The sequence below is a fragment of the Amphiprion ocellaris genome, chromosome 6 (assembly GCF_022539595.1).
Source record: "Amphiprion ocellaris isolate individual 3 ecotype Okinawa chromosome 6, ASM2253959v1, whole genome shotgun sequence".
NCBI lineage: Eukaryota > Metazoa > Chordata > Actinopteri > Pomacentridae > Amphiprion > Amphiprion ocellaris.
The window spans coordinates 16,142,507-16,201,666 of record NC_072771.1 but is presented as its reverse complement, the minus strand read 5'-3'; the positions used below and the strand labels follow the sequence as shown (position 1 = coordinate 16,201,666).

The 59,160-nt window shown below is 40.6% G+C and overlaps 4 protein-coding genes across 4 annotated transcripts; 2 read left to right on the top strand and 2 right to left on the bottom strand.

The window, feature by feature from the left end:
* Positions 1 to 3,895: 3,895 nt before the first annotated feature.
* anapc5 (anaphase promoting complex subunit 5) lies at positions 3,896 to 13,934 on the top strand. The gene is made up of 17 exons (XM_023278857.3): positions 3,896 to 4,395; positions 4,485 to 4,564; positions 6,940 to 7,049; positions 7,163 to 7,406; positions 7,627 to 7,693; positions 7,871 to 7,972; positions 8,064 to 8,254; positions 8,357 to 8,438; positions 8,544 to 8,636; positions 9,892 to 10,073; positions 10,332 to 10,467; positions 10,659 to 10,733; positions 12,419 to 12,540; positions 12,616 to 12,723; positions 12,934 to 13,081; positions 13,216 to 13,378; positions 13,484 to 13,934. Exons 1-17 carry the CDS (start codon positions 4,198 to 4,200, stop codon positions 13,702 to 13,704), a joined length of 2,322 nt encoding a protein of 773 aa, XP_023134625.2. The 5' UTR covers positions 3,896 to 4,197; the 3' UTR covers positions 13,705 to 13,934.
* A 2,126-nt stretch (positions 13,935 to 16,060) lies between these two features.
* Positions 16,061 to 44,293, bottom strand: ggt1a (gamma-glutamyltransferase 1a). The gene is made up of 13 exons (XM_055011502.1): positions 43,988 to 44,293; positions 23,536 to 23,712; positions 23,330 to 23,460; positions 23,155 to 23,244; positions 22,586 to 22,778; positions 21,342 to 21,502; positions 20,993 to 21,142; positions 20,445 to 20,581; positions 20,065 to 20,252; positions 19,810 to 19,937; positions 19,307 to 19,419; positions 19,100 to 19,213; positions 16,061 to 17,493 (listed from the first exon to the last, which is right to left on the bottom strand). Exons 2-13 carry the CDS (start codon positions 23,706 to 23,708, stop codon positions 17,347 to 17,349), a joined length of 1,725 nt encoding a protein of 574 aa, XP_054867477.1. The 5' UTR covers positions 23,709 to 23,712; positions 43,988 to 44,293; the 3' UTR covers positions 16,061 to 17,346.
* Positions 31,789 to 45,487, top strand: lrrc75ba (leucine rich repeat containing 75Ba). Its single transcript, XM_023278862.3, has 4 exons — positions 31,789 to 32,463; positions 35,198 to 35,326; positions 36,231 to 36,343; positions 43,151 to 45,487. The coding sequence occupies exons 1-4, from the start codon at positions 32,182 to 32,184 to the stop codon at positions 43,752 to 43,754; spliced, it is 1,128 nt and encodes a 375-aa protein (XP_023134630.1). The 5' UTR covers positions 31,789 to 32,181; the 3' UTR covers positions 43,755 to 45,487.
* Positions 45,488 to 46,748: 1,261 nt separating this feature from the next.
* On the bottom strand, positions 46,749 to 58,145 carry ggt5a (gamma-glutamyltransferase 5a). The gene is made up of 12 exons (XM_023278863.3): positions 57,655 to 58,145; positions 56,992 to 57,119; positions 56,795 to 56,890; positions 54,128 to 54,314; positions 53,881 to 54,041; positions 53,498 to 53,644; positions 53,127 to 53,257; positions 50,879 to 51,060; positions 50,493 to 50,584; positions 48,400 to 48,506; positions 48,108 to 48,218; positions 46,749 to 48,019 (listed from the first exon to the last, which is right to left on the bottom strand). Exons 1-12 carry the CDS (start codon positions 57,819 to 57,821, stop codon positions 47,873 to 47,875), a joined length of 1,656 nt encoding a protein of 551 aa, XP_023134631.2. The 5' UTR covers positions 57,822 to 58,145; the 3' UTR covers positions 46,749 to 47,872.
* Positions 58,146 to 59,160: the final 1,015 nt, after the last annotated feature.

The following is a 59,160-nucleotide window of genomic DNA, read 5'->3' as shown; positions in this document are numbered from 1 at the left end:
TTCTCACACAGGCTGCTCACATTGGCAGCTCGTCCAGTAAAAAACGCTTCCTTTCCCCAAACTTAAGCTAGTAGCAAAAATATCGATCGTATGATAAATTCAACAGCAGGCGAAGGTAGACGTGTTTGTATGCAGCAGGCGTACATTCATACAATTTTTATTCTTGCAGTGCTGCCTGTGATATTGATCTGTTATTAGCCAGGCAATTACAAAGATGATACTTCTACAGCTGCCGAAGAATGTACACAGTAAATAACAGGGGTTTAAATGTTTCAAGGTAAAATATGCATGAAGGTGTGCGAGCAACAACAAATTAGTGTCAGATATGCAGCAGAAAGCATAATAAGTCGAGGTAGAAGGAGCTGTAGTGGTAACAGCATGTGAACTGAGCAAAAAAAAAATCCCTTTTGATGTTTATAGCCTTTGATTTTTATAACTGATACTGTCTAAAATCTCAAACTTTCACAGTGACTTATGGGAACTTCAGGAGCAGAATCATTTTTTTCTGTCCACATATGTACACAAAACACAGACACAGGCATTTATACAAGGACAGCTCGTTAAATAAAGGAAGCTGAGTGTTGAACTACTATGTGCAGCTACAGACATGCTGCTGGAATGAAAATATGAACAAGTATATAATAGACAGTATGTACAGCGGTTCAAGGTTGGGGATTCAGGATTTGGAGATGCAGTGATTGTTCAGTATTAAGTGTTTCTGTCATTATAAACACTTTCAGACTTACATTTGGCACTGCAACAAAATTTAGAAGTGTATTTTCACCCTCACTTACCAGTGTGTTGACTTTGTTAGATGGGGACTGATCTTAGACCAAGTGAGCTTTGTTCCACCACGAGGTGACCGACATATTGCTGGAGGGTGAGTGAGGAAACAGACAGAATCCTCTCCTGCACAGCTCTGGGGCCAAGAGCCTGCCACAGTGTTCCCAGGACCGTCATCGCCATCTGCCAAATGAGACAGCATTGGTTGCTCAGATGCATTTAAAATCTGCCGACATTGGGCTTTCACAAAAAGACACAAGTGTTTTAAATGTACTATACTTTGAAAGTACAATAGACATTGCACTTGACAAAAAAAACTGACATTGCATTGAGCCTTTTTTCATTTAATATGTTTGCATTATGTTGTTTTATTTTAGCAAATGTAGAATGAATATGCTAATTTGGATTTAATTTGCAACATTAAAATGTGTGTTGACAGGAGAGAGCTGACCTGTTCTGCTGCTGTTCTGCAAACCATGACAGGAATGGTATTTATAAAGATTTTCTAAATGAATTATACAGTCATGCTGGTTGTCGTTGAATAAATTGGCTATATTTCATTTATATATTCTATACACACAAAATATTTAAAGGTGCCATATCATGCTCCTTTTCTGCAAATTCATAAAAGTCTCCCATGTCCCCACAATGTGTCTTTTAGCTTTTCTGAAGATGGCGAGTGTCCATGAAAGTTTGTATTTCAACCCTATGATGACGAATGGATTGGTTCACGCCAACGTGTTGGGTATCAAAGACCGTGGTGTTGCTGTATAAGATGACCGTGTCCAAGATCACACTGCCAGAGAGAAGAAGACTCGACAAGCTCGTCCTGTCCCTGCAGCGGGTGCCAATCACAGTTTCAGCTGGGTGACTTTTTTTAAGTTAGGTGATCCATAGCACCTGGGTTGAATTCCTATTGGATTGCAAAGCTTAACTCTTTAAAGGGCACTCACTGAAATACTTTGAAATTGAAAGTGTAGTGGGGCTTTAGGAATGGTAGAAATAAACGTCTTAACTTCAAGCTTATAACAGCCACAAAACACAATAAAAATGGATTATCACTATATGTGACCTTTAAAAATAGCAAATGCTCTCTTATAATGAGAAAAAAATAACACTTAGTATCACTTCAAATCACTGAATAGCTTACTTATTGATTAAAACTTTAGTTTTTCTTAAGCGATCACATCTTGTCTATGTGTACTTAGATAATAATAAGCAGGATTAGCAGAAATGTACTTCAAGCAACCAGCAACTATTAAACCCAAGGACAGACAGTGAGTGGATGCCACTGAGCGCCTGAAAAGAAATTTTGTAATATAGACGCAGAGACTATGATAACTACGGACGGTCGCTAGGTTGCAATAACACGTTAGTACACACATGATGGTCATCAACTCCAGCCCTGCACAGCACTCAGCTGCCTGAACCAAGGCAAACACAACACCATATAATCACTTCTAGTCTGCACTTTAAAATAAAGGTGTTCTCATTGTAACCACGGGAGTAGTGCGCTCAACTCAAACTCCTCTTTTCAGACTGTGTCCCACAATGTTGGTTTTTCAAAGCACAAAATTGTCCCTTTAGAACCCTTACTTTCTATTATTTGTTACCCTTGTCCCAGTCTTGCTTGAAATGTGCAAAAAAAAAAAAACTTGACTGGAAAAAAAAAACATTAACATTATCCCTACAGCAGCATTGCAGGCTGAAATGGGAGAAACTCTGGTGGGATGATGTGGTTACAGATATCAATTAACTACTGGGTTAATTTGCAAGGTCACAGTCAAGATCAATCAGCACAGGGCACTTGAAAACCCTGTTGGGAGGAGAGGAGGGAGAAAAAAAAAGCTCTGGGTGGATGGTGATGCAGACAGTAACAGAACATCAAGTGGATCCATTAGCAGAAGTCCAACAGTGTCATTAGCATGAGTACAAGCATGGATAGTTCCTGACGCCACAGCAGACTTTACATGATTAGAAAAGATAAACAAGAATAAGAAGTTTATTTCTAACTTACATACCACAGTCCAGGTCTACACAGACACATCTAAGTGTTGAGGAGATTAAATAGGTGTAGAATTTATTGCTCCAGAGTTTAATCTTAAAGTAGGAAAACGTATCAGTAAGGAACTATTAGTCTACACAGGAGAGATGCTTGCAATATTGTCAGCACAGCAGTGGACAGAAACACTGAAAACAATCATTTGTTTGGGCTGAAGCTCATCACTGGTCAATTTACGGACAACTTGGTAAAAAAATACAACAAACATTTCACAGAATTTAAATGATGTTAGTCACAATCCCATTTTTCGGGCACTGAAGTGAAAGGCATATAAGACTGTAAAGGAAGCCACAAAAAGCATTCGCATTGATTTGGAAGTTTGCCTCAGCAGGACAGAAACAAAGAGCATCATTAGGCAGAGGCTGGAGAAAAAGTGGCAAAAGCAAAGGACGATGGTTTTACTTAGTTCAAAGGAAAGTGAGAGAAACGAGGTGTGCAAGACAGAGCAGGAGGGAGGAGATAATAATATTAAGACTGAGATTTGGACACACTGGATTAAACAGAACATTATTCAAGGCAGGCAGATATGACTGCTGGAGGGAGGAAGAGAGCAGAGTATGTTATGATACAGAATAGAATAGAATAGAATAGAATAGAATAGAATAGAATAGAATAGAATAGAATAGAATAGAATAGAATAGAATAGAATAGAATAGAATAGAATAGAATAGAATAGAATAGAATAGAATAGAATAGAATAGAATAGAATAGAATAGAATAGAATAGAATAGAATAGAATAGAATAGAATAGAGTTTTATTGCCATTTGTGCAGGTGCATTATGGTATAGGTACACTGAAATTCTTTGTGGGTTTCTTGACACAAGCTGATGCAAAACCTCAGAAAGATGAAAGTAACATTTGACATTATAGACACTGTACCAAACAACTCAATAAATGAGTGCAATCAAATTATATTTCAGTTTCTTGGACTCACTGATGTGTAGATAATGAGTTATTTACCAAACGGTGTAAATACCAGCCAGTGTAATTCACACTCCTACCGCATGGGGGCGGTAATGCAGCCAGTAGATGTTTGACGTACTTTTAATGTGACAGAAGGAGGGCGGTTTGAAAGCAAAGAGGCAGTTTGAGTCAACATGTGTGAAATAAGAAAACAAAATACCTGATAAGACCGAAGTTTCTGCTCGCTGTCAGTAAGATGCCTCAAGTGCAAATTATCTGAAGCTAAATGTAGACGTGTCGTTGCCTCGTTAAAGCGTAGCTAATGCTAGATGAACTTGTTTAGCTCGTTAGCTAGCCGCTGCTGCTGCTACTGTTAGACCATATTCAACTTCAATCTCCGTTAAATGTTGATTCACTGCACCACGACGTCAGGATAAAACCTCCGAAGATGGCGAGTGTCCATGAAAGTTTGTATTTCAACCCTATGATGACGAACGGAGTGGTCCACGCCAACGTGTTCGGTATCAAAGACTGGGTGACTCCGTATAAGATCTCGGTGCTGGCGCTGCTGTATGAGATGACCGCGTCCAAGATCACTCTGCCAGAGAGAAGGAGACTCAACAAGCTCATCCTGCCCCTGCAGCAGGTCGGTGTTGTCAGTGTACTTATTGTGTAGCTACCTTGTGGAAGCAGGTGTTGAAGCCTCGTTCACCCAGTTTCATGGTGCTTCTCCAGGGTCCAGACCTGACTCTCGGCCAGTTCCTCCAGACTGTGGAGGAGTGTTGTTCTCAGACTGCATATGCTGTCAAACTCAGGTATGCCGCTTCTGTTTTTAAAACACTGACTGTGCTTAACTGATCAGTAGCATGCAGTAGTTGTCATCAATATTCTACCAAGCCTATCTACCCGATAAGATAGTAACTTCTTTTAAATCACTTTTATGTGTTACTGCTTTTATGTGAAGTTTAATTAGTTTTGATGTTTTATTCTGTATTGTGTCCCGTTTGTTTTATATATTCAGTCTTGTTTTATTAAAATTTTAGCTGCCCAGTTCTTTGGTGTGATTTTATTTCTCAAATTTTGCTTTTTTTTATTCTCTAATATTTCATTTCTAACTTTAAACCTTCAATCTCTTTTCAAGAGATTGAATCTTCAATCTTTAATTTTTTAACTGCCTTGTTCCTTTGCTTGATATACATCCTAATCTAGCTAATTATTTATTTAACTTATTATCATTTTTACTATTTGTTTTGACTGCTCTGCCTTGTCTCCTTGTGTCTTGCTTGATTGTCTGTGTTTGCATGTTGTGACTATCAAAGCACTTTGTGAACGCTGTTCTTAAGGGTGCTATATAAATAAAGTTATTATTATTATTATTATAAAACTACTGGTGCTTTCAGGGTCTCCATAAGTTCAGGAAATTGTGTTATATGTAGCCTTTGACAATTAAACAATCACATATATATAGACAAGGAATGAACGACATTCAAGAAATAAAATCATATTGTGATTATATTAACAGATCAATGGTGAAATTGGAGTTTCTTGTCCACTAAAATAAATATAAAAATGTCAGGTTTTTGTTGCTCATTCCACGAAACAAACATGTTCCCTTATGTCTGGATAATATGATTTATAAGAATCAGCATCTCTGTAGCACCACATTTGTAGAAGTGAGTTGTGACACATTCCACCTTTATCAGAATAGCTGGTGATATGAATATGGTATTTAGCCATATTACCATTTGGATGAATTGTTCAGTCCTAGTACACACATAATCACGTAGAAGCCAAACAGTATGTAGTAATAATAATAATAATAATAATAATAATAATAATAATAATAACAATAGTCTTTATTTATATAATACTTAAAAGTACCAAGCTAACCAAAGTGCTTGACAAAAAAATGTGGTAGACAAACAATAAATAAACAAATTTAAAGTAGTTGCAAAGGTATACAAAAGAAGCGACATGAGAGGAAGTAAAATAAGCTAAAATAATTAACCTAATCAATATACAGCTACAGCATTTAAGAGAATTACTTTATATCAAATATCTTTGAAATGGCTTAAAAGGCCTTTCAGGTCAATAATTTAACCCCCCAAAACTTGTCATTGTGTATCAAAGTCACATATTTCAAATTTTTTTCCGTGACAATAGTCACATGCCCTAAAATAGTTTAAATGTCACTCTTTTTAACTATTTTAATTAGTTTTGTTAATTGTTTACCAAACAATTATGTTTTGTCGTGTAAAGCATTTTGTAAACTTTCGTGTATATATATATATATATATATATATATATATATATATATATATATATATATATATATATATATATATATATATATATATATATATAAAAGTGAAATTGGTGTTATTATTATTGTCATTATCAGTGATCAGAGAGGGACTTTAACTATTAAAGTTATTCTGAGCCTAGATTGTAGAATGGCCAGCAGAGCCTTCAATAAGGACGGCTGGTCACATATGGTGGATTTAGGTGGATCTGGAGTAGTCCTTAAAAGTCGTCAGTAATATTTTAAAATCAAGTCTGAGATTAGGAGCAGTGTGCTCTCTTTTGCTGTCTTTGGTCGGGACTCTGGCTGCAACAGTGTATGTAGACAATATTATTTATTTTTAAATGTTAGGTAGAACATTATGACCACCTGCCTAATATTGTGTTGGTCTCCTTTATGCTGCTAAAACTCCTCTGACCCAGTGGGACATGAACACAGGACCTCTGGGGATGTTCTGTGGCAGTGAATTCTGTGGGTCCTGTGGGTTGCAGGGTGGGACCTACCTAGATCTGGCTTATCCTGGCACATCCCACAGATGCTCAAGAAGATTTGGATCTGGGGAGTGTGAAACCCAGGTGAACACCTTAGCTGTATTGTGTTCCCCGGGACACACCTGAGCAGTTTTTGCTGTGTGTCAGGGTGCATTGTCCTGCTGAGGGTGGCAACTGGCATCAAGGAGTGCTGTTGCCATGGGGGGTTTCTTGACCTGCAGTGTTTAGATGGGTGGTACATGTCAAACATCCACATGAATGTCGGGACTCAAGGTTTCCCAGCAGAACATTGCATTATAACAAGTTGATTGATGTTATTCACTTCGCCTGTCAGTGGTCATAATGTTGTGGTTGATCGGTGTATGTAGTTGATGAAGCTGTTGTATTTTCTTCAAAGGCTGCATGAAATGGCAGATGGAGAGCTGAAAGACATGGAGTACTTCTTCTCCACTCTTCCCACTCCATTCACTGCTTTTGATTCGGAGGCTTATAAAACCAGTGTTGTGGGTGAGTAGTTCACATCACATGATGCTCCTGAAGTCTGACTGGAAGTCCCTGAAATGTCCGTATTATACTTATTAAGAAGCTTCGCATTGAGCTGTATTTCACGTCCTTTATAGGTCTGTTTATGAGACACATGCTTCTGGCCTACAACAAGCTGTCTTTCAGTCAAGTGTACAAGCTGTACAGGTCCCTGCAGCACTACTATCACAGTCACTACGCCAAGCCCACGGATGGGCAGGTGGGTTTGCCGGCACTGGCTGCAGATGACTCAGACATGGACCTCACCAGCACCGAAGATACTGTAGGGGACAGAGTGGACAAAGAGGAGATGGACACACCACTGCATGAGTCAGAGCTTCGGTTAGTGCTGCTGTTCCTGGATGAAAGTATTAACTAATTTGGTGTAACATTTTGGACTCTCAAGGGACCTATTATTTTGTGTAATGTAGCCACCATGTCTACTGCTAAAGTCTAAGCCATAAATCCCTACATTTTAGTAATCTGGAGGGACTTTTATGCAGGCAGGACAATTGTTAACAGCTTATTCTCATGTGCCTCCTGTATTTCGCTTTTGTTGTAGAAGTGAAAATACTCCAAGCAGAGGTCCCCTGTCACAGAAACAAGCAGAATACTTTCTTGCCCGACAGGTAAGTGTTGATATCGAGGCTGAAATTAACTGAAGTCTTCAGTACAGTTATGTTCAAACCAGCAGATTTCATGCCATTAATAAAAAATTAGCCATCTACTTCCTGTGTGAAACCTAGATATACTGCTGTGCCCCACACCTAAGGGCTCTTACGGTTTTTGAAAACATCCCTCTGCAGGCTTATCTTCTGAAGAACGATGAGAACAAAGCCCTGAAGCCCGCTGCACTGCAGGAAGAGCTCAACAACATGCTGAAGTTTAACCCAGATTTCGCTGAAGCGGTATCCAACTTTCCTAGTGAAATTATTAAGACTACAGTGGGGGTTTCACCTTCATCATGTTAGTGTCTTTTTTTTTAATCTCTCTTCTCAGCATTACCTGAACTACTTGAACAGCATGAGAGTCCAGGACATCTTCCTGTCCGCTCACAGTCTCTTACATTATTTTGACCGTCTCATCCTGTCTGGTAATGAGGGAAAGAGCAACGGGGACGAGGGCTACGGACGAAGTCTCCGTTACGCTGCTCTTAACTTGGCAAGCCTGCACTGTCGCTTCGGCCACTAGTGAGTACAAGAATTGGCCGATTCTGAATAGATGGGGGATGTTCTTCAGAAAAGAATAAATGCATTTCCTAAACAGATGTTCTAACTTGTCCTTCCTTTCAGTCGCCAAGCTGATCTGGCTCTACAGGAGGCTATCCGGATCGCCCAGGAGTCCAATGATCATGTGTGCTTGCAGCACTGCCTGGTAAAACAAAGAATTTCCAGTTCTTATTTTCCACTTTTCATCAGTCCCTCACTGATGCCAAAAATTGTTAAAGATGTCTCATGTAACAAGAGTCTCCTCCATCAGAGTTGGCTTTACACACTGGAACAGATGAAGGGATCTGACAGCACAGTGTTAACTGAGGATTCAGTGAAAATGGCCGCCCATTTCTGCCTGCCAGTAAGTACAACTTGAGGTCTTAAGATATAATAATATATTAAAATAGAATTAGCTGTTCATTACGTGTTTTAATTGCTTTGGCTATGCACAAAATCAAAATACGTGTACCAAATTAAGGAGACGCAAGAGCGGGATAACATTAATGTGATCATCATGGAATTTTAATTAGGGTCCGAGCACCACGAAGTGGTGCGAGGAACCTATTGAAACCCTAGGAATTATTAGATAAACATGTTAGCTGTCAGCAGGAGTGGTAAACAGTGTATCATACAGCTTTAGTTACCTGTAAGATGAAGATTCTACACAATAGAAAACACGCCTTTAAAATACAACACATAGCTACATGTAGTTAAACCAGTGGATTCCAAACTTTATGCCGTCTGACATCTCACAAAAATCTGAATGTAGTCGGATTTACATTTAAGATGTCTGATTTGTTGACAGCTCCACTAAATGATGACTTTCCCCTTAACTTTCTCACATAGTTTAATTTCAATAAACATTCAAATGATTTGAAATCTCAGCAAAAATCTCCCTGAATCTGTATATAAACTAGTTGATGAAACCAGCTCCACCTGCAGCAGCTGCAACAGTAACATGTTGCTGACAGACTGATGCTTTACTAATAATAATCTCACAATGTCATATACAGGGTGTCCCTAAAATGTTCAAGAAATAAAATGAAATTCATCTGCTATCTTTCGATACGTCCATCTTTCACGTCCACTGAGTACCAGTTCAACACTTTCTTCTTTCGGCAAAGCCCTTTTAATCTATGCAGGCAAAAAAAATTATAGTTAATGAGATTTCCTATGTGTCTAGACTTTAGGGACACACTGTATGATAATATTTCAGACAAAAGTTAATTGGAATAATTAATACTCTTACTGCATTTTTCTGCTCCTGCTTGTATACTTGTTACTCATGTTTAATTTTTCATGCAGGATTTTTACTTGTAGAGGAGTATTTTTACTATACTGTATTTAACTTATTTTTTACTTAAGTAAACAATCTAAATACAAAACAAATATCTAATACCTCTTCCACTCTCTTTGTAAATTACTTTTCTTTAAGTCATCATTTCTTCATAAAAGAACACAGAAGAATGCATAGAAAACCACATTGATAGACAACTTGTCACACATTCATGAAAACACAACAGAATATTTCATGTATCAGTCATGTTGCTTCATGTAACCTGGTCTTTGTATATTAATCTGTGATGCGTGTTGTCCACCACACTGTTCTCCTGTAGTACTTGGCATCGCTGGGCATTCAGTCTTTGGTCCAGCAGGGGGCGACACAGGGCAAGACAGCACACAAACTGATGGATGCTCTGAAGGACACCGACATCCTGCACTGGAAGCACAGTCTGTCAGAGCTGATTGAGATCAGCCTGGCTCAGACTACGTCCATATGGAGGATGTACGGGAAGAGGTCAGGCTTTTCACCTTCCCACCCCGGCACACACTTGTCACTCTTGTTCACTGTTGACTGCATACTAGCACACAAGCTTCTCCCTGTTCACATTCAATCAGATCTGTGAAACGTCTCACATGTCTAGTCTTTCCATGCACGGATTCAGTTTTTGGACAGCAGAACATCTTCTGCATGAGTGCAACTCCTCAAGAGCATCACAGAAAACTGCTTGTTTTTTCTGAAAGTCATTAATGTGGCCTCCTGTGTCTTGCGCAGCACCATGGCTCTGCAGCAGGGCCAGCTGCTTCTCAACATAAGCAGTCTGGAGCCAGTCAACTTCGGGGTCCAGCAGAACAACACCGAGGCCTTCGCTGTGGCTCTCTGCCACCTGGCTGAGCTCCATGCTGAGCAGGTAACACATTTGATTTGATCTCGTCTGCCTGTTTTCTGCCCCGCTGTTGCATATCTATTAGCCAGTCACTAGGAGGTTTTATTACCTTCCCAGCATTGCATGAAGGTAATAAACATTGATCAGCTCTGTGTTCCAGCTCCTGGGTGCAAATGTTTGCCTCATTGTCTCATGTACCTTTGCTTTTGTTGCAGGGCCTGTATAGTGCCGTCTCAGAGATTATCCAGCATCTGAAAGAACAGTTTCCTCCTCACACGCAGCATGCCAAGGTACGTTCACTGAACCATAACGTGTTGGTCAGTGCTGCCCTTCTGTACCAAGGCAGAGAGCAGCAAAGGGTGGTGTTAAGGAACGCATGTTTTAGGTTTTCAGGCAGGGAAACTAAGTAGAACTATTTGGAATGCCTTAGTAGAATTTTTAACCCAAATAATGCATAATAAGTAAAATACAAAGATACTGCTTTCTGCTTTTGGTTTCTAAACAGATAAAGGGGAAATATGTCTTCTTTTCTGCTTCCTCATCCAATTAAAGTACTTTGATTTTATTTAATAGTTTATAGGACTTAAATATATTTAGTTTTGCTAAATTATTAAAATTCATATTCAAATTAACAAAATGAATAAATTTATACATTTAGTGCATTTAAATAAAAGATATAAAGGTAGATAAACCACACCAAATCACATGGATTCCACATGAGCACAAAGCTGAGATGACGGCTTGCTGATGCTCAGCTAAGCTAACATAGTTAGCAGAGGTTTAACAGCAGGATTTTTTTTCAATGATAAATGGTTTTATCTAATACCTTGTTTACTTAAGTCAAATAAGAAATTAATATACTAAGAGTGCCACTTTTGTAATAAATATGTTTCTGTTACAAATAATAGCTATAGAAATACACAGGTTTTTAGCTTTAACCAGGTCTAGCTGTGGCTAACACACCAGCTGTCTTTTGCTTGATATATTTATCCTCCTTTAGCAAACAGTTAGCATTCTCTCTGTGACAGAACCTCTAAATTACCACCACAGGGAGCAGTTACTGTAGTTCAATTTGCTTTTTAACTTTGTTTTGCTTTCTTAGTAGCTTTACATGCTGTTTCCACACATTTTTAATTTTATTATTAATTTCAATATGGTCGAACAATCCTCAAAAAGTTACATTCCAGTTTTTATTCTACTTTGAGCAAATATGTTGTCATTTGATTTTGGTTTTGCCGCCCAGAGCAGAACTGCTTTTTCTTGTATAGAGTCTTGTAGTGTCAGTCTGAAAGCGGTTGTCATTTTCATAACTGAAGCAAAAACAAACCTTTTAATAAAACGTCATCAAATGAATGTCATGTAAGTACAAAAGCACAGCATCTAAAACACAACAGAGTGAAAAGTAATGGTACTTAGTTGTTTAAATAGTTTTTATTAAACAGAACCGTAGCGGTGCAGATACCATCTTCTCCCCAATGGAGCTGAAGTCAGCGCCTTCGTCTATCTGCTGTGAGAGTCTCACCTGGTGCTGCTGAAACTTACTACTTGCTTGACATTTTCCCTTTGAAACAAGGAGGAAAAAAATGTTTGCCACAGTCTCTAACACCTGATCTACACAATAAACATCCACTGCAAAAAACGAGGCGCAGCTGTGTTTATATAAAATCCTCTGAATTCACCTATCAACTGGAAAATGTGCAAGAATCCCTTATGCTGTCTTGTGCACGTAGGCTGTGTCTGTGCATGAACATAAATGCCTTCTGTTGTGTGTTGGCTGGAAAGGTGGTGTGTCGATTGATGTGAGCTACTTTGTGTTTAAAGAGCCAGAATTTGACAGAGAATGTATTGGATTTGACTGGCTTACTACCACTTTTAAATGCTTTGTTCTGTAATGTTTAAATCATCCAAGTGTAACAGGAGCAGATGTACATGATGATGTTAATGATCACTGGGTTTTTTGTTTTCTTAAATTCAGCTCTGGATGCTGTGTGATCTAAAAATCCAGTTTGAGAGACATATGAACGAAGGGAAATACCACTTAGCAGAGCCGCTAGTCACAGCTATCTCTGCCTTAAACAAAACAGAGGGTCTTTACAGGTAAGTCTTCCCAACAGCGCCTGCTTTATACATGTGTAATTTGTGCTGCACAAGTGACACTGTGTTTGCTGACAGGAAAGCCCAAGTTCTGAAGGCTCTCAACCGCAGCACTGAGGCATACAGGATCTTACAGCAGCTGCAGGTTCACTGTGAGAAGACTAAATGTACTGAGATGGTGATCAGGTAGTATATCTCTGCTTCTCTATGAATATTTTCAGATACCGTTAAGGTGTTAAGTTCACATTATGCGTCATCCTTGCGAGTCCAAACTGTTGTATAATAAGATCTAGAGACACCAACATGAATATTCTTGGCCTGCGTGCTTTTTCAGGGATCAGACTAAGCTGCGTTTTAACTCTTGTCTACATCGCTGCCCTTTCATGTCTCATACAGAGTGATGCTGTCCACTGCTGAGCTGCACTGGGAGTCGTCTGGCTTCTCCACAGCTCTTCCTCTCCTCCTGCAGGCCTTGGCTCTGGCTAGACAGCACCACCTACAGTCCCTGGCCTCAGAAGCCATCCTTCATTTGGCCTTCACTCAGGTCAGCCAAGACAGGAAAACAGACTTCACTCCAACACTCTTACACTTCCCATCCATGCAAATCACCTCTACTTTTATTTTGCAGTAAAGCTGGTTTCTGTTTCTTGTTGACTTTTATCGCTCCACTTTTTCCAGCTGATGTTGGGAGTTCCTGAGCAGGCTCTGACTGTTCTGCACGAAGCCATCGAGCCTGTCCTGGCTCACGGAGCAGTCATGGACAAAGGCCGCACCATGCTGCTGGCAGCTCGCTGTCAGATGGCAGTGGCTGGGTTCAGGCCAAACAGACAAGGGCAAGCAGGTAACAGCTTCACCTCCGCCCCCGCTCCGAATACAGATTGCTTCTCTTAGTGTCGTGCTTTTATTCGCTTACATTTTCATACTGCTGTTTATTGTGTCCTGGCAGATTTACGGTTGGCAGTTTTGGCCGTTGACACCCTTAATGAGGCCGCAGCCTATTTCTCCAAGCTGAACTGTAAGGAGCGGCTGCGGGACGTCCACTACCTGCAGGCTCAGCTCCACCACGCTTTGGGACAAACCTTGCAGCGCAACAAAAGTGCCATGCTCTTCCGGCTGCTGGACCAGGAGCTGCAGTCACCAGCACCGCCAGTCTCCATGCAACTCTGACTGCTCCCTCTTCTCAAAAGGACACACGTCTTCAAAAAGCTGAGTTAATGCGCTGCCCCCTCACCACTAGATGATGGTCAGACTCTGTCCTGCTTCTCTCAGCACTAAGACATTTCATTTAGAAGCATTTTGAACTAGAGGTAAGTCTTGACCTCTTTGCACACAGCACCAGGATTATAATTAAACAGAACAATGTGCGCAGTCATAAATAAAGATGAGTTTCCAGCAGATCAAGACTGTATCAGTTGTTTGTCAAGTACAGATTGGAATGATGGCCCCAAATATATTTTGTGGTTTAGTAGCCTCAGCCATAACAACAGCCCAGGTGCGTGTAACAGACATGCCAGGCGGCGGTGTGGGTAAAAATGTCAAAAGTTTATCAGGAGCTGTCAAGGCCGCGCCAATTTACCCGCCGCCGTTTGATGAATGAGGGTAATATCACGGTTAGCTACAAGATGAATGTGTTTCAGTGGCTTGGATGATTCATATTTTCCCAAAGAATACTGATGAAGCTGGAATCCAGAGGAAGAAATCGTGATCACATTAGCACCGTGATGACAACACAGATCCTGAATCTGTATTTCACTTACATCTGACACAATTTGTGAGAACTACTTTAGCTGATAACATTACATTTATGCGTTCAGCCTGAACGGTAATCCATTACTTACTGCACTTCTTTCAAGAAGATGAATGGCTTGTTTCATCTTGTTCAGTTTTCAGTTATGCTGACTTAAATAACTCTGATTGGAAATACCTGTAGTGGGAAAATATCTACGTTACAACCCCCTGAAGTCACAGTTATACTTCCAGTTTCTACTTGTCTATTTATCTCAATAGTTTAGTCTGTTATTATTTTGTTTGCCTTTTTGCGCCAGTCAGATTTGGCCTGTTGGAGCCTGTCAACAGGAAATTTCTCCCTCATTACGATCTATCCGGTGAAAGTTAGATTCTTTAGTGGGTAAACAGATAGATTACAGAGATTTCTCGTAAAAGTAGCCTTGTTTTCTCTGTAAACATGGCACAGGGTCATGTGATACACTTTGCTCTCACAAGTGAGGTCTTTACATTTGCTTTTCATGATGTGGTTTCAGGCATGGGGCCATATAATACCTGTATTTATATGTTTAGCTTAGCATGATTACAACTAAGTGTGGAGGATGTGGACTAATTCACAGGAGTAAAAGGAGTGTGTTTGTGTGTGTGATTTCACCATGTGGTGTTTGGTTTGTGCTTTAGCCCGACTCTTACAGCTGCACGTCTGATTTCCTGCAGAGGGACTCAGTTCACTTACTGTTAACCACTATGTTAGCCAGAGCCATTTACATCAGAAAAGCTTTCTCTCTGAATTTGTCACCACCGGTTTCAAAGTGCTTTTAATGCAGGAGAGCAATTTCATCGAGTTAAGTAAATTCTACCATTTATGGGAAATTAAAACTCTTGAATCTCATCAGGTGAGACAAAAACAACTGAAAATATTTTTTGTAACTCAGAAAAGTTAGGTTGAGGTTTTTATCCCAAGGTGATAAAGTATAATCATTGAGCTGGTATTTGGTTTTCCATTTGCTTTAAGAGCACATGAGTGGAAATATTTACCGAACGCTGATTGAAATTCACTCAGCAGTGAAAGGGTCAGACCTTTGAGGGGCCCAAAATCCCTTTCAGGTTTTGTTTTATTGCTACTCTACTGAGTCCTGAAATCATTATTATTAATGGATTAGTTTATCAACAGAATTAATTAGCAACAGATTTGCTAATTTATCAATCGTTTATGGCGTTTATCGAGCAAAAAGTTCCACTGTGTTGGAGTTTTTAGTCTACAGTTTTTAGCCTCAGCGGTGGCAGTGCTGTAGAAATGGTTTGTTTAGTCAGTCCACTATTTTGGTCCAGACTGAAATGTCTTAGCAGCTGCTGGATGGATTAACTTGAAATATTTTTGAAATCATTTATCAGCTTATTGATCTGACTGGTGCTCCGCTGTGTCCCTGGGAGGACATCACTTTTGGTGTGGAGTGAAAAGTCTCATCAACTATTGGGTGGATTATCATAAAATTTGGCACATATTTTTCACTCAGGATGACTTTAATGTCCCCAGAGATTCTCTGACTTTGCTTCTGGCACCTTCATCATTTCAAAGTACTTTTATTTGTAACCAAACAGGAGTTTTTCTCGCTCAGAATGAAGACTTACTGGTCTGGGAATAGTAAAGGGAATGAGTCTGTGTTAGCTTATTTTACTGGAATCTGCGCATTTTCCTGCTATTTCTGATCATTTGATTTGCAAACATGTCTATTATACTTGAGTAAATGAAACCTCATTTACCAAAACAGTTTAAAAATAATATAATTTATTTTATTATTATTATTTTGGTGCTGTTGAGTTTCCTTTGGGCCTAAGTAGCCTTTAGCTCAAAACACCATGTTATAGTACAGTTTCTTCCGTTTTTGGAAAGCAATTTGAACACATCACATTGGGCCTGGAATATTATAATAATATTAGAGTAATTGATTAATCAAAAATGACAAAAACTGTAGATAGTAGCTCTGGTAAATTGTACTAACTGTACTACCACTGAAGCTTTGGGCCGTTCTCATATTTTCTGTGCCCTCAATTAAATGAACTTACCACAATACACGATGTCCACGGAGGAACAAAAATGTGACTAACCACAAATTAAAAGAAAAGAGAAATTTTGTGCCTAATATTCCAGTACAGAAACAGCACAGTTTCTCTGGTTAAATATAACATCTTTGTTCAAAATGTTTAATAACAAGCATGGCAACAAACATGGCATAAGAACAATGCATGTTTAGAAAAATATATCTGCAAATGTATTTTTCAGAATACACTATACATTCACTTAACCTCTACTCGATATTAAACATTTACAGCTCAGAAGCGATAATTTCACTGTAGAGTCACAGAAGAAAACAGCACAGTGAGTTTCCTCTAAATGATGTCCGTCTCAGGATCAAGACATTTTGGTAAAACGGGCAAACAACCTGAGATATCCTTATTTTTAATTGGAATACCAGCTTGTAGGTTGAGTGTTAAAATTGAGGGTTTTTTTTTTTACCAGTTTGACATTAAAAAACAAAGCCTCCTTTTTCAGACAAACTGTCCAATTATTCACAATAGCTTTTCCTTACAAAAGAAAAGAAACACTACATGGACAATCTACCACTCAGATTCTTAGTTAAGGATGAAATCTCAAAAGATTTCTTAATATGGCATTTTCATATGCCTGGTATTTATTTGGTTGTTTTTATTAATATAATGCATGCTGTGTCAGACATGACCTGATTTTAATGAGGAAAGCAGATACATCTTGGGTCTGTCCAGTCCTCAAACATCACCTTCCTGATCAGTAGTGATGATACAAGAGTCAAACTAGATACAACCCCTTCTTTACTTCAAAATGCTAATATAATTCCAAAAAAAGAAGTAATGCTGAATAACTGAGTAAAAGATATATTTAAATGGTCCAGAGAAGGAGCAGTTCCTGTGCTTCCACAGCTGCTCCAGTGTTGCTTGAGTCTTCAGTGTGGACACCTGTTTTTTTTTTTTCATTTGTGGTTCTGTCCGAGTGTCTTTAAGGAGAGCGTCCTCACTGAGGGGAGCAGAGAAGAACCTGAAAGACGTTCAGTATCCCGCTGGATAGCCTCCTTTTCTGGGGTCGGACTCTGCACAGAGACGCTCTCCCTGCCGCACCACGGCCTGGACCACAGAGTCTGGGATGCTCAGCAGCTGTGTTACGTGGTTCTTCTGGGCCAAACCCTCCAGGACACTCTGCCACAGTACCATCACACACACACACACGCAAAAAAATATAGTCTTGTGCAGGATTTTAAACATTGTTGGTCTTTGTTAGAGGATCAGTAATGACAACAGGCTTCTTAAGGGAACACGTTTTCGATTGGTTTCCTTCGTCGATTCATTATACATCATGTGACATTAATGTTTTTGAATATTGGGGCGCCCAAATAGCTCAGCAGGCGACCCATAAACAGGGTCTATAGTCCCTAACATCATGGGTTTGAATCTAGCCCATGGCCATTTACTGCATGTCATTCCCCTCCTCTTCTTCCCCACATTTCCTGCCTCTCTCTCCACTGTCCTATGTATAATAAAGGCAAAAAGGCCACAAAAAAATAATGTTTCTGAATTTTGTTTCCTAATCCTTGCGACAAATTTGGAATTATTTCCTACAAATACTAAAAAACTGATATATTGAGCAAAATATTAAAAGAAGCACTTGCTAGCCTTTTATTTTCTGGTTAAAGTCCACTTTTGTAAAATTTAGTTTACTGAGCAAATAACTGCTAAAGTAGCAACATTCCCATCAGCCCCTGCTGTCCTCTGTGTTTAATGGACATTAGCAGATATGAGCAAGCAAACACTGTAAGCCCAGCAGATAAATAATGCAAACATTACATCAGCTTAGTAAAAGCATGTAAGCACACTGATTGTAGCAATTAGTGCAAACAGCTGTGCTTAAATATCGGCCCATGGAGGTGTTAGTATGGCTGTAAAATCTGAGTCTCGTTTACGTTTCATTCCTAATTCAGGGCAATACTGCGGTCTGTTTTTTAACAGTCTTTGTTGGTGCATCTGGATATTTGATACAATTTTCAAATTTCAAATGGATTTTTATACTGACATAAAATTAAATGATTTATTAAATTAAAATCAAATTAAGTACATTTAGTCAGATTTGAGGTACTTGTACTGCACTTGTTTGCTCCACTACATTTGTGCGACAGTTTTGAGTAATTTCTAAGATTCCATATTTTAATATCTTTTCTGTTCGGTGACAACTTATGTATCTTTAAATTCTGTGATTTTGAATTCGATTTTTTTCTGATACACGGAAAGATTCAGTACTCCTTTATGGGTGACAACGGTTTTCTACTCAGAATATAGGAAATATTTTTGAAATCCCTCTTCTATTAACTGAAAAACATCACAAAGCTGAAAAGGGGAATGATTTTCTGAGCTCATGAATAGGTGGCTTTTTAGAACTATACTATTCCCATAGGACAGAATAAAAAAAAAAAAAACTCATTGTTTTAGCTAAAACTACGCAATAGTATATAAAGTGTCAAAATTAGCTCAGCCTTTAACATCCACAGCACTAAATTGCGGAAGGCACATATAAAATGCATCAACAGCAATACTCCAAAGACATCATATATAATAGTAAAACACTAAGAGGAACCACTTATCTTTGATTCTTGAAGTAATTTTTGCTGATGATGCTTTTAATAAGTAAGGCTTTGAGTGCAGCATAGTGTAGTATTAATACTTTTACTTTCGTATTGAATCTGAATACTTTTCCCACCACCACCATGTTATCCTTTGCAGTTCATATTCAAATGGAACAAGCATGACTCACCCTCTCAAAGCCCTGCTCCACCACCGTCATATTTGGATTAAGCTGATTGTGAACTCGCGGCTCCGTCACAGCCTTCTTTAGGTCGTAGTTGAAGAACAAGGAGTTCAGGATGACCTGTTTTTAGTCACAAAATGTAGCATGACAAGTTTCACATAGATGAGTGTGACTCTAAAGGATAGAGATGCAATGTGAGTGAATCAGACTTACTAAGGCGGTGGCTGTGGTGATTTTTGTACCTCCAGACGCTCCTACAACCATTTTCACTCTGTTTTCTTTGTCAAAGATGATAGTAGGACACATGGAAGACAGGGGTCTCTTGCCTGCAACAGATGAACAGAATGTGGCAACAACTGCTTAACGGACCAATGTTGACTTTCTACCTTGTGGTTTAATGGCACCTTGGTACGTTTTGGTAAACATTCATTTGACAAATGACTGTAAACAAACCAAAGAACAACAGATATGCACGGTGTGAGGCTGGATTTAAGCTTATAAAATTGAGGAGGATGATACTCTGTCTGAGCTACAATTGCAGGAACCAGAGAAAGATTGATAGAAACATGACATCAGAGTCATCCTCACCAGAGGAAGGGTCATCTAACACCCTCTTTGTGGTTAAATTGAGATGCAAAAACACCATTATCTATCCAAGTTATAGCCTAAACAGAGGTTTGGAGTAACTCAAGTGTGATAATTCAGTTTGGCCACACCTGGTTGGATGAAGTTGTTGGGTGATGGAGGGATTCCAAAGCCATTGGTCATGTATGGAGAGCTGAAGTCATCCATCTCATCGTTGAAAATGATTCCAGTCGATCGAGACATCACTTTAGAACCAAAGCTGAGGAAATAAAATTTAAAAAGGGTGCTTTACTCTGCAGGAAATTAATCAAAATACAAATCTGACCTTTACGATGCCTGTTTAACAAACCAAACAGCAGATCTAAATCATGATGCAGGACTCTTACTACAGATTAATGGTGCTGGTGGCTGCCACAGCACTTCCATCCTCCGCTATGACTGACAGGTGAGCCGTCCCGTGGTTGTCCGGGACGAAGTAGTCAGGTTCGTAGTAGCTGTCTGGGTGAGTGGTGTCATCTGTAATTTTACTCCTTATGCCATCAGCAAAGTAGTCTGAGGTCATGTTTTGGATTAGCTGAGGAGAGCAAAACAAGTCAGGTAAAGAGAAGAAAATACAGAAAGGGCTGATGATTACATGCCCTTGGATAAGACATTTCACCCCAAGCTGCCCCTACAGTATCAAGCAGGAGACAGTTGTGGGTATGATGAGTAGAATGATGCTGAAAATGCTCCAGAAACTCTGAAGGATAATAGCACGAGCTCTTACATCAGTAATGTTGAGATAACGTGGGTCTCCCAGTCTGCTTCTCTTGGCATAAGCAAAACGAAAAGCCTCCACAATGCGATGGTATGTTAGAGTCTTTTTCTCTGATGTAGAGACACTTGTGTCGGTGAAGTTGTATCCTGCAAAATATCCACAGGATACACATCTGGAGTGAAGGAGGATTCTCATTTTATCGGTCTAATTGTGTAATGAGGACTCTCAATCATTGTGCTAAAAGTCAAGGTCAGGTCATTAAACTATAAGTCACCATAAAACCTTCCAACGGATATGAATCTGTGGTCACATGTTTCATCAGAGTCCTATACAAACACATGAAATATTATTTGCAATTGAAGATGCCACTTTTTATTTCAAACAAGACTTAAAGATCCTCTGCCTGAACAGATGGAGTGCCTTTGGTAAGATACATTTGGCGAGCAGGCTCTGTTTTCTGCTTCCAAAACAGGCGGAGAAACATTCCAGGGACGACCTGGGAAACCTGACATCCTTTCTTCTGCATGGCTGCACAAGCACTCAGCGAGGCTGCTCACCATCCACTATGTTCAGTATGAGTGCCAGCACAGGGCCACTGGAGGGGGCGTCTGGGACGTGCATGGTGTATTCCCCAACGTTCAGCTTGAGAGGGTTCTCATTCAGCACAGGCTGGTACTCTGACAAATCATCCAGGGTGATAATGCCGCCTGGAATGAGTACAGGAGTGTCGCAGTGAATTTAAAATAAGGAATTATGTTCACAGTACCATTTGTCATTTATTGTGGTATTTCTAGCTCCACGTCTTAACTTGAGTTCTGTAATCTACACCTTAGTTTTAAACATATTCACAAATCATTTATTGTACTATATCTACAGACAACAGTGGATGAGAAAAGAGCACAACACCTGCCGCCTGGATGTCCTCAACAATGCTCTGAGCCATCGTCCCATTATAAAACACATCAGGCCCCTCGTCAGCTATTCTTTGGTACGTGTCGGCCAGCTTTGGAAACCTGACAATATCGTTTTCTTTCAGGATGTTTTTTTGGGAGTCACAAAATACCTCACTGAAAGAAATGAAAAGAAAAAGAACAAAAACGGGAAGTAAAGGTGTTAAAGCATGTCGGAAAATTAAAGAATGCCTGAATATAGTGCACCCTTTAGCTGTGACATCATAGGAGAAACTGTGCTCAATAGGAAAGCACTGTATTATAGGAACAAAGTGGATGTGTAGAAATGAAACCTTTAGATTCCACCAAAAGACGTCTATTTTAACTCATACAAAAATGTATTAAACCAAATTAGTTTTTCACATAGTGAATTGAGCAGTCGACTCTAGCGATAGCAACACAAATGAAAGGACGCCATCTTAATGTCAAATTATCACTTTTGGAATACAACCATGGAAGTTATATTCAGTAGAGGCTTAGCTAAAAGAGGCCATATTGTGTAAAATCTAGTTTTTATGTTTTTTAACACAATTTTGTGTCACCAGTGCATCTAGAGACACGTGGGAATGAGTAAAGACATTTGCCTATTTTGTTCCTTTCTCCATAGATCAGAAGGTGTGTCTCTGAATGAGCTGTTTAGGTCTGGTGTGATGTCACAACCTCTTCTTACTCTCAGCTGCCACTAACACTGAACAACCTGTGCTGTGTTTTGAGCTGAAATTGGATATACACATCCTATAGATAAGTTAGAGTTAGATGAACATGTTAAGAAAGAGTCTATTATGGGATCTTTAATTTAGCATTACGCCTGGAATCATGCAGAAACAACTCATATGACCATGACCACAGTTAGAAATATAAAATCTACAGACTTCTAAAGAACATTAAGTCCAACCTTAAGATTGTTCATTTAGGCTGTACAAAATCCAAAGGGTGAAAACGATGACTTGTGGTTTTAAATGTTCTTATGAGCTAAATAATTTCCTGGAACCTCGTGGTGAGAATGTGTTTAACATGAGAAGTACTGGTAAGTCCAGTCTGTAACTTCATGTCTAACAGGTTGAACTGAGAGTAGTATCAACTATATTTAACCACCAGCATGAAGGATAGTGAGCATATCCTAAAATATATGTTTATTTGAGCTTACATTACAAATGGCTAGATAAATTATTTAAGTAATAATATGAGAATCACCCTCACCACATGTTGGCGTCTCCTTGAATCGAATCTTTGCTCTTGAAGAGGGCATGAGCCAAAGCTTTTCCTATGGGAAAGCCGTCACGAGCCAAAGCAATGCTAGGTTCAAACAGCTCCTTCCATGGCAGCCGGCCATGCCTTTTGTGTGCCATCTCATAACCACGGATTTCCCCTGGAATAGCGATTGATAATCCACCTGTAATGCAGAAACATTCGTACATTATTTGCATTTCACAAGCTCCCTTTTTTCTATCCCTTGTCTGAATGGAGAACCCACATACTAAGTCAGACACAAATCTGCAGATAATATTCTGCACATCTAGATGTAGGATTTTATTTTTATTGAGCCAGAAGCAGGTGCAAGGGAAGATATAAAAAAGTTTTTAAGGATGAGATGAGAGAATATTAAAGATGAGAATATCTATCCTCTCTAAATCCCTCCCTATCTCTAATATAACATTTGAGTCAAGTCACAGTGGTTGCAACAGATTTACAGAACACAATAAAATCTGATGTCAGTTAGATAAATCTCTGCCTGGGAAATACTCCAACAGCTCACAGGTAGTTGCTACCTGTACGAGAAAGCTTGGTGTTGTTGCCAAACATGTCTTCGGTGGCGTTCATGGGTGCCGTCTCCCTCGCATCGATGGTTTCCACCTTCCCTGTTGAGCAGAAAGTAGGGAATGATTGATCGGTCTCTTCTCCACTGGCTGGGTTGATAATTTTAAACTAATGATGGACACTCACCTGTGGAAGCATTATAGATGACAAAGAAGAGCCCTCCTCCGATGCCCATGCTGTGAGCGTTTAAAAGGCCGACACATAGCAAGGCAGCGATGGAGGCGTCCACGGCTGAGCCATTTTTCTTCAGAATGTCCCTGGAAACACAAGAACGCACTTCACAACTGGAAAGCACACATGCAGTGCAAAACATGCACCGTACGTCATCTTACCTCCCCACTTCTGAACACTTTCCAGCATCAGCAGCCACAGCCGCCTTTGAGTAGAAGTGGTCTGAAGGGAGAGGCGGGTTTTTCTTCCCCAGGCCCATAAACACCCCCAGGAACAAGCTCACTGCAGCCACCAGAAGGACCACCAGACCAGCAATCAGGGACTTCCCAACCATTTTCCTGTGTGGGAAAATCAATAACAACTTATAATCACACAAAATCTTTCAGCTCAGAGACGAGTACTCTACTCAAGACACCAACATTTTCAAAATGGGGATCAAACAAATTGTATAGTTTTTCATTAAATGCTTTCAAGAAAGTGTACTTACCTTTGGTTTATAGTTTTTCACCAACTGATGGAAAGTATTTGAGAAAAAAAAGACAGGAGCTGGACATTCAGCTGACTCTCTGTGAGTGTCAACAGGAATGACAGCTTGTTTAGAATGACCAACCTAAATGAGTGGCGATGTATCATCTTTGGTTTTCAGGTGTGACGCTAATGATGCAGTGCTGCCTGGATAATAAGCATGCACTGCATTTGGACATGTTTTTGAAAGTTACAGGAAGAAAAATACATGCATAGAGTGAGGAAGGGACATTTCTTCCATACCTATTATGCATTTGAACTCTTAGGAACATTAGAAATGAAGCAATAAGGTTTCAAATTCAAACAGAAAACTGCACAACCATCCATTCGTTCTCTTCCGCTTATTCAAAGTTGGCTGGTGGTAGAAGCAGGCTTCACATGGCATTCCTTAAGTCCCTCTCCCCAGCAATGTTTCCCATTTCCCAGTGGTGGATTCTGAGGTGTTCCCATGCCAGATGAGATATGTAGTCCCTCCAGCAAGTTCTAGGGCTAATTCAGGATCCCTTCCTAATTGGATGGGCCCAGGAAACCTCCAAAGGAAGCCACCCAGGAAGCATCTGAATTGGCTGGTTCCTATTAATGATCCCTGTGGAGCCATCACTCCACTATGATACAGAGGAAACTCATTTCAGCCACTTGTATCCACTATCTCATCCTTTTGGTCACTAGCAAAAGCTTATGACTATAGATGAGGGTTATAATGTAGACCGAATGGTAAATCAAAAGCTTTTCCATCTGGCTCAGCTCTCTCTTCACCATGACAGTCTGGTACAATTTCTGCACTACCGTTGATGCTGCACCAGTCCATCTGTCCATCTCAAGCTCCAATTTACTGTCAGTTAATGAACAAGATCCCGAAGTACTATAAACTTCTTGTTTGCTGCATCAACTCACCCTGAACCCAGAGAGAGAAATACACTGAGTTCCAGCAGAGAACCAAGACCTCATACCAAGCTGCTTCACATTTGGCTGCAAAATGCCCCGGTGAGCATTGAAGGTCACGGTCGGATGAAGTCAAAAGAACCACGTCATTCACAAAAAGCACCGACATGACTCTGAGGTCCTCAAGCCCGATATCCTACTCACACTGGCTGCACCTTAATACTTCATCCATGAATATCACAAACAGGATCGGAGACAACCCCGACAGAGTCCAGAAACCGCCAGAAATGTGTTTGTGCTCAGAATATGAGCACAGCTTTCACTTTGTACAGCACATTAAATTCTTTATAAAAATCTGAATTTGTTGAGGTTCAATCAATCATTTTTTAAACTAGATGTTTCTAGCGAAGGGTGCCTCCTTCCCAATGAAACTCTTGAGTTTGTCTTTGTAGTCCTCTATAACCTTCCATTTCACCCTGATAACAATCTGCCAGGCTTGCCAAAGTGAAGATGAGAGTGATCTGTTTACAGATTCAAGCAGCATTCAGCCCTGACTCGGGGCTCTGTGTGATTGGCTCAGCCGACAGCGTTGCCATGCTCAGTAACCGTGTCACAGTCTATTTGGCTTATTCTGCAGGCATCCTCAAACCGATTGAGATGCCTGAGCCTTCACCCAGGAGCACGGGTCCAAGCTGGCAGCATCAGTGACAGTAGCTTCTCCACTGCGAATACCCTTCTGTGGTACCTCAGCTAATCCAGCGTGCACTCCTGTTGCTGGGCCACACTGATAAAGCACTGTCAAAGGAGCCTGTGGCCTGCTGCTGCTGCTGCTGCTGCTATGATTGTGTCTAAATCGAATCACTGCTATCCTGTTCTGGATCTCCCATGTTCAGAGCCACCCCAACGAGGGGAGTTTATTCAGTGGACAGAGCTGATTTACAGTGGAAGAGGACAATTACATCTCTGTTTGTTGCAGATCACAAAGGGCTTCTTCCACTTTTTATGCGCATATCAGTGTCACTGGATGGGGGTTGTTTTCTGCAATATCAGCTGGAGCTTGTTCATATTTTTATCCCTCAGCCAGAGGCTTATAGGTTTCATTTTGACTTTGCTGGGAGGGATACACTCACACTACCCGCCACGCTTGCCTCCAATTGTTTTTGCACAATAAAGGGGATGGCTTGTCTGTATACACAGCAGCAAATCAAATCACACACTGCCGTTATTCCTCAACGACAGGTGAAACGGAGCCTGCAGAAACACTAACAGCAGAGAGATAGCCACAGTGGAAAAAGGAGGTGATGTCATGTGTTTTTATGGGTAGCTGCAGTCCTTTTAATGATAGGAGCTCCATACACAGACTCTGATGTATGCTGCAATTATAAGTTGGTAACTCAGCTTTGTCTTTATCAGCAAATGCATTTTTAGATGCCTTTTTATGGGTGGATAGTAAAAGAAAAAAACGGATAAATACATGTCTTCTATTGCAGCAGTCCCCAAACTTTGGTTGCTCGTAAACCTTTAAAGTGTAAGTGGTTGCAGGTGCACATGATCAAACTTAGTGCAGCAATGTGTTTTTTCATTATTTGGGGAATGTTTTTGCCTTGATTTGTTAGTTTAGGGTTAAGAGGTGCAATAAAAGTTTTTTAAAAATCACCAGCAGCTTAACCCTAAAGCCACAGGGGCACAAGAAACTGTAACAGTTTGCTGCAGAGTCTTGTTGCTATGCGTGATCTACATGCTATGTTGACAATGCAAATTTTTTTCCAATGTTATTTTAATGTGTTACTGCTATGTATTGATGTTTATTAACTATTAACTTCACTGGCTTTAAAACATGTTGTCAAAAAGGACATGAAGTTGAAAGTTAACTAGCTAGCTAAAACTTCTATACCAACAGATTAGCATGTGGTGTCCTTATAAAGCAACAACATGAGAAAATCAACAGGATAAAAAATATTTTAAATACTTTTGGAGGCAGAAAAATGTTCAAATTATCCATAAATTAGGGATAGAAAGCAAAGTGACTAACAATATGTCTGTGGTTTGAAACTATTTCCAAGCCCACATATATTGGTATCGGTTGATATCAGAATCAGAAATTGAGAGTTGGACAATATCAGCATATCGGTCATGGGCAAAAAAGATAATATCCCTAACCATGAGTATAATAAGTAGTAAATGCCATTGCCTTTTGACTTGGAAGTCCAATGTACACGGAGTTGGGCTTCTAGGGTTTCATACACAACAAACCAAAGGAACTAATCCTGTCATCTTGCAGGGTGGAACTCTCTGTGTCAATGCTCTTCTTCAGAAGTCGTTTCCAAGTTCAAACATGCAAGAATGAATTATTCCAGTATTATAGCTTATCACTGTGAAATAAAGAGTAGTTTAACAATGTTTGAACAAAGTTGTAGGTGAGTTGTAGTGCTCAAGCTGCAGCAAGTGGATTATAGAGATTCACAGATACTCTTAAAGAAAGCCACAGTATACAGTTACCTCAAATCCATTTAAAGGCATAAAGAGATTCTTTTCACGTTAACAATAATAACAATAATTAAATACGTAACACTGATAAACAAAGATAAGTTTTTGAGGGTTTAATCAACGCCTCAAACAGATTTTAAGTAAAATTTTGTGTAGGGATTAAGATCCAGAATTGCTGGACTATACAGTCATGGACGAAAATATTGGCACCCCTGGAATTTTTCCAGAAAATACACCATTTCTCCCAGAAATTATTGCAACTACAAATGTTTTTGCTATACACGGGTTTATTTCCTTCATGTGCACTGGAAAAACATAAAAAAAGCAGAACAAAAAAGCCAAACTTTACATAATTTTACACAAAACTCAAAAAATGGACCGGACAAAATTGTTGGCACCCTCAACTCAATATTTGGTTGCACACCCTTTGGAAGAAATAACTGAAACCAATTGTTTCCTATAACCATCAACAAGCTTCTTACACCTCTCAAATGGAATTTTGGACCACTCTTTGTTTGCAGACTGCTCCAGGTCTCTCAAATTTGAAGGGTGCCTTCTTGCAACAGCAATTTTGAGATCTCTCCATAGGTGTTCAATGGGATTTAGATCTGGACTCATTGTTGGCCACTTCAGAACTCTCCAGCACTTTCTGTCCAACCATTTCTTGGTGCTATTTGAGGTATGTTTTGGGTCATTGTCCTCCTGGAACACTCATCACCTCTGACACAGACCCAGCTTTCTGACACTAGATCCTACATTGCGACCCAAAATATTTTGATCGTCTCCAGATTTCATGATTCCTTGCACACCGTCAAGGCACCCAGTGCCAGAGGCAGCAAAGCAAGCCCAAAACATCTTTGAACCTCCATCATGTTTGACTGTAAGTACTGTGTTCTTTTCTTTGTAGGCCTCATTCAGTTTTCTGTAAACAATAGAATGACTTTCTTTCCCAAAAAGCTCTACCTCAGTCTCATCTGTCCACAAATCGTTCTCCTAGAAGGACTGAGGTTTACTCAGGTACATTTTTGCAAACTCCAGTCTGGCTTTTTCATGTCTCTTTGTCAGCAGTGGGGTTCTCTTCTGTCTCCTGCCATAGAGCTTCTTCTCATTCAGATGATGACGTATGGTCCAAGCGTACACTTTTCCACCCTGAGTCTGCAGGACAGCCTGGATCTGTGTAGAAGTTAACTGAGGATGTTTATTCACAATCCAAACTATCCTGTGTTGCATTCTTTGGTCAGTTTTTCTGTTCCGTCCCCATCCAGGGAGATTAGCTACAATTACATGGGTTATAAACTTCTTGATACTATTACGCACAGTGGACAAAGAAACTTCAAGATCTCTGGAGATGGTGCTGTAATCTTGAGATTGTTCATATTTTTTTCCACAATTTTACTTCTGAAGTCCTCAGACACTTCTGGGCTCTTCTTTCTCTTCTCCATGCTTTGTGTGACACACATAGGCCACAACACAAAGGCTGAGTCAACTTTTATACATTCTAACTGCCTTCAGGTGTGATTTCTATATTGCCAGCACCTGTTACTTGCCACGGGTGAGTTTAAACGAGCATCACATTCTTGAAATAAAATTATTTACCCACAGTTTAAAAAGGATGCCAACAATTTTGTCCAGCCCATTTTTTGAGTTTTGTGTAAAATGTCAATTTTGACTTTTTTCTTCTGCTTTTTTGTGTTTTTCCAATGCACATGAAGGAAATAAACCCGTGTATACCAAAAACATTTGTAATTGCAACAATTTCTGGGAGAAATTGTGTATTTCCTGGAAAAATTCCAGGGGTGCCAATATTTTCAGCCATGACTGTACACTTCTCAAAATGCAATCAATAAATTTGTGTCAGTAGACCCTGTCTGTCTCCTACATGCCTTTGTTATTCATACCATAATGTATGCTTTGTGTCTAGCAAAAAAACAAGATACCCCCAATGACATCAGAAGTCCTTAGCCACATAGCATTGCTAAGGACTTATCCTTATTAATGTGAGAATAAGTCAATGATCAGTTTACATATAGATCATAAATATATGTAAATATATAAACCGAACTTTATGTGTAAAAGCATTGTGCTTCAATTAGGAGTGGAAATCATAAAGTAAGTCATGATATGATCCCATCACAATACATTACAACCATGATAACAATGGTATCGTACTACAGCAATTCTGCCATACTTGATACATTGCAAGATGATACTTCATGATACTTGTGTATCTGAAAAAGAATAAATATCCCTAAAAGGCAAAAAAAACAAGAATTATGTATTAATTTGCTGCACTGTGGTGTCAATGTGTGTAAATCATAATCGTTATTCAATTTTAACAATATATCAGATGTGAGTTTCCTCTTCTTTAGCACACGTTGAGAACTTCTGTTCACTTTCATTCATTTGATAGTTGCCCCCACAACGAGTTAATGGCATCACCCTGGTGAGTCAGATTGGAGAGGAGAAACATTTGCAGTGTTTTAATAAAAAATATTGATCTCTTGCATGTCTATACTTAGCAGCACCTCTTAAAAGAGCAAGGAATCACTGCTCTTTACTGCTTGTAGCACTCTAAAAGCATCATCAAGGTTCAAATGTGATTCTCGTTTTGTGATTTTTGTCACGCACATAATTTCTAAATCTGCATAAGAGCAGGAAAGACAGCCATGTTGAGCACATGTGGTGGAAATAAATGCCATTTATTAGCATTGCTTGGAGAGCTCAAGATCTGACTACACAGATTAGTGGCTTCGGGGATGATACATTAAATTAAGGGCATCGGTCAATCATAATTAAAACCTCTAGGAAAATATGCAGCGGGGCCCATCCTGATGTAGTCGAGCCAGGGGGAATGAGTATTAGAGAGCAGCTCAAGTGTCCTGCTGCCCTAAACAAAGGCTGAATCATTGCCTAAAATAGGGTCAAATCAGGATCAAAGTCTTTAAAGCCACAATGATGGGACCCTCAAAAAGAATAGGTGTAACAAGGGGGTGGTGTTATTGAGCTGGATGCACCCATGGGCCCCTCTCAGCTGACCCCTGTGGGACCCCTGGAACAATATACTGAGTCATATGACGGAAGGATTCAGCGGGACAAGGATGTTCTTCAAGGAACGACAAAGATTTAGTGGAGCTGTGACGGATGCAAACAGGATTTGACAGCTCATACAACAGCTGACTGACAACATGATTGCCCAAAAGAGAAATTCATATTCATATGGGGCCAGTGGCGAGGCACACATTTGGGCAGCTGGAGATAAAAGGATCATTCCAGAATTGGAGGACATTTTACATCCCACCCATCAAATTTCAAATAATCCATGTACCAAAATACTAAAACACGCAGTTGTTCTGTAAATGTACTTGTCCTGAGACCAAATCTAAAAAAAAAAAAAAAAAAAAAAAAAAAAAAACAGGAGAAAAGAATGTATGAAAATGTTTTTTAAAAAATACTAAATAAATCTGGAGTTCCCCCTAAAATGCCATTTTTCTCTTGTCCCAACCCCATGATAACCAAATTGAATCTCAAATAAAACAGCTAAAATTGAATTTAAATCCTTTTTTTTTTTTTGGTAAAATTTTTGTCATTGATATCTCTTGTAATTATGGGAACATTTTTTAATCAACATAATATTTAAAAAAAATTATTACACATTATTCAGAAATAATAGGTAATTATTCACATATTATTGAAAGACGTTCAATATTTATTCATAAATATTGAACCTGTGTCCTACAACAACCCTGTTAGCATAAACTTTTAGCTGGTAGAAGAAAACTGAATCAGATGAAACGCTGGAATTAACATCATCAGTTTTCCAAAACAAACGGGTAGAGCAAAAGCATGTCTTCTCCTATTTTTCATATTTTCATAACATTGTCAGCCTTGATTGAATGTCTCACTCGACATCATATTATCAGGATAAAACTAATTCTTTTTAATTTTTTTCATCAGTCAGTTTGTCCTCTTGGTCAGCAGTAACAGCTAGCTAAATATCTAGCTTCTACTGCTGACAAAAAGCTAATATTAACATGAATTAACAACCCTGTTACTGTGATTAGAGTAAGGTTAGCAAACAACAAATAAAACATGGAGTAAACATGCTACCATTGATGTGTAAGCTGAGTCAATCAAGCCTTTGATAGTTTATTACCTATGACTGATGAATTTGCAGCAGAAAATTGTAAAAGAGAAGGTTTATTTTTCAAAAATTTTGAAACGCAAATGTCCTGCAATTGTGGTAAGAGCCAAACTTTTAGTTGTTCAGAAAGATAAATGTGAAACCTCCCCTCAGAGACAAAACCTGCACAGAAACTTCCCTGTGATTTATTTTAGATTAATATTGGGTACTGTCTGCATGGTTTCCTTACATATTAAATATAAAACTGACATCCCTTCATGTTGTTGTCGTTCTTTTTTCCTCCCATGTAGCTGCACTGAGGGGAATTTGGAGCCTGGGAGGGGAGACGCTCAGCAGACACCAGATGCTGTGATTGGTCAGACGCTCCACGTTGCACAAACCTAAACAGCAGCGTAAAGCGGAGAGACGGCCGGAGGATGAAGCAGCCGGAGCGTCTTCATCATCCGATCCAGGCGCACGTAGCCCGAGGAGAGGTGGGAGAAAAATCTACACAGCGACGATGTGCGTGAGAATATGCTCTTAAATTAAGCCTGCTTGGGGGTGGGGGGGAGACGCTGTGTGGTTGTGTGGTGTGACAGCCAGCCAGCTACGCAGCGCCAGACAACACGGCGCTGTTTTCCACCATCCACTGAGGAGCATCTGCTGACAAAGAAGAGGGGGGAAAAACTGATCATGGGTTTGTCCTTCTGCTAGCTTTAATATTATCCGAGCAGCAGCACGAAACGCTAGTAGCAACAACAACAACAAAAAAAAGAGCAACAGCAGTCTTACAATGGGGTCCAGGCTGAGCAGACAGAGCAGCCTGGACAATGAGAATTTCTCCAAAAAGCGACGCAAGCTTCTAGACGGCACCGGAGAGAGCGACAGGAGCAGCCGGGGCGGCGGAGACTTTCTGTTCGCGCTGATGCTGAAATCCGACAAACTGCCCGGGATGCTGCGGAGGACCAACCACAGTCCGTACATGAGGAGGGTGGCGTGGATCAAGGAGATCCAGAAGCTGCTCCGTGACCGCAGCATAGAGCAGGCGACCGACGTGCTCAAATTACTGAGGAAGGTAAGAGGAAAGTCCGACCTGTTTGCTTACAGTGGTGCTGATGCAGCCGCGCGTCCTGACGGAGAACGGGATGCTCGTGTGTGTGAGTCCACTTTGATGTGTCCAGTAATGCCACAGGTGCCTCATCCTGCAGGCTCACGTCCTCTGACCTCTCACCTCTGGCACAGCTCACCCCTGCCTTTGAGCTGTGTGTGTGTGTGTGTGTGTGTGTGTGTGAGAGAGAGAGAATGTGTGTGTGTGTGTCCATTTGTTTTTATAGAAAGTAGGCCACTGGCAGAGCTGTGTACCTGATGCTAGTAGAGTCAGCATGTGACTCACCAGTGTTTCTCTCACTCTGGGTGCTTTATGTTGGCATCCCATTTGAAAGGATTGCCTGCACTAGAAATGAGGAAATGGCTATTCCAGATTTCACTGTGTGGATTGAAGCTGGATATTTCCAACCCAAACAGAGCCCCGTCCCCCCACTCTCCACCTGTCCTTGTTTCCTCCCTGGTAGCCAGAATCTCAGCTCTCTTCAGGCTGTTCTGATGCTCCCATTAGAGCGACCTGCCCCCCCCCCCCCCATCTCGGCCAACTCTTAATGCCCCTCTCTCTCTCTCTCAGTGTAATGGCCTGTGCTCCAGCAGCAACAATGTAAGCCCTAGAGTCCTGTGTTCCCCCTATACGAAATATTATTCTTCTCCAAAAGGTTTTATTCACTCTTATTTTGAGGAAGAAGGTCGCAGAAACAAATAAACAAAATCTAGGCCACAGTCAGTGCTTCGCTCGTGTCTATTTCCTACTTGGTCGTGCGTGTTTCCTTGTAGTTGTCTGGCGGTGTTGTCTTTTTGAGGATTTTCATGAGTTGAGACATTGTCGAGCCTGTCTGATGAACATCAAACACAAAACATCACATCTAAAATGCACTGTCATCGAGCCAAAAACGCTGCTGTTTTTGTTGTTTTCTGAAAAGGAAATAGTATAAAGATATAGATATTGGACATTTGTTGGAATGATGCAGTTCTTGCTTTACAATGATAACAGCTAAGTAAATATTGTAGTCGTGACCTAGAATGTGCTACACTCCAACATGCTGAGTGAATAATATTGGATTTGATCGTGCATTCTAAGCCTTTTCTCACCTCTGTTATGTGAACACACATGAAAGATAGTGTAGATCCATGGAAGATGAGACAGCATCCTTGGTGATCTCATTTGTTTTGTTACCCTCAGGGCCCTCCTCTGTCTTCTAGTTGTCTACCAATTCACTGTTAATTACTCTGAAGCCTTGACACAGGAGAGAGTGGAACCTCCTTAATCAAGCCGAGGAGATAAACTAGCCAGGCCAGGCTCCATGACAGCCACATCACAGGAGACACGGGCTCACTTTCTCTAATTGAGCTCTACTTTTATTAAATGAGCCTCATTTTATCTTTACTCGCAGCATTGCAAGCAGGCAGATGTCTGAGATATTCTGCTCTCTAAATTTGAAAGGAGTTTGTGGCAGAGTTAATTGGTGTGTAACATGAGCGCTCTGCTCCAGATATGAAAAAGATCTGAGCTTTGCTGCAGATTTGGGAGGGATCCGTGGCTTCGCGCCGCACTCGCACATGACAATTGATCGCATCCAAACACAGAAGGGAGATATTTTTATACCTTGTTTCTCAGAAGGGCAGAAGCAGCTTCTCCCCCGCATTGGGTTCAGTCTGTGTTTACCGTTGCCCTTGTTAAAAGGAGAGCCGCTAATGTGGAGCTGCCAGCCTCCCACTCCAACTGCCTATTAAAATCAATGCCGATTGTGTTGCATCTGTGTGTGCAGGTGTGTGCATACTGTATATAGCGCCTCAAAGGCTTTCTTCTCTCATGAAAGTGGCATGGGCTGCACAAGTGTCTCCCATTGTAGTTTACCTCATTAGGACCTTGAGGGTGGACGTGCTGATGAAGGAAGTTGTACAGTTCAGCACACATCAGCTGCTCTGCTGGCTGCCGCTCGTCTCATCACTCTCAAAAGATCGTTTGACATCTCCCCCCTTTTAGTCGGTTTGATTTATTTTTACTTCAAATCCTGACTTCAGGTTCGTCATATTTATGAGTACGCTGCCAGAATAGCTGTCAGTCCTGACCTCTTTACAGATGTATTTATGTGCTGCACAAATTTTTAAATGAAATTTATTCACACTCTAACATTCTGAAGCATGACCTACAATTTTTATGAGGGGAAGAGAATTATAAACTAAGAAAAAGGCCTCAATTGTAGTTATAGAGACACATATATAGTGGCAATAACATACAGCTACAAGATGAAATGGATTTTGGAGTTTTTCCAGGGAAGGTTAGTTGGCAAAAATCCCCATAATTTGATCTAAGGTTTTTAAGTCAGATCAGATGGAATCAGGAGTGGGTTTGTGTGTGAGAAAGGTGTGTGTGCTGTGGCATACTGGGATGTGCACCATGGCTCGCTGCCATGAAGGTGTGATTATATATGCCAAAACACAGCGTTCCCTGTGACTCCTCCTAGATTTCACTTCTCTACTGTAGATGAAAAAGCTCCTGTCTCTTTTAATGAATATTTAAAGCAAAACACTTCTTTTATCTCTCCATTTGGAGTCGTGATGCCCTTGACACAGCAGGGACCTGTTTCCATCCCTAGTGCTTTTACCCCCTCAGATCCAAAGCAACACCGTTAGATTCTTACTTATATCTTTTTATGCCTTTCTGATGTTTGTAATTTTTCATGTCTTGTGTGCTTTTTTAGGATCTGGGTTTAGAAGGCACCTCACTCAACGACATCTTGTACAAAAACGCTGCCTTCCTCAACCTCGTGGACCCGATCTCACATGAACTGCTGCTCAGCTTGGCTCGAGAGATGCAGTGTCCTAAGAAGGTCAGTTATTTTCTCTTTCCTTTTTCCTCTAATGCTTAGAGAGCATCTGCAAAAATCAGGTTTGATGTTCCGCAAAAGAAAGCTTTCTCCTAAAAATATTTCCCTTATGATTTCTTTTAGTAAAGTAATGGGCTCTTAAGATCAACGAAAATCTAATCTGAGGATGTTATCGACTTACGTTTGTGCAGACAGATGGTTGAAAGAATTTGGGCAGACACGTAGACACACAGAAACAGAAGTAGCGCTTCAGTATAAACTGTGCTCCATGCAGTCTGCTGAATTTTTCCTGCCTGAAAACTCAAAAGCTGGAGTGACCCAATAATATCAGGGAAATTGCAAGCAATAAGCCCCCGGCAATCAGTCAAATTAGCACATTAAATATAAAAGCCTGTGTTTTGTGCACAGATGTGAATTCATAATTCAGTATGTCCAAACCTCCAAAGGTGAATGTTGAATTATTTTGATTTTAGGCGATGGCCACAACACGGCTCATGAACTGAAATTACCCGTGTTTACCAGTGGCTGTGCTGAATCTCACCTCTCCTGTGTACTTCCTGAGTTTTCCCCCTGATGCGTGCTGCATGTGATTAGATTTTCTTGCTCCAGCAAGGCAGCTAAATTGCGTTTTGTTCAGGAGTAGCTCAAGGCTTCAAGAGTAATAACAAACTGTTTTTTTCGGCTCATGTGAAAGATGTTGCACTTACAGGCTGATAAGTTTTAGAAAATGGAGGAAACGTTGCAGGATTCAAAGCCTCCATAGTGTGATATAATAAATTGTAAAGATGTTTTCTCTTGCATATACAAGCAGAAAATCTAATCGTGAAAGGTGCTGCTTCACTGCTGTTATTCTCTCTGTTCCGTGTGCTATTAGTAGAACTCACTGTGCTTTTTTTTTTCTCCACAGGATGCAGACACCATAAAGTCTTCTGATAAGATTTGCAGACAGCTGATCTATCACCTGACCCCACACTCAAAGTGGCTGAGGCAGAGCATGTCCAGACGGAAATCCCAGGCCTGGTAAGCCCCTCTGTCCAGACATCAGTCTGTAATAAATCTGCAGCTACGCACAACGGCGAACGGTGCTTGGCTCCATGTCGAGCAGGAGAGATTTCCATCTTTGTAGCTGACATTGAAATAGGACAGAGCTGGCCACAGGCTGACCTGACAGGAGCGTCATGGTAACCACAGCTGTCAGTCACGTCTCTTTTTCAGTCCCACGGCCCGTGCGGTGCATGTGCAGGGCTGCTGGCTTCTCTTTTGAAAAGTGGCAGCAAAATTTGTCCATCTGTTTGCAGAGGAAAAGCTGGGAGCATTAGGTTAGAATGTAATTGTACTCATTCGGATGAAAGAGTGAATTGCTTTTGATGTGCAAATGACTAATAGAGAATTAGCTTGTGTACAAATGGGGTGTTTGTGCGCCAAGGTGTTGCTCGATAATCCTATTCATGAACAGAAACAGGCTATCATACTTCTCTCTCATGTAATTGCGTACTCTACAGCTGGCTAGACACTGCAAATAATGCGTTCATATTGTAGGGATGAAAAAAGGCTCAAGATTGAGAAAGAGACAATGCGAGGATAGTGAGATCAGACAGGTTCATTCTGAGTCAGTCAGAATCGCAGGAAAAGCTACAACACATTTACGGGGATCTGGCAGCTTCAGACTCTTCAGCCTCCACAGCCACGGTTTGTTGTGCTTGCGGACGTTTAATTCAGGCCAGAGGAGAAAAGACACAAGATTTAACCGACATTGACAGCATCTCTGCAAATACGCACATACATGCGGCTGCTAAGTTCTTACAGCTGAAGGGCTTTTTTTTTTTTTACTTGGCCATGTTGTTGGCTTCATAAAGCTGCAGAGAGACAGTCTGACACTGGCTGAGACAGCAGGAGCAACATGAATCATTAAACCCACCCTAAAACAGAATATTAATACAGTAGGTGTTGTGAGCTCTGACAGCTTCGCCTGCCGATGTGTTCGTGAACAAATACCTGTCAGTGGTAGAAAGACACGAGACAGGGCCAGTCTGCTGCTGCTGCTGACTGAGAATGGGAAATTCACCCCATAAACGGAATTTTTGAAGATACTTTTTCTGGTGTAGCACTTATAAAACGGCTAGGTAATAATTTAAATTCTGACACAAATGATTCCAGGGTGTGTAGTTACTTTTTAATTTATTGCCACCCAAGAGAGCAGCTTAGCAAAGGCTGTAGCATCTTGTGTTGTTGTCTCATCCTGTGAGAACCACACTATATTTTGTGTGTATTTTACAGAAAGATTTTGGAACTACACATAATTATATTCAAATTTAGATGATTGATGCTCACTGATATTTACATGTAGATGCTTTTAAATGGTTGCCCCAGTATTTACGTGTGGAAGCCACGCCTCTTAATGCTCCACAGACAATATATAACAGAATATATAATGTAAAACAGATGCAGAGGTGCTGGTAGGAAGATTTTTGACTTATATTTCACTCAGACTCTGGCAGGCTAACCGTTTCTCCTTGTATTCACTCTTTATGCTAAGCTTGCCATCTTCTGGCTATAATTTTAGAACCACAGACATGTAACCATATTTCCCAAAATGCTGAACTATTCCTTCAACAATAAGGATGTAACAACAAGAAAAGCATGTCATGAATATTGTTTTAGAGTGTTTTAGAGTGTATTTTACTCCTCTTTTCCTTCCGTCTTTGTTTACCTGCAAGCAAACAACCCTCATCTGTGCAAAAATGCAACAATCCCACGTCTGTGAGGTTTCTGTCTACTCAGAGGCCACAGAAACAGCTCAGTCCTTTTTAATGCCACTGGATTGTTCATCCCTTCATTATCCAGCATTAGCACTGCACACTGCTCGCTCTAAATACTGTACGCACTTTTCTGGCTGAAATGCCGCACCGAATCTCACTGATCCTGTTAATCTATCGAACTAGTTTATTTGGGTTTGTCTAGAAACATATTTTTCTTTTCTTCACATTTAACAAAAGAGCTTGATAATCAGCTTGATGGAGGTGGTGACCCAGAAACGCTGCCGAGGCGCTCTCACCTTAAGGATAATTTCATGTAAGCGTAAAATTGCCCACACTTTTGTGACCTTTTTTCTCTTTGATTTTCACACTGCTATCCCCTCTGCTCCAATTGCCTGATTTGACCTCATAGTGGCCTTTTTTTCTTTGTCAAACTAGCGGCTCAGCTTTCGCTTAATGTATTTTCAGTTTTGCCATCTGTTGCCAAATTTACAAGCTTCATCTATGTTGTGCATTGTAGTGTACCATGCGTGCTAAATTGTCCACAAAGGCTCATCAGATACTTTTTAGTGGCAGCTCCAGCTTCAAACACCAGGAAAATACAGAATAAGACAGAGTTCTTACAGAGAGAGGACAGACTAGATCCTCAGGTCTGGTTTTTGACCAAAACATCCACCCCACAAAGAGGTATCAGGGTGATATTCATGCGCAGAAACTGTCTTTATTGATATGGACTGTGAACTGTGAGGTTAGATTCCCCGCAGCTTGAAGGACAATGCAGTGGTGTGAATATGTGTGTGATTCCTATCAATCTGCACCGTAGCGCACACACCTCTGTATACCCGTACGAATAGAACTGCAGAAAATGAACTGAAACTATAACTGGCATGTCAGGGTGCAGATGTGATTAGACTGCTCATCTCATACAGATGGGCTTCACCCATCAGAGAGTTGAAATGACTGATAGAGCAAAGTTTAGACATAAATAACTCTGCAAAAAAGAAAGAAAGAAAATGGTGTAAGCAATGCAGTAATAGCCCGGGGGAGAGCTAAGAAGAAAATGAACTCCTGGAAAATGGGATTTTTATGATGGCTCTTCTTAACCAACAACTTGTTAACAATTACATTTAGACAGTTCCACAAAGTATTACTCTCTTATTTTTGTTAATATCATGTCACCCTGTCTCATTTAGGATCTGTGAGGCCTTCAGATAGGAATATTTACTTCAATAAATCATAACAGCAATTGGATTTGTGCTGGGTGAATTCAAATGCTGTCTCATTATATGAAATCACTGACACCTGGAGACAAGAGGTGCACTCTGCTTCCTGAGTGTTTGAGTGGGAATATTTAACAGGCAGCTTCATTATACAATGTAAATTTAATTGATCGCTTAATTATTTAATGGTTATTTATTAGAATATTTGCTCGTGAATGCCGTTTGGTAAGCACTATCACTGAAACGTTGATGCCATTGACTGGATTCAGTATTAAGTGTGATTCGTCAGCAACGCCACACCTCTGCACCATTTCTTCCCTTTAATTGTCTGCCTATAAACCAGTTCTGTTGTTTAAAGTAAGTGTTATCAGCGTTCCTGTGAGTGTAAAATCCACAGAAAGCCATCTCCTCGAAATTATCAGTGACACTCCTGTTTTCCAGCATCAGATAAATGGAAGGGAAGGATTAAAGAGGCTTCCAGAGAGGACGCCCCAGACATCCAGTTTTTGTGCTTCCTGAGCTCAAAAGGAAGAATCTGTCTGAAAAGGAGGGCGCTATGTGATCAAATCCTATTCACACCTGCAGGGGAGCCTCTGACACGGCGATTAGGACTTTTGTGCCTCTGGTGAAGATGAGGTTTCTGTCATATGAAAGGGTCAAACAATAGAGAGAGGGAGGACTACGGCTTACAAGGGTTTGATAAAAATAGAGCAGGCTTGACAAATGGCTTCATCTCATGATGTTGTGCTCAACTGCTGATTAAACTCTGTTGTATCCTGCTTTCAGAAGCCGACATTATGCTTCTGGTTTTGTGTTTTTTGCTATTTATGCAAACATTTCAGCTCATCAAGCCATCACCTCAATTTAAAATGAGGCAGTTAATGCTGCTGAGGGTGCATCCATTTTCAATGAACAAAAAAAACACTTCAAAGCATCACGGGTGACAGGTACTGCAGTGGATGTCAGGAGGCACCAGAGGATGTTTTAATTCCCTCCGACACAGAATCAGCATTACAGGCCACTTCAGCAACAGCACAAGTTAAACACACTGCGTCCTCCTGGGGAGGGTGGAGATGAGCACTGGTAAATGCGACTGACAGAAAACAAAGGGGCAAGGGACTGTGTAAATAATGCATAAATATTTTCAGCTGCGATGTTAAACTATAGCCACAGAAAAGGATCAGAGTTAAATTCAGATACAGCCTCAAATCCAGCCTGTATTCCACAATATCCTGAAAGGGGTTTAGAGGTTTTTTTGTGCTGAGTCTGTATAGAAACAGACAAATATCCTGCACAGAATAAATGTATACATTAAATAAAGCTTCCTGCAATCCAGCATTCACTTTTTAAATCACCTCAGTATATACAAAAAGGACCCAGCTGTAACTCCAACCCAGCTAGGCAGTTCCTACCGTCACCAGTCTTCCAGTGGTGATATGAAAAAGATTAGATCAGCATAAAAATGCACATTTTAACCATTCAGATGACGGATATCAATCATTTTAAACTAGGGGGCAAGGCCTGTAACACATGTAGGTGATGCTTAGCTAACATTTGACTAATGATTTAAATCTGGATGTGTTGTGAACTCCTGTTGCTCAATTAAGTCAGTATGAGCCCCGACATTAAAACCACCTTGTGTAGATGGCTGAAATGCTGCCAAAGGAATCTCTGAATTATCAGGGCATGGACACAGGCACCAGGATGTTGACAGCAGATCCTTTGGGCCTCGTGTGTTGCAGTGTGGAACCTCTGTGGATCAGGCTTGTTTCAGCACATCCCATAGAGGCTTGATCAGATTGGGATCTTGAGAGTTGAGAGACTGGACTATGTCTGGAAACAATGTCTATCTGGGTGATATGTGCCACCAAAGTAACATCCACCTGAATGCCAGGATGCAAGGCTTCCAGCAGAATGTTGCATTGTAATGAGATGATTGATGTTATTCTGTGGGTTTAATGTTGTGGCTGATTAGTGTATGCCACCAAATTAATAGATTTCCAGTGACATGGAAAATGGCAAAGTGTCAGGTTCATGCATTTGATGAGCCTCTCTGAAAGCCAAACACGTCCTCTTCTTATAGAAGGTATTTTTAGCAAACTGGAGGATGGATGTACGTCTCCATGTTGCTACATGACCCACTAATCCACAGAGACAGTATTTACTTAGCCAAGCAACCCGGCGGATTTATGTGACGATCAGTGTACATTTGTCCTTCTGTGAGTCTGTGAATCCTTCTGTCTGTGCACAACATTACTCAAAAATGGAATAACGCGTTTGGATGGAATTTTCAGGGAAGGTCAGAAATGACACAAGGACCAAGTGGTTAGATTTTGGTAGTGATGCGGCTTATAGTCTGGATCCATGGATTTGTTAAAGATTTCTATATCATTGCAAAATAGCAGCACAGCGTCACTGTAACTATGACGATCTTATGATTGTGATCCTACTACAAATTCACCGTTGCAAACTTTCGGGACTTATCCATTGGAAATGATACAAGGAACAATTGATTAAATTGTGGGGGTGTTTCCAAATCCCATCAATTCCCGCCGCCCGCTTCATATGTAGGTCACGCAATTTGGTATCCGTACATAACATACACATGCATAACACATGCCTCTGCTCAGCGCAAGGAAATTTGGTTTGTGGGTACATCTGTATTAAATGGCCACATTCTATGTTGCTGTGATTTCTGATCATCAATAACTAATTAAAAAAATGATGCATTTCTACAAACATGTGCTGCCATATGGGGGAATGAGCAGCCTTGGCGGAGTACTGCACTCTCTGAGTGCCTTTCTTGTTTGTACTGTTGTCAATTCAAGGTCAGATTCCTGGTGCAACATTAATATGCAGTTTTTCTTTTTAACGTTATCAAACGTTTGACTTGAACACATTAGTCCATTCTTCTTTGATTCAGTAATTGGACTTTGCTAAATATTTTTGACTTCAGTGCACCGTTGTCTTGTGTGTTACAAACCATTATTTTCAAAAACGATAAGAATGATAATAGCATTTTTAAAAGTGCTTGCAGAGGCTGATCAAAAGCTTATCCTGAAATGTACTTTTTCTCTGTAACTGGATTCCAGTTCATTTTGGGATACAGGCGATAAATGAATGCATGAAGTAACTGTCACTTAATAACTGATGATTTCATGAAGTCATAGTGACATAATCATTTATTAATGGTGAGCAACAAGAAGTCAAAATACATTATGCATTAATGCAAGTGTTTGTTTTGTACTGTTATTGTACACTGTCACAAATCCTCATACAGATTTCTTCAATAGGTGCATCAGAGAAGTCTCAGAATGTTAAATAAACTCAGCATTTTTGCTTTGCCCGACTTTTTGCTAGATTTCACCAACATCTGTCATCAGGAGGCAACTTGCTAATAAAGAAACAACTTTTTCATTTCCTGTCTTATACATAAAGTGTCAAAGAGTCTTCTGTTCACTTTCCATCTTCTAAAACACATCATAATTTAATGTTTTAAGTAGGAAACTATTCATGCTCTGTGCTGTAAGGAGCTCTGTGCTCGTGGCTCTCCAAGCTTTAAGCTCATGCTGCTGGTCCACTCGGATGTTTTGGCTCCTCTGTTTACACTAGTAAATCCTCATGCTGCAGTCTCTGTGTCAACCTTCCGCTCCAAGCCGGACCAGTCACCCGCTCTTTTATACAACACAGGAAACACAACATAAAACCACAGCTTGCTCCTAAGGCACAGTTAGGGGACTTATTCAAAGATCCTTTGACCTTCCTGCTCAAACCTGTATTGATTCGTGGGTTTAAACATCAGAGAGTCATCTAAGTAATCTTACTTTCTTTGTCTTTATCTTCTCCAACAGTCTCAAGACAACTCTACAGAAAAAGCTGTCCAGTGACACTGTTGACTTGTCCGGTATCCCTCTGTCCACTCGAGATGTCCACCAAGTCGCCTTCTACCTCCAAAACAACAGAGAGAGTGTAGTGGCTGTAGACATCAGCTTCACCGAACTTCACGACGAGAATCTGAGGATTCTCCTGCCTCTTCTGGCCTCACTCCCCAAACTCAGCACCCTGGCTCTCAACGGGAACCGGCTCACCCTGTCTATACTCAAAGACCTCACAGAGATGCTCAAAGACCCCAAGAAGTTCTCCAGCCTGGCCTGGATAGACCTGGGAAACAACGTGGACATTTTCACCATGCCTCAGCCGCTGCTGGTCGCGTTGCGTCGGCGCTGCAGCCTGAAGAGCAGCCTACCTACCATCTACGAGTACACAGAGGGCCAACCCTACTGCTACCACCTGGAGACCTCCATCGAGGAGCCCAGCCACTACGAGGAGGAAGAGGAGGAGGAAGAGGCGGAGGTGGACGAGGATGACGAGGAGAACAAATTTGAGCTTGAGCCGTGGGGTTTAGGGGAGAAGCAGCTCTCCAAGGACTTCACCCTTCACTACTGTGAGAGGTGATGGAGCATTTTCTCTCTGAGGCTTCAACTGTGGTTGAAATGTCGTCCCACAGCACTCTGTTACTTCCTTCGCCTTCCTGCCCTCACACCACGAGCCCAGTCACCCTTTGAGGCGCGAGGGAGATCAGTGCCCACATTGTGAACTTCTTGTCCCGACACGGCTACCAAGCTATTCCTAACCATCTCTGAGTTAACCCACACAAGATAGTGACAATGAAGTGACGGCGGACTTACTGTGTTGGTGGATGGTGCTCTTGGGAACAAGGTGCGGTTTCATTGGAGGGGGGCTGGAAGAGTTAATGAACCAGTGCTCTCTCTCTCTCTCTCTCTCTCTCTCTCTCTCTCTCCTTCCCACTCTCTCTCTCTGTCTATGATAGTGGCAGCTGAGGAGCCAATCTCAAGGAGATTTAGATCAGTTGGTCGGATGGAGGAGCAGCATCCCGGCGGTAGCTGAAGTGGAACTCGAGTTAGTTTGGAAACAGTGGGTCCCTCTGGGTTCTATACCACGACTGAGACTATCTCTGGCAGGCAGGGCCTAGCTCCACATTGTGTGTTCTCTGTTAATCTCTCAACAAAAGCTATGACACAAGTTCAACAGACTATACAGCCGACGACCCATCACGTGACGCTGGCAAAACTGCTAGGTCGACTTTTTGCGTTTTCCCCCCCTTTCCAAATGTCCACTTGTGAATACCCACGCAGCCCTTGTGTAGATGTAAGTGAGGGCACAAAACATGGCCCTGTTGTGTTTCCACAGGCTATTTTTGTGCACTTTGGTGAACAAAGCAATCTTAGAAGACAACAGGTAGGACTCAACAATGGCTAGCTGTCACTGATTGTTTTTGTACTGGTCCAAATGCTGATATTTACCTCTTTGTAATTACTGAGCTGTTGTCGTCATCACATTGTTTTACTGCATTTATGACACTTCAGCCAACTGTTAATATGGGTCACTGTGTCAGAGCAGAACCCAAACTGCCCTTCCTACTGCCGTTCGTCTCTACAGTTGTGTTGTCATTTCCATTAATTGATGCTAGACTTGTGTTTGTTATGAGCCACAGCCATGACTGTTATCTATTGGTTATAGTCCGTCTACAAGTAGCACATAATGATTAAGTTAGACTGAGCAAAATACTACAATGCACTTTAAGACCCTATTCTTTGGATATTCCGATCCACCACAGCATATACTCAGTGTACATTGTTTATAAGTAGACATATTTACAAAGCAGACGCTGAACGTATACCTCTTTCAGAAGAAATGATGACCAAATGGCTCAAGATTGTTAGAAGGATCATTAAAATCAACATCACCAGATATATAATAAATGTTTAATGTGTGTTATATATGTTTGTAACAGTAAATTGTCTGGTTGCTGCTGTAATAATTTGTGTTATTGTTTTGATGTTTCGTCTCTCGTCCTACTCAGTGATCATAAAATGACTCTAATGACTATGAAACTGAGCCTAGTGACCTCCTGCTATAAGCTTGAACAGTAAACAAAAGGGAACATGACTGATAGGATTATGCAATAAAGCAGAAGACAGTTCAGTAAATGTAATTTAAAGTCAGAGCAGACACCATTCATGCTGAATGTTCTGAATGATGGAGAGCGATGTCCACTTGGTTTGTAGTTTATGTTTCATGTGTCAATGTCAAATTCTTCCTTGTTGTAGCCTGTGTGTATTTGTCTCATGCCAAACACTGACTGCCAATAAAAGAACCGATCAGAACTAAGAAGTGATGTCTGGTTTTATTTTGATTATTTCTACAATACGAATAATGCGCACTGAACGGTGGCAACATCTGGGTCACCAGTTGAACCCGCAGCTGCTCACAGAAACAAAAGTGAGGATTAATTTTTGCAGATTAGTCTGCAAATAGGGCAATAAAGGAAATCAGCTCGGACCGTGCTGTTAGGGATTGGTTGCTGGAGTGTTGCTCTTGTTTCTGAGCCAGCGGATCATCTGTGCCGTTGTGTGCTGTCAGGGAAATGCCTGAGCCACAGCCGCTTGCCAGGGAAAGCCAGGGTGGTCATCGCATGAGGCCCTACCCATGATCCTCTCCTGGCAACCTTTTGTTCCTGCTGCCAGACATGGTAATGTGGCATTTGCAACAGGTGGCTCCTATAAGGTCAGGGCACAGTGTGACTGTCACACCCCCTGAGGTCCAAATACCATGTGACAGGGCAACAGAGCCCACCCTAAAAACCACCAGGAGCTTATCATTTGACCTTTTCCTTTCAGGATTGATTTATTTCCCTGTATTATGAGTAAAATAACAGTTTCCTTTACGTTAATGGGGGTATTTATTGTGGGCTGTAAGTCTTTGAGCGGACAGAAAGTGCGTCAAACTTTCAGGAAACTGCTCTCGTGTTTGTATGAGTCACTACTAGATCTGATTATCCTGCTCCAGCTGCTGCATGCTCTGGCACAAAAGTGAAAAATAATTTATGAAAAATAGCACAGAGAAGTCACACAGACTGTTCTGAATATAGTTTGGCACAGAGGAAAGGCTTTACAGAGCAGATTTCAATAGTGGTGACCTGAGGTTAGAGGGATTGCCCAACCAGCTGTGGGCCACATTGATGCATCTAAGAAAAGACTTTCAATTATTGGCAATTTGTCAAACCTAGACTGTTATCCCGATTTATTTATTTCTTGTGTCTTTATTTATGCTGTGTTCTTTGCTATTCATGTATTAAACTCTTCATCCCCTTATTCTGTTATCACTCTTTTCCTCCTACTTTTTGACTAAACACCTTAACTACAAAAAACATGTTAAGGTTTCAAGCATTTTCTAACTGGAATTAAACTTGGCAAATACTGTTTAAAAACAACACAGATTACCACATTTATAAAAAAAAAATGTATCAAGTCAAATTTCAAAAACCAAAACTGTTTAATGCAGTTTGTGATAATTGCCCTTCTAAGTATAGACATTTAGCACTTTTCCTGCAAAAACTGCATCCTGAAAAGCATTATTTGGGACATCTTCAAATTTTATAACACAATATTTTAATATTGTACACAAAGCATGTAAAAAATGAATATATTTCATATGAATAGTAAAAATAATATCAATATTTCATGCACTGTATGCGGATTCCATAAACAGTGGTAAAAGGACAGCAAAAGAACAGCTCCAGTTTGTGGATAGTTGATAATACTAGATACAAACCAGTTATTGACTGCTAAAAATGGCCTGCTATGTGCAGTTTCTGTGTCTCAGAGATTACCATGAATGTACTATGAAGTTACTTATGTGGTGGAATGGGTAAGAGTCGACTAGTTCTGTTACCTCTTTCACAACAGAAATACAGGGGGCCCTCGGTTTTACGACATCCTTGACCTACGATGTTTCGTCATTACATCAGAACTGGTTACGTAGAACTAGTTGGCGAGTGGAGCGGATGAATACGTCGTCACACAGCGCTATAAGACAGTTTTGTTTACATTCGCCGGTTGTACGCCACCTTGGATTGTGCTACATTTGCTAACTTTTAGCCCTTCATTATGGCTCCCAAGTGTAATCAAGTGGGTCAAGTTGTAAAAACAGTGCAACATATTCTCTTATCTTCTTGTAAAATGACTCATACATGCATGAAAGTCATTGGTATTCATGACTTTTCCAAACAACTGATCGATATCGTGATGCACGTAGCGGCTTTGTTTACATTTGCAACGGAGTTTCGTCTTACGGTGAAAATCGATTTACGTCGAGCCGTAGGAACGGAACTCAGACATAAGCCGAGGACCCCCTGTATGTAAGAAATAGAAACAGAGGCAGAAATGGCATTAGAGATTTAAAAAAAAAAATGTCTACACACTGAATAGAGGAATCAGACAAAGTTAGCAAGATTCACAAATAAAAGTTGTTGTTTCTTCTTTCACAACAAAATCCATCATGTCATTGTTACGACCATGTTCTGTTCAGAAACCACGCGTACGACTGCGTCATGTAACCGCAGGTGTTCAGTTGAAGAAGCTTGTTACTCAGGTTGTTTTCAATGATTTTCCAGCAGGACAGACACCATCTGCTGCGGGTTTTGTGGTCGCAGGAAGGTCTCTGTAACCTTCAGGAGTATCCTGTATAAAAATCATAGCTGACTCTTGGTCTCAGTAACCGGCTGCTTCACCCATTTTCCTGGTATCAGACACTGCACAGATACAGCCGTCCTCCTTCTCCACAGCATTAACCACGTTGTAGAATTTCTCTTTTGGTTGGTGATTGTGTCCCAGAGCTTTAAGAGCCTCTATTACATCCTAAGGGTGAAGAGGAGAGGGGGACTAAGATGCAACAGAAGCCACTATGATGTGTTACATCATCAAATAAATACAGCGAATGTATTACCTTATCAAAGCTGGGTTCAAAGTAAACTGTATTTTCAGAGTTGACATAAACAACCGGAGCAGCAATTGCCTCCTTAAGGCTCTTTCCAAGCCAAAGGTGGTTCATGAGTGTCTGGAAGAGAAATAGAACAATACATTGCAATCCACCAGATGGGCAAGTAATGATTACAGAATGGATTATGGACACGGTGAAGACACTTGTGGAGACAGCATTTGCTATGACAACAGTGAGGGGCATTAGTCTGCAGCAATTTATCTTAATGGCACTTAGTGTGATTGCCATGGACACATACTGAGGCCATCGCGGTTGTGATCATACCCCCACCACTCGATCCAATCACCAGCGTCTTCAGCTGAGACTTCAGCACAGCGGGAGATATGGAGGAAGGAGGCTGCTCCCCTGAGAACACAACAAAAGCCTTGACTGACAGGACAGACAACTGCTATTCAGACTCATCAATATGAGGAGAACAAGAAGAAAATGATTATAAATGCAATCAGTTGAGGGCCTTTGAATGATGTGAATCGGAGAGTGAAGGGCATTCATTCAACCCTAATGTGTGCTTTTGCTTTTCTGAGATGACACAGAGTGAACATTAAAGTAGCAATAGACATGTACATTAACTTATCATTATGAAGTAAATGCTGATAGTACAATGGAAGGCCTATAGATTGGTATTTAGATTGGTTCCTAGATCCTCGCTTTCACTTTGCAATTCTAGTTCAAAATCTCTCCAGAAAAATGAAGGCTTGATTTATGATTGAAAGGCCAAACCAGTGGCGGCAAAGAAGGCGAAGGAGAGCTGAGGTAAAACAAGACTAAATGTCGTGTACTTGATGGAGAAAGCTCCACGACTTGAGAAGGTTAAACACTGACACTCAGTTGGCGCTATTTCCACTAGATCAGTAACAGAAACCTGCCTGCTTATATGTGGCAACAGACCATGTTTCAACACCTGCCACTGCTGTCTCTACAACTAAAAGAAAAAAGCTTGTGGTTCATCTTCTGGCTGCTAGCAAATGGCCTGACTATCTTCCAAAGCAAGAAACAACCCCGGGAGTCCCAATTTAAAACAGAAACCTCAATGCTACGATAAAGGCCCTAGGCTATTTTCACAGTAATTTCACTGTCTTTCCATTTAAGCTCTTATCTTAGTTATTCTACATCCTAGTCATACATGTTGTATCTTGTTCCATTTTTCAGAACAGTCTAGGTTATACAGATCTCTCATCATTTGATATCATATTACTTGCAGATTATTTATGTGAGCCTCTATAAGAAAGAAAAAAAAAGTTCATATCATGAAAATGTCTCACCAAAAAATGTAGGTTGTCTGACATCTAACATTATCAGAACCATGATCTTGGGAAACTGAATGACTTAGAAAATAGGAAAAACATGTTCGTAGTGTTTGAAAGAAATAACTGTCATCACTTTATTGGCTGAATTATTCACATACAGTAGTCTACCTGCAGAGGTGGCAAACAAGGCAAACGTTTCCAGTCTACTATTTTCACTGCCATCATCATCATTTACCACAACTTTTGAATCGTCGCAATGAAAAAAAAAATCACTTTTTGTTTATATTTTTCATCCAAAGTGGGATTTAATGTCAGCCTTTTGTTGGAGACAATGCAGAAATTTGCTGTAATTTCAAACCTGGAGTACTCTTTGGCACAGAGAGAAACAAATGGTATTATCGGAAAAGACAAATTCTGCCCATTATGTTGACATGTGGTACCTGCATTACAAAATGATAAACCTCACGTCTTATTCAACCAAGAAGCAGGAGAGTGAAACTTACTGATTCATTTATGCATCATTATATATTTTTACAAATTAACTGAACTAGTTTAAACATTAAGGCTATAAACCTACAATATTCCACATTAAAGGACAAGATATACAGTTAAGACCCTTCAAAGTTATGCATTAAAATCCCAACAAATCCAAAGACTCCTGTTAAGCATATTGATGACAGTGGAAAGGAAAAACTCTCTAAGGAGGAAGAGACCTCCAACAGAACCAGGTTCAGGGAGGCCGGGTATCTGCCTTGACCAGTTGGGGTGAGGGGAAAGAATCCTTGCTGCTGTAACAACTGAATTTCCCTCCAGGGATTGATAAAGTCAGTCTAAGTCTAAGTCTAGAACTGATGCTGCTTAAAAGGTAAAATATGGCCACAAATATTGATTTGATTCAGATTTTAACTTTTTATTGCACTTTGTGTGAAGTTTATTGATAAATATGAATAGTTTAAGGCATTCATTTAGGAAACTTCCTCATTGTACTTGTAGTGCCTCAAACTTTGCATAATACTGTACCCTGATCCGTTGTATTTCATAGGTGTAAAATGAATGTAGGAAATGCGTTGTACTGATCTGTTACCAGGAAGGATGACATCAACTCTCCCACAGAAGTCGTACAGCTGGTTGTTGAGGATGACTCCAGTGCTCGGAGAGAAGACCTTGGAGCCAAATCTGCAAAGAAAAAACATGAAAAAAACTAGATCCAGGCGGTGACACCTGTAACACCAAAGCAGTGTTTTCAGTAGAGAAATACAACAGAGAGCAGCCTCTAAAAACTGAGCTTCCTCTAACTATGCTTTTGGTTAACAATGACTGGAATCATTGGAGAGATTTCTTTTCTAAATCCTTTTACAAAAACATTTATTCCTTAATCTCTTAAACCTTTTTTAATCCTCTAAATTCAAAGTAACAATACTATATAATAACTGGCTTCTGAATGTGAAGCGGAACTCTTCAGATACTGACATGTGGTTGATGGTGCTGGTGACAGACACAGCAGATCCGTCTTCAGCCAGCACAGACAAATGAGATGTGCCCAGCGTGTCCAGGTACGGCGTGATGTTGTAATACTGGGGATCATGAGTCTTGTTGCTAATTAAGCTCCGTATGTGGTTTGCAAAGCTATCCTTTGTGAATTTCTTTGCCATCTGTGAGAAGTACAGAGAATTTAAAAAACAGACTTTACAAAAATATAAATACTACAAGAAAGATATGAATTTGAGCCTGTATAGAGAAGGGGTACGCAGCTCATTTTCAACTCTTTACATTCTATTTCTGCCTAAGAATAAACAGGCCTATAAGAAGTTAAGAATCATTTAATATAAAAAGTTGCAGACAACGCTCAGGATGTATATGTATGTGCAGAAGTTTACCTATGGTGTTCCTCACAGATCAGTGCTGGGACCACTTTTATTTATTGTATATCTCCTTCCCAGTGGGAATATTTTCTGCGACTGTGGAAAACACTTTCACCGCTATGCTGAAGATGCCCAACTTTGCATACCCATGATGCCAAATACTTGTTTACCCCCTCTGCCCTCACCAGCTCTCTTTAAACCGTGAAGATCTGCATTTCAAATTTAGAAATTAAAAGATTCTCCTCATAGGCTCAAAGGCGGCACTTTCCAAAACTCACCTATTTACTATATTTACTGATGACTATCTCATCCACATTATCCCCAGAATCAAAAGTCTTGGTGCCATACTTTATGGCATGCTTTCTTTTTAACCCCTACATCAATAATATCCCCTCTACTGACTATTTTCACCTATGCATCACTTTCAGACTTCATCTTTCTCTCCTCACACAGCACTCAATCCCTTCTCCTTTTCATTTAACTCCATCTGCTCCCTCTTCAACAACTGAACAGATACATTGCAGGATTCTACTGCTCACCTTCAAACCCTCCATAACCTGATCCCCCCTTACATTTCAGACCTTCTCCATCTCTACACCCCACCCCCACCCCCCATGCTTTAAGATCCTCCTCTGCTGCTCTTATGTCTGTCCTGACTTTTAGACTCAACACGATGAGGGTCACAGTCCTGAGCTCATCCATCAGCTAGACTCTATTATACAGTTAAATCATCGCAATAGCATTTGTTTTAGAATATCATATCGATTGTAATTCGATGTAAACTGCTCTTGTCGGATGCAGTCAATCTTATTCTTCTCGCTTGATTATTGTGTTGTTATCCTTGATGTATTGTAAGGTATTCTTCGGTGTTTTGAAAGGTACCAGCAAATAAAATATCCAATCAATTATTATTGCTAGTAGTAGTAGTAGCATTGCTGTTGGTTAATCAGTTTTCAACCTTTTAACAATTATCAGCATTATTTTGTTATGATTTCTAGTAAAATAAATATTTTTTTTAAAATGTGCTAATTTGGCTCCAATGCAGGCGCCTCTGTGCGTCTGTAGTCCCTCTGTGGAACTGAGCAATATCCCACCCACAGCACTACCTTATCAGCCCTGGAAAAACTCTCAAAATCTAGAAGTGTCCCATATGAGAGCTCATTACAGAACAACAGTCCAATAAACCACAAACTAAGCTGATAAATCTGTTGTTTTTTTTTTTAATCTTACTGACAGCAACTATGGCCTTACATCAGCACCGTGACAAATTAAAACAGGCATAAACTCATAAATCACAACAACAAAGTTATTTCTACTCAAGTCAAACCATGTCATTGAATTGTCAGCTCTAATAGAGGTCAACACCTGTATTTTCCCCACTTCAGGAGGGACACAGCTTAACTCGATGTGCACACATTTACTTGGATCATCATAACGATACAAAGAGGAGTTGAATTCACGTGTGTTAGCTTAGCTTGTTTATAGGTTAGAAATATCAAGCCTCACTTAAACTTTCTCATTTGAGAGCCTTGAGAACTAGTCACTTTGCAGATTTGGATTTTTCAAAGAAAGCATACGATAAACAAATCAAATATCCATTTTCAAGCAGTATGTAAAGCAGCTGGAGTCACTAAACCTTAATCATCTACAGCTACAGCTGTTACACTGTAAACATTTTGCTGATAATTCTCCTACACTGGCAACTCAAGTGTATTTATACTGTGGCAGGCGAGGGATCTAAGTGCTTCTTCCAGCACTGGCTACAAATCATGAATAAACTACACTGTTGATGTTTATAGCCGGAGCATGTGCAGATTCATGCACAAGTGTTCACTGTCACATTTTGTGATACTTACTTCTTCTGAGCTGAACTGTGGATCCCGGATGTGTTTCTTTAATCCATTGGCAAATTTAAAAGCTTCAACATAGTGGTGATAAGTCAGTGTCTTCTGTTCACCAGTCAGAGATGTTAAATTCAAGTGATATCCTGCAAATAAAAGCACTTTGTTATTCATTTATTTTTATTCCATGCTCACTGTATTCTCCTTCCAAAGGCTGGTTAGCATTCTAAACCAGCGCGTCACCATTATTTTGAATCGTGTGTTTGCAACACCCAGTAGCAGCGTTAATTTGGCTGGCTGCGTTTAACACACAAATTCATCTAACAAGCTTCATTTTGTGATTTGAAAATGTCAATGAGCAGCTCTGCAGTGATTCCAACAGAAACCTTTCATGATGTTGAGGACTAGGCTGAGGATGATTCCTCCTGCAGGGGGTGGGGGTATGTACATCTGGTACTCTCCCAAAGGAACAACCCACGCATCAGTCACTGTAACTCTGTACGACGCCAAATCCTGCAGTGTGAGCGATCCTCCTGAGCAAAAACATTGAAACAAATGGCCCTGATAAGCAAAACTGAACAAAAGGCATCTCAGCTCCACATAATCAAGATATTTAATGGATCCAGGCAGCCCACATAGGAGTCTGTGAGTGATCACTGCAGGGCTTTACAGACCCAATTGATTTGTTCATTTGTAATTAGATCATAGTGCTAGGCAGACATAGAAGACGGTTGGAAAAGAGAGCATAATGAAACCCATCTGACAATACCTGCTTCCTGTATGTCACGTATTAAATCCTCAGCTATTCTTCCAGAGTAAAAGCCGTCTGCACCGTGATTGGCAATAAACTCCAAAGTGTCGGCCAGTTTTTCAAATTTCACTATATCCCCGACCTTGAGCAAGTTCCCGTTATCATCTGAAAATAATTTCCTGAAGAACAAACAGATTGAATTAAAGGTGAAATGTTCATTTTTTGCTCTTCATATTTTTGAGTCATATTGTTGGTGTCTTCGTACCGTAGTTGCTGCGTCTCATTTGTATCGGTGTGTGAGATGTATTGACCTTGGACTGGAGGAACAGGAAACCCCTCTCTGGCCAGTTTGATGGTTGGCTGGAAGAGAGAGGCCCACGGCAACTTCCCATAAAGCCTGTGTGCCTCTTCATAACCCCGAATTTCCCCTGGGACCCCAATCCATTGGCTACCTGGATAGATGGATGAAAGGTTTTAAGTTTTGAGTAGTTCCACATATTTGTAATATTGTAAAGTAATATAAAAAGCCCTGAGATAAGATGTGCTATGATGTGATACAATATGAATAAAATTAAATTGAAATATTCTCTATTAGATTTCAATATTACACCTTTTACTTTTTTACAATAAAAGTGAGTATACCCCATTTGCAGTATCACCCAAATGTCAAATGAGTAAAACTGCATCCCCTCTCAATAACTGCATTATTTCGAAGTTGCACAGTTGAGTGTTTTGAACATCTTTTGAAAAATCAAAAGCAGATACTTCAGAAAGGCTATATTGAAAAAGCCCCAAACTCAATGCAGCAAAAGTGAATACGCCTCTCAGAACTTTCTCAGTTCCAGACCAGTGGTCTATGTCTACACCATGGCTCCACATGGGGTACTGAAAAATCTGATAGTGAGACTTCAATATGACGGAAAAGGATACAGAAAGATCAGTGACCAACTACAAAGCAGTCAACACACAGTCATCAGCAGGCAACTAATGACAGTTGCCATCCTAAAATGATGCCACAGTGATGCTACTTGCACAATCTAGCTCCAGAAAAGTGTATTAGACTTGGCACTATCAATGGAAGAGTTTCTATGACAGCTCAGACAGTGTTGAGGACAGCTTCATGGAAAGCGTCCAAAAACACATCCATGGTTGATCGTTGATGCAAACCAGTGAGATAGAACTTTGCAAAAGAACAGCCTGGTGAATAAGAGCACATTCGTTGGTCAGATGAGGCCAAGGTAAGTTCATTCCCTTCAAACTGGGTCCAGCATGTTTGGTGTGAACTCGGTCAGGACTACCACAGTGAATGCATAATCCTGACGGTGAAGCACAGGGGTGAGAGTGTGATGATAAGGGACTGCATGAGTGCAAAAGGTGTTGAAGAGATGACATTTAAAGCTGGCACCATAAATGTCTGTGAATATACCAAAATACTGGATGACCAGATGACTCCCTGTGTGCAGACGCTTGACAGAAGAGGAAAATTTCAGCATAATAATGAGCCAAACCATACTGCCAAAATCACACAAGAATCTCTAAAGATGAAAAAGTGAATACCAGGACATGACAAGTATGTTGTCTGACTTGAAGCCAATGGAATACCTTTGTTTGTTGATCAACACATCCCTCCTTCAAAGAGCAACTGAAAAAATGGGACTCCAGTGAAGGGCAAAATTCTACAGAAATTTGTGCAACACTGTTAACCTCCATACTGAGGAGGACTGAATGTCATCAAAAATGAATGTGGGTGTGCAAAGTATTGAAAAGACAAACAAACCTGAATCTCAGTTGTGAAATGTAGAACTGACTTTTGCTGCACTGAGTTCCTCCTGTGATGTTGGTTTTTTAAATGTTGTAAATCGAAACTGTTAGTTTCTAATTTTACATTAGAGGAAATACCCGACTGTTTAACTCACAGGTGAAGAAATAACGGTGACCTTTCTGAATCATTTGATAGTGAAGTGATAGTGCACAGTGCTGTACTCATTTATGCTCTGTACTGTATCTGCCAGCTATTGTTTGTCGTTATGTAACATTGAGATTTTACATTAAAATAAATCTACAAGAATCCTTATTTATTTTCACAACTGTAATGGTTTCAGCTTTGCTCTGCTCGTATTAATTTGACTAATTTTCTAAATAAATAAAGGATTTTCCTGACTAAAATGCGTTGTCTCAGTTACAGCACTTCCCTTTCTCCTTGAATAGGCTTACATGTCCACATCTGGCAGCTAGATTAACATCTGTCCTGTTCTACTGTGTGTGTGGCTCAGAACTCAGCTCAAGGCTAGTTCTCATGTTGGAGCTGTTGGGCCCCTTCTATCTAATCAGACTGTACCATAACAGGAAATGGAGACATTTCCATCTCCAAGAAAGAACTGAGAGGATGTGCAGCTCTCATAGCATGTCATGACAAACCATCCATTATCTATACTATGCTTAAGGGTCACAGGGGGGCTGGAGCCTGTCCCATGACAGGGGACACCCTGGACAGGTCGCCAGTCTATCAAAGGCATAAAGACAAACAACCAAGCAAGCATTCACATCTACAGACAATTTAGAATCACCAATTAACCTCTGCGTGTTTTTGAACCGTGGGAGGAAGCCAGAGTACCTGGAGAAAACCTACACATGCACAGGGAGAACATGCAAATCCAAGCTCGATCCCAGGCCCAGGCCGGGACATGAACCAGGGATCCTCTAGCTGCAACGCAACAGCACTAACCACTAACAAACCAAACAAATGTAAGTCCAAGAACGTTGTGTCCCTATCTGAAATTCTCTAATTCACATGCAAAAGTACAGAACCTGCAAGAAAACACCTTCCACCATCCAGAGCAAGAAAAACAAGAAAGACTCCCTACAAAAGAATCTGAAAATGAACAAGTGCAGGTCTTTTATGACTTGTTCCAGAGGCAGCAGATCAGACTACCTGACATCAGCTGGAAGGTCTTGGGACATGACTTGAGCAGATCAGGCTTTATCTTTGCTGGTGCAGTCTCTCTGGAGTTGATGATTTTCACTTTACCTTTAAAAAATACCACACATCATCAAATAACCTTGGCTTCTCAGCAGGACGCTCGTTAGTTGTGCTGCATTAGAGACGGCTGAATGAATGTTTGCCCTTACCAGAGCCGTCCATCACCGTGAAAATGGACCCCCCACCGATGCCCATACTCTGCGGGTTCACCACGGATGTGCACAGGAGCGCAGCAATGGCGCCATCTACCGCCGAGCCTCCACTCCGAAGGATGTCTCTGGGAGATTTTACGCATCACTTGACACATCAGTCTCTTTCCTCTTTTATATACGGAAATGATGAGTTTATGTTGTGCCATTATGCAAAATACATTTAGTATTCTTGTGAATGGAACGTTATAAAGGCTTGAATTTATTTCACTGAAGCATATTTGTGAGAATAAACTCAGTCTGAGATTACACTATGCATAGTTTTGTAGGCTAAGTAAAAACAAACAAACAAACAAACAAAAAACCACAAAGCAGTTGCTCTTCCGCAAGCTGAGGAGATCTCAAAGCCAGTTAGGTGCAGTTTACTCCTCAACCTCACCAAACACCATAAATCCAACTCAGAAATACACGAGTGTTGGAATGAATTAAGCTATGAGTGCAGATATATCATACTAAAATGAAACACCTTATCATTATGAATGAAACGGAAATATTGACTAAAGTTTGCTCAGGAAATAGACAGTGGCGCCAACCGTGCGTCTTTCGGTCTCCATAAGACTTCTGCTGCCCAGAACATGATCAGAAGTATAAAATGCAACTCACCGTCCAACCTCTGAACATCTCTCAGAGTCTGCGGCCACTGCAGCGTTTGAGAAAGTGCCACCTGGACACTTGCGCCTAGTAGATACAACAATACACACAAGTATAATGACGAAGCAGATCAGCAGCAGCGCGCAACAAGTGTACACCTTCGCCTTTGACCTCGCCATGACTGCTTCTCCTCAGAGGCTCCGTAGGGGATCATTCAAGTCTCCAAGGACCATGGTAGTTTATCTCCTGATTATTACACCTCGTCTGACTGAATGACTGAATGAATGACCGGGAGCCCAGTTGGTCACCGCAGAGCCTGGCTCCACCTCCAGCCCGGGGCGCATGAAGAGGAGGGGAAGAACGTGGGAGGCTTTAAGTCGCTGAGTCCTGCCCGAGGAAGTTTCAGCTAATTTCAGACCTGCATCTGTGTCTCACAAAGCGGAAATAAAGTCCAGACTCAAAGCAGACCATCAGTCAAATGCACAATGATTCAAATGAAAGTATAAAGGTAGCACACCTTTCCTAGGTCTTCCTATGCAATAACCAACAACTTAAAGGTGTCGGTGCTTTGGGGGAGGGGTTCAGGACATTTTTTGGATGCCCTGGCTGGGGAAACAGGTTTTTACATCATTGAAATGTTCCAGACTGACAAAGCAAAGCTCCAGCCAACTACTCCTTTTCATGGCTATGTATGGGGTCTAATGATGAACAAGTATTTCCCTCGATTTGCCACTGCTGTAGTTATTAGTCAGTTTGTTTTTAGGGCTAAAAGAACGTTTTCAAGAGGAAAGAAGAGCCGAGACAATCTATGAAAAAGTTCTGTTATTTTTTTCATGATGAATGCTAGTACAAATTAAGAAAGAAAAACAAACAAATAAACAAAAACCCTGAGTACAGTTGACACACAAACAGCCTTCCTCATGATGGTATCCACAGTATATATGGGTTGTATACTGGTATTATCTCAGATTCATTTGAACAAATACAAGTATTTTCTACGTTTTATTAATTTTATCATGAATCAGCCTCCGAATAAAGGCTTTTGAAGACTGTTTTTCCTGATTGAAGGCCGCTTTGGACTGTTTTCTTATTGTGAATAGTTTTGCCACTTTCATTATACACGTTTGGATTTTTGAGGATGATAATAATAAAAAAAATACTAATAAAAAGAGCAATTAATTTGTTCACCGACCTGCCTTATTAGGTTACATGAACTGTAATTATGTATTTAGGATAACTTTACTGGTGTTCAACAAATACAAAACAGAGAGTCTAAGTCTGACAACCAATACTGTAATATCAGAAACATGACATTTATGTATTTGCTGTATAAAAAGTCTCCCTCCTGTAAAGCTAACATGATCCAGCTGCAGGTTTTTCCTCTCAGGGAATAAATGGTGGATCTCCAGCAGTGAGATCTACAGTTGGACCTTCTAGGAGAAGTTGTTGTTGGTTCTGCTGCTGTGCCTCCGTCTGAGATATCACCGTCAAATTGCCGCTGGGCGAAATCAAGAGGAC

What these genes read in the sequence shown, in the direction of transcription:
- anapc5 (XM_023278857.3), top strand. Translation starts at nt 4,198, where the DNA reads ATGGCGAGTGTCCATGAAAGTTTGTATTTCAACCCTATGATGACGAAC. An exon ending in CTGAGCTCCATGCTGAGCAG is followed by an intron (nt 10,468 to 10,658) that starts GTAACACATTTG and finishes CTTTTGTTGCAG; the next exon opens with GGCCTGTATAGTGCCGTCTC. An exon ending in CTCACACGCAGCATGCCAAG is followed by an intron (nt 10,734 to 12,418) that starts GTACGTTCACTG and finishes TCTTAAATTCAG; the next exon opens with CTCTGGATGCTGTGTGATCT.
- ggt1a (XM_055011502.1), bottom strand. Translation starts at nt 23,708, where the DNA reads ATGGTTGGGAAGTCCCTGATTGCTGGTCTGGTGGTCCTTCTGGTGGCT. An exon ending in CAACAACTTCATCCAACCAG is followed by an intron (nt 19,420 to 19,809) that starts GTGTGGCCAAAC and finishes CATCTGTTGCAG; the next exon opens with GCAAGAGACCCCTGTCTTCC. An exon ending in TCACCACAGCCACCGCCTTA is followed by an intron (nt 19,214 to 19,306) that starts GTAAGTCTGATT and finishes GACTAAAAACAG; the next exon opens with GTCATCCTGAACTCCTTGTT.
- lrrc75ba (XM_023278862.3), top strand. Translation starts at nt 32,182, where the DNA reads ATGGGGTCCAGGCTGAGCAGACAGAGCAGCCTGGACAATGAGAATTTC. An exon ending in TGCTCAAATTACTGAGGAAG is followed by an intron (nt 32,464 to 35,197) that starts GTAAGAGGAAAG and finishes GTGCTTTTTTAG; the next exon opens with GATCTGGGTTTAGAAGGCAC. An exon ending in AGATGCAGTGTCCTAAGAAG is followed by an intron (nt 35,327 to 36,230) that starts GTCAGTTATTTT and finishes TTTTCTCCACAG; the next exon opens with GATGCAGACACCATAAAGTC.
- ggt5a (XM_023278863.3), bottom strand. Translation starts at nt 57,821, where the DNA reads ATGGCGAGGTCAAAGGCGAAGGTGTACACTTGTTGCGCGCTGCTGCTG. An exon ending in AGATGTTCAGAGGTTGGACG is followed by an intron (nt 57,120 to 57,654) that starts GTGAGTTGCATT and finishes AAAATCTCCCAG; the next exon opens with AGACATCCTTCGGAGTGGAG. An exon ending in ACCAGCACCATCAACCACAT is followed by an intron (nt 50,585 to 50,878) that starts GTCAGTATCTGA and finishes TTTTCTTTGCAG; the next exon opens with ATTTGGCTCCAAGGTCTTCT.